The sequence below is a fragment of the Hyalella azteca genome, unplaced genomic scaffold, assembly GCF_000764305.2.
Source record: "Hyalella azteca isolate HAZT.00-mixed unplaced genomic scaffold, Hazt_2.0.2 contig9981, whole genome shotgun sequence".
NCBI lineage: Eukaryota > Metazoa > Arthropoda > Malacostraca > Amphipoda > Hyalellidae > Hyalella > Hyalella azteca.
The window spans coordinates 3,304-75,392 of NW_025940037.1; positions in this window are offsets into that span (position 1 = coordinate 3,304).

The following is a 72,089-nucleotide window of genomic DNA, read 5'->3' on the forward strand; positions in this document are numbered from 1 at the left end:
TAGAGATAATAGTAACATGATAGCAAAGCCTATCCCAATCAAATCAATGGAAATCAAAATATGTAAAGGATTAGCAATCGCTGTATTGCTAGTGGGTTTTTCTGATGACCAAGTGACTCAAAAACTAACAAGTAACTTAAGCTAACTATGAACTTGCTATGGAAATGCATAGTTTCAAGAAACGAAAATAAAAATTCTACCAATTTTATGAAACAAACTGATTCGTGGAATCAGTATCCGACAAAAATTCACAAAAGAATAAACGAAATTGAATAATTGTTATTCATTTTAAATTAAGTTATTTTGTTTGTAGTTGAAGCGATTTTGCTAATAAAAAGTTCATTATGTAGGACATTTTCGAATACCATGTAAAACTTCAGCCACGAATATTTATGTGCATTATTTTGATACTATTGATACTAAATTAGATTATTATACATTTTGCACTAGATACGTTAAAGTATGTAAGAAGGGAAAATCCGGATTGTGTAAAAGCATGGAAAATCATTTGAAAATTTTGAGTTGGATAATAAATAATTATATCACAGGTAGATCAGACTCAAACTGAAAACATAAATAGGCAATTTTGCTAATAATATTTTTTATCGCATATTTTTCATTTGCAGGTATGAGTGAGTAAATGTTGGAGTTTTTATTAGGGAAGTGATCTTCATGAGCTGTGTAGTAAATGAAAGCGATAATGCTGCAGTTCACTATAATAACAAATTACCACATACTACATCATTCTACATGCGTATAAGGTTTTCTTTGAAGTATTTATTTTAAAAAATCCGGGTTCTAAGTATTTTTGGAAATATTAGATAAGATTTCTCATATTAATTGATAAATGATATTAGATCAGATATCTCATTGTGTGTTGACAATATTCTAATATTGATGTTCCCTATTCGTCAATAATACATATAATGGTAAGGCGATTTCCAAATTTGATTGGTTTTATTGGACGGACATATGAATGATGTAAAATTCATGATTAGGTTTCTAAAAAAGGTTTCAAATGTTATAGAAATCTACAAAAATAAATATCAAAAATGTTGTCGAAAACGAAACCTCTACTCAAAAATTTGAAACCTCTACTCAATGTCCTAATAAATCAACTTTTTTCAGCTTGTAATTTGATTTATCGGATCTCTTTCTCAGCGGTCGCCAGTCTCAGCGCGAGGACATCACACGACGGCGCCTGCCAGTACAATGCGAGTGATGGACTCTTCGTTAGGCGGCCTCAGGCGGTCCTTGCCTCTGCCAGTACAATGCGAGTGATGGACTCTTCGTTAGGCGGCCTCAGGCGGTCCTTGCCTCTGCCAGTACAATGCGAGTGATGGACTCTTCGTTAGGCGGCCTCAGGCGGTCCTTGCCTCTGCCAGTACAATGCGAGTGATGGACTCTTCGTTAGGCGGCCTCAGGCGGTCCTTGCCTCTGCCAGTACAATGCGAGTGATGGACTCTTCGTTAGGCGGCCTCAGGCGGTCCTTGCCTCTGCCAGTACAATGCGAGTGATGGACTCTTCGTTAGGCGGCCTCAGGCGGTCCTTGCCTCTGCCAGTACAATGCGAGTGATGGACTCTTCGTTAGGCGGCCTCAGGCGGTCCTTGCCTCTGCCAGTACAATGCGAGTGATGGACTCTTCGTTAGGCGGCCTCAGGCGGTCCTTGCCTCTGCCAGTACAATGCGAGTGATGGACTCTTCGTTAGGCGGCCTCAGGCGGTCCTTGCCTCTGCCAGTACAATGCGAGTGATGGACTCTTCGTTAGGCGGCCTCAGGCGGTCCTTGCCTCTGCCAGTACAATGCGAGTGATGGACTCTTCNAGCACGAGACTCGATGAATTTGTTGCGACAACATTTCCCCGACCGCCTCATCTCTCTGAGGCGATCTCCAATGGCCGCCACGCTCTCCAGGTTTGACTCCATGCGATTTCTTTTTATGGGGATATTTGAAATTTCTGGTTTATGTCGATCGACCACGGACCATAGCACACCTCAAGAACAACATTCGCGACGTCATTGCCAAAATACCGATTGATATGCTGCATAGAGTGGAAACCATCATGAAAAAAGCGACTTCATTAGTTTATGCGCAATGGAGGCCGTCATTTATGAGATTTAATTTTCAAAACTGTATGAAAAAAAATTTGGGATACTGTTTTCTCGAATAAGAAAAAATTTAAAACAATAACTGGAGTATTTTTGTTTTTATTGACCTTTCAAATAAGTAAGTTTTTGTGGCGCACCCTGTACTTTATAATATATTTTTAAAACGTTGATGAATGCTATAAAATTTTACAAAAACACTAAAAAAGTAGTTTAGCAATCTATGTTAGTTATACAATATTGCTGAACGAAACGCCAGAATTTTAGAAGTACCTTATTGTTATGTTAACTGTACATTGAAAATGAATGTTTTCTAGTGATAAATAAAAATTTGTTGCGTTCTTAATGTTTCTTTGATATGAGCGAAAAGAACAAGAATAACTTTCTAGCAGATTAATTTCAATAATTTCGATGCAAAATATTGCAAAAGATGCACAATGAGGAGTTGAAATAAGAAACGAAGGAACGAATATATTTTGAACATTGACTGGAATGCGTATAGATTTTTTTAATGCATAGTTAAATGAGAATAGCTTTGCGGTAATGGGAAACATTTTCTGTCATAATGTGTTATTTAAATACTGTAACAGAGGTCAAATAAAAAATGGAAGAAGGCAGTGTTCGTGGCACCATTTCAAATGATGCGCTTGGTACAAAACTACAAGTTATATTTCAACGATCATTTTCAATTGTAAATTTCTACGCGTTTTGTGGTGAATTAGTAAATCTTCGATAAATTTTTCGAATTAAGCCTTGCATTGGTTTTGTCTGAAAGAAAAACAACTCTGTGTTTGTTTAGATATACACAAGTTTGAATATTGAACAATAGTCGCTCATCATTCAAATTTTTCAGGATTAGTCGATGAAATTTCTAATTCTTGTTGAAAATAAATTTCTTAGGAGAATGAATATTTTTTGTTCACTATCTCCTTTCTAGACGTGAGCTAAAATTATTGAATTGTGAGTTGAGTAAATAATTCAAGGCTTTTGTGTGAATGATTAAAATAACTTAATATTAATACTTAACTTCTCTTAACTTAATGTGAATTCAAAACTGGTGTGTGAAATATTGAAATCACTTAAGAATACAAAAAAAGGGAAAAAGAAGTGGAGAATGAACGTTGAAGACACAGTTCAATTCCGCTTCCACTTGCCCTCTAAGAAGATTAGGGTTTTTTACTTCGCCAACTTTTGAACTGAAGATCCTTTTAAGAACTGTAGATTACATTCAAACATGGTGTTGGGTGAAAAACTATGAGTAACTTACATGTAGTTACAGAGAGGCACTGCAGTAATGTTCTTTCTGGAATTACCGGAAATTTGTAACGTGTCTTAAAAATAACAAAACATCTCCATCAGTTAACTATTCACTTTATTCTGTATAAGAGAAACAAAAATTACGAACAGCAAACTAGATTGAATAAAATTTCGATGCAGCTCTATTAGTGCTTAGAAGTTTCTGAGGTTTGATTCGATCTAAGCATTGATTCAATTAAACAACTGAGTAAATAGACAAAATAAATTTATCATCCTTTTGGTATGATCTCCTTTCACGATCAGTAGACAAATTTTTGATAAAGGGTTCTATTTTATTCAAAAATATTGATCTCCAAGAAAAGAATCGCATGATTCGTAAAATTACATTTTTAATTGATCACAAATTCATTTAACATTTTTACTCAAGACCCACTGATAAGAACGGATGAAAACGGGATCAATCGATGAAAGCCCTAAAGGAAAAGGAATGATATTGAAGTGTTCAATTGTAAGGTTTCGTAATCGAATTTCGTTCTCGAACAATTGAGATACGATTCCCAAGAATAATTTCGGGTTCAGTTGAGTGTTTTCTTGGGCAGCGCTTAAGTGATTGACTTCATTTACATAATAGATGCAGCAGCTGAAGATATAATGCGTAATCTCCCGTGCATTTTTGGGATGACTAGCAATAATTAAGTTTTTGGCGTGTCTGCCGAACGATGAGGCTACAACTCGCCGTGAATCAAATAAAGTCTTGTCGTTGGCATCACAAGCGCACTGCGGTGAAGTGATTTATTCTGCAAATTGTCAAATGTATGACGATAAATTGATTGCTGCTTAAAAAAATGAGCTATTTCTTAGTGGCAATCAGTGCCAGCGTGAATTTACACATATTTTGAAAAGTTTACGTACATCTTTTGATATAAAAATGGGAAATAGTTTCAATTAGGTGTGTCATCACGGATAGGGGTCGATATAATTTTATTCACTGATGCATTGCTGAATAATCTATACTGAATATTCAGCTTTATTGAATAATTATTATAACACTTGATAGCTGGAATCTGTTCCCCAGTTTTGGCAATTATTAGAGCGGAGATTGCTTCATGCAACATGGGTGTTTTCTTTCGATGATTGCCACATTCAGCATATTACTAAAGACATTCTAGTGCAATGCATGTTCTTTATATATTTGCTTTGATTACATTAACAATTGTTATTCATTAAACAGTTAAAATTATGAAATAATTTTATTATTAAACACTTTGAATCTTAGGAACGAATTAGTTCACAAATTTTGAATATTGCTAAAAAATCGTAATAATGTATAATGGAACCTCACCCTTCTTAAAAGCAGTTTGAGCTGGCAAAAGCATCATCATAAAAGATTATCCCAGCATTTTGCTTGGTATTATTAGCGGCCATTATGCGACCGATATTGTTATTTTAGCGGCAATTATGCGACCGATATTGTTATTTTAGCGGCAATTATGCGACCGATATTGTTATTTTAGCGGCAATTATGCGACCGATACTTTATCTTCTTGTATGCCTGCAATTTATAACGCGCCGCTTACCATGTAATTAATTCCGGCACATCGACGACCCATTAATCACGCGCCTAAAATGGAGGTAAACTTCAATCACTTAAGTTTTCTGATCTTATTCGCATCAATAGGATCGCATTTAGTTAAAAATTGTTTCAAAATATAGCCGTACAAGCTAGGCTTGGAAATCATAGCCTTTGTCGACGACATTGAAAATATTATCAAATGAGTTGATGCGCAGGTTGCGAACGCTGGTAAGGCTATTTAGCGAGGCACTTCTTAGGCCATTACAATATATTGCGTAATGAATGTTTAGTACTTGGTAAACTTGAAAATATTTTGCGTCAACTAAAAATCACGAACGTTATCTCTAACTACCAACCGTTAAGCCTCCTTCGCGGTGTAGTTGAATCTCAGGTACAGACACCGTAGACCTTTCTATGCGAACAAATTTTCAGTCGAACTTTGTTCATCAAAATCGCAAAATTCATTCCACTAATGATTGCAAAAGCGTTTGATTGAAACAAATGCAAAGAATGTCAACTTTAACCGCAATGTTCGTAGATGACGAACATTGATAACAAACGACGGCGATAGTAAATTATATCATGTGAAGGAAAAATAATGAGGCGAACTTCAGAAGAATCTCTCTTAGACGCGCTGACGAAAACAAAAGATCATTTTTCCTGACATGAATTACTTATAAATAATTAACTTTAATCGCCAAAAAATAATTTAGTATTTCAGATAATTGCGTTAAAATTTCCTGTTTATTTCAACATCAGGCTTTTAGTTTATAGTAATTATGACTCGTAACTTGTGAAAAAATAAGTATGATTTGTAACATTGTGACTCATCCAGATGTTAACGATTTCACTTCTGACCATATTTTTATTGTAATCGAACCCAAAAAAAGATTAAAATTGCTATAAAAAAGTTATGCATTCGATCAGGTACTGTGATTAATAATATTTCACCCTACTCAAAATAAATTATGTAACTCATTTAGAGAGTTCACCCTCATTAGGTAACTAACATTTACAGAGTTTTTCCCCTCCACAATCATGCCTTTGGTTTAAAATAATCACAAAAGTAATGAGTCTTTAACTTACTGAATAAGAAAATTTGTAGGAAAGAATAAAATCGTTAACGAATAACGCAGCATAGTCCTCAAAAATACGTGACGCTGCTTAGAGAGCGATATAAATTTCCCCAAAAAATTCGTTCTATCATAGCATCAAAAAATTTAGGCATGAAATATGCTTAATTCCGTATTGGATAAGAGGATTAACCCTGAGTAGTCGTCTATTTATAACAGAGTTTTTTTCTTAGGAACAAGTTTAAATTAGAAATGATTTAATTAAATACGTGATTCGGTTGAAAATATATGATCTGATATAAAAATATCGGAGATTAAATAGGGCATCAATAGTGCATTGGGAACGTTGATGCAATTCAAATATAGGATAAAAATGAAAATCATGACGGGGATAATTTGAAAGAGATAAAATCAGTACTTACTTTTTTTATTGGTTCTCTACAACTCTGTTCCAGAGCGGTTATATATTATCCTATTCTTCATCAGTATCGGTTTTCGGCGCGACAAAACCCAATATTGGAGCAAATCATCGTCCCAGGGAGAGGTTGATCGAATATTTTGATTGAATGGTTTAGGCACGTCACATATTTTGAAGAGATATTTTGTATATCTATTGAACATTTCAGGATATATAGGGGAATTGCTGGTTGTCCTGCGCTGCCTGGGATAGCAGTGTCTTGTAAAATGAATGAGCTGCCAAATGAATATATTCCATATGACATTTAAAATTTCATCCAATATTGCAGCGTCCATTCCGGCAGGGGAGTTCGATGCTGCTTCAGATGTACAATTGCTGATCTGCCCTGGAAATCCATCCAATATCATTTATCCGATTATGATACCGAGTAGCAATCCAAACTTAAATATTCATCTCAAAATATTCAGTCGTAATTCAAATAAATATCAATATAATTATGTGCACTAAAAATTTCATGTTATTCTTCACATGGACATTATTGCTCAGTATTGTTTATTATTCTGTTCTAGGCTGTGTAGTCTTTGTCGTACGCAACACTAACCGTTCAAGCTTCAATACAAATCAAGAAAAATGTCTTAAGATACACTAGACGACGCCGAAATATTATTCTTATATAATCGAAATTATTTAGTTTCATAATCAATAATCTATTTCAGACTTTTTAACTTCATCAAGATGTATGCGGGAAAAAATCTAATTAAATAAATTTCTTTGAATGACTTCGATACGAGTTTGCAAAAGAAGAACGGACCTTGTAGCTAATGCCTGCTTCAAAGCAGTTGAAGACAGCACCAACCTGAGATATTTCTTGTGCTTGTTGAGAAGTACTTTTAACTCTGAAAACTGATCTAAAATTCTGGAGCTTCGCTCGAAATGATAGAATTACTTGAAGCCTGCAGCAAAAAGAGTGAATGATTTCTCAATCATTTGAATTTATTTACCATATATATCGATCTAGATTTTTTATATTTTTAATATGCTCATTTTTCGACAATGTTTAATCTTTTTATATTACTAATAAGAAGATATATAAATTTGTTCCTTCATTTTTGAAACTTAATGAATCAATTTCAGTTTCGCCGTTTCAGCCTTTATAGCCTTTTTAGCTTCTATATTCCACAAGTTCAAATCTTTTATCATTAACATATTGATTCATGAATTCAATTGTTTTTAGGATTGCGTGCGAATGCTATTGAACTTAAAGTATATTCTCGGTATACAAAACAATGCACTGATAATAGTATACATAAATATATTCTCAGATTTAGTTAATCAATCGTGGACGAGAAAATTATTATCCATATGAATAATTCAGAATTTCGTGGCACTTTTTCCTAAATTTCAAGTTTACGCACTGACACACCAGCTGATTCAAAACGCGACATCGGCTTCCGATATCCGACTCGTCGATATTTTTTATAGGATCATAGTCGCCTGAAGGGAAGATTCTCCAAGTATTTGAGATAAGAATATCATGTAAACAAGAAATTCGAGTTCAGGCTGTTGAGTGAACGCGCTTTGAAATGAGCTGGGAACTGACAAGCGATTGCTATAAATACATATCGCTAAAAATTAGACGAAATTTGCTGGTAGTTTGTTTTCTGATATTGAACCATCGGGCATAAAATACATTGTCGATTTTTATGATTAAAATGTTTTATCGTTTGATGAACAAACCGCTGTGTATAAAAAAGGGAAAGCCTGAATGCAAGGTCGCCACTATATATACAGCCCAAAAATTATTAAAAATTTTGTCATATTGTTGCATCACATTATTTAGTATTTATTTTTGAAATTTTGCAAATGTTAAACAAAAATATCATTCGATATATTATCTTTGAAATGCTATCTCTTCATGCCTTACTAGTATATGGATAATTTTATTATAAATCTAGCGTTTCTTCTAATTAATATTGTCATTTGTTTGAAGTACTCAGGTGAATTTGTTAAAGTAGAGCACAGGTTATTTCCGTTGGACAGGTATTTCATTCCGTTCAAGTAATTTACTTCCGCTTATAAGTCAGAGTTGGTTCAAGAAATTACCGGAGTTTCCGGTACCTCTATGTCTATCTTTTATTATCAGCGTAACCCGGCGTTGATCGCGCTATTTAACTGAGATAGGAATATCTCCCGCTTCTTCAAGCTCTAAAAATCATATTAGGTTTTGTTATTAATAAATATTAAAATCCAACCCTATGAACCGAAGTTCAGAATGTTGAAATTATTAACGTGCGGTATTGGACTGGGTTTGGTCTATTAGTAACGCGTTGAATTTAGATTAAGCACGATGTCGACGCAAATCATTCAGTTTTTTGCTATGGTTTTTGAACGTAGAACCTCCCCTGAATATCATAGCCACTCTTCGTCCATCTCAGAGATACAAGTTTTCCATGCAAATGAAGATCGTGGGGCTAGACAACACATTTACATGGCTGGCAGAGACACGATGTCGGCCATGTTTTCTTAGCAAGCGTCTCTCCTGCCATGTCTTGACCCAAGGACAAGCTAAGAAATTTCCGTGCATTTGTGGCCACCAAGAATATATTTTATGGTCCATGGGAGAACACTTTATTGCATTACACTGCCGGGTTATGTTGCTTTATTTGCCAATTTTACGAGCTCGTGAATACCTTCACGAATATTTTGCTGGCACGACCTTAGCTACTTACAATAAAAACTTAAGATATCACACTAATTTGTTGATCGTAACAGCTGAAGTCGATGCTTGATTGAATTTTTTGTATAATCTTTAAAAAAAGTCTTGAGTGAAATTGAAAAAATGTCTTTTGTATGCAAAACGTCTTAAATGCAGTCGTTTTGTATACTATTTACTCGGAAATCAATAAATCATAGATATTCTCAGCAGAAGCAACTCAGCTATACGTGCAGAAAGTGCTATGAATTTAGAAATTATTCATTTAGAAAACATGGCTCATCCTTTTGTTCTCATGAGTATAAAATTATTATCAATCTTTACGTTCCTCATTGAGATCTCACTAGCCGATCTGAGACTTCATTCTTGGTATCAAAAGTTCCTGATTAATAACCCGCGATTTATTAAGTAATATGTAATAACGCTAATAAATGTTGTTGTACACGCTGACGTTTAATAAAGCTCACATTCTAGGACGGGCACAAAAAAGGACCAAAATATAGGAGAGCCCGTTTTAAAATAGAGAAACAAAACGGGCACTCCTATCAGTTCTCTATTTTAAAGATCATTGTTACATATTCTATTATTTGATCTATTCTGTCACTGTACTATATACATATCGCCTTTAGGAGAGTAAATAATGGGTCTTCTTATGAAAACAATTACTTATGATGAGGCTGACATTATCCATTACAGTTATCTGTAATGGATGTAAAATAGATCTGTAATAGATTGTCGAAAAATCCACCTAATGAGGCTGATGAACATACTGATCTGATTAAAGCGTATGTTTAGTTCGTACCAACAAAAAATGTTGTACTCGTGATTAGTTTCTCATAATGTTACTTATTAAATTATTATAATATGATATTAGTTATAAAAGAACGAATTAGATATTATTAGTTATTACACGATTTTTTTACAGCAGTCACTTTAAATTTAAATTTGAGAATTTTAGAAGAGCAATGCTACTGGCTGAAATATTTCAGTCGTAATAATTTGATGATATATTAGTGATAAAAAGTTTATCATTTAAGTTATAGATTAATCTTTACATAATAAGTAGGTGCATGCAGATCTTCACTTGTTTCTTACAATAGCTCTCAAGGACGTGCATATTTCAAAATTTCGAATAACATTTTCTTGATATTATTGTTTAAAAAATATTGGGATCGTTCAACTCCTGTGCTAACATGACATACACTATTTCATGTCCATTTCAACTTTCATAATATCCTCGTAAATAACTTAGAGATTATCAAGTAAGATTTGAGCTCACGTTCAAGCAGCTTTCATAGAGTCCGGAAATAATATCAAACTTAATCATGACTGATGAGCTCATATTACCTCTAATGATAACAATAATGAGCAACACTGAGCAGAGTCAGGACTGCTGAAAATATGAGCGATAAGCGCACCATCAAAGTATAATGCTGGGGCGTGGCTGCATGCCTACTAGAATAATGATGTATTTTATGAACAATAAACGAATTCATCAGAATTATGAGATCAAGATTGTGACGCAATGTGCAAAATAACTAATATCAGTAAATTAGCGTAAAAAACTTTCATGAAATATCTGATCAACCACTGAAAAATTCCTTGTTCTCAATATGTTGGGATGTACAAAATTGCTGTGCTGTTTCAGAATTTCGTCTTCCAAACTATAACGAAATGTGAAAATTAGAATTCCAAAATTCACTCCCGAACCGTGACTCCGGCTTTTCCTTGTATCTTGTAGTCATGCCTTGTATGCGGCTCTTTCGCATGAACGGGCAGTAGATATTCAGACCCCATACTATGCATGACGCACCCACTTGATTCATGCACTTAGCCTTCAGCTAGTTTTCGCAGCACAGCACTTTTGATCTTGGGGCCCATTGCACTTTAGCCGCTAGCTTATGTATCTGCCCTTGTTCTGAGTGAACTGTACGCTGACGAAGACGAGGTGCAGCCTGACAAGCAGTACGCGACTTCGCTTGCTTGCATTTTCTTGGCGGTCGGCTTTGAGGAGCCGAGATTTTAGAGAGACTAAAGATCGTCGCACTGATAGCCTGCGAAGGTGAGATCACGGTACTACCCCGTGAGTGTTTTTCTCTCAATTCAGTATGAAACTTGATTCCTATCTTCTGAGCACGTTCCAGTAAATAAAATGCTTCATGGTCTGATCATTTCATTATTAAAATTATTGGAATTCTAATTTAAACTATTATATGTAATATCTAAATCAATAGAATTTTCTGTATGCAGACGTGAAGTGGCGCTAAAGAGGAAGGTGCCTGGGAAGGAATCTGGGTTTCTTCAGAGTTCTTTGATTTGATAAAACTGCTTTGTGCCTTGACTCTGGTCCATTTTCCTCATAATATAGTGCATGGGAGGCAGCGTTATCATTTGAATGCTTGTTATTCATTCCGTATAAATAATTCCAAAATATTGTCTTAGTCTTTCTGGCATTGTGATATTTTCCAGTACCACGGCTTCGGGTTTCACGCAGAGTGTTCAACTCATTCACGGATCCTTTATTGCCGCATTACGAAAAGCAATTTACGATTACATGAAACCAATGAAATTTTAACGTCAAAACTCGAAGTTATTTCTCGAAATTTTCACATGTGCTGATATCATCAGTTGAAGACTCAAAACAAAAACAAAAATGTAATAAAATTTTGTGTGGTAATAAGAAGCACCATCTTAATTTGAGATAAACTATTTGAATTCGACCATAATCATCAGGGCATCACTTTGCGTGCATTCACACGCGGCGCTGCAACCGCGCGGTCCAAACATGGACCATCAAAGTGCTGGTAAACTGAACGATTTCATCGATCGTGTTTGAAGCGTAAAAATGTGACCATGCCGTAAAATGAAGCTTCAATCATAACAAAATATTCGACGGATATTTCATATAGACTAATAAAAGAATTTACAGTCGCATAGCTATATATGAAAGAGAAGGTAGCGCGATGCGTTATCTTATGAAGTTTTTGTACAAAAGTACTAGATTATCATACCACATAGAAATACTTATAAAATATAATAAATTTTTGACTCACTTATCCTAAAAAATTCGATAGCAAAAGAAAAAATTCAATTAATTCATATGTTCTACAAATGATAAAAAGGGTTACGATAGATAAACATTTTGTCAAAGTAAGTTAAAAAGTTTTTGTTGATTAAGTTTATTCAAGAACATTTGTTCTAATTTCAAAGATAACGCCTAAAAAAACTTCACTAAGTCTTTTGCCTAAGATGAACTCGAAATAAAATTGACGACTGCACATACGGCTAAATTTTTTATCATTGACAACTAGTTTTAGTTGTCAAAACCCCTTACGTTAGTTTTCTACAACAGAATTTTTTAACTGGAATTATAACTCTCTTTCCTAACTATTTTCAACCTAGACGCTAAATTAAAAACTATTTGACATATTTTATCACTGATGGCAACAAGTTGATGCCTTCGAGATGCAATCCATAGGTAAAATTTTGGAGAATCAAATCACCATAAGAAACATGCTGCGTGGCATCTGTAATTATTTGATATATGTTCGGTGGTTCTGAGTTCTGATGGGTTTGTTGCAGCAAATACATCTATCGTCATAGACGGAATTTTTAGTTTTTTATCCTTTATGTCATATCGTCATGTATTTTTAATTATAGTTAGATAATTTTTACGTCTGCTCACTACTAGAAGGCAACTTTTATTTCTTGAGGGCGAAGGCAATTTTTCAACAGCATTTTTCTTATGATGATTTGATTCTCCAAAATTTTACCTATGGATTGCATCTCGAAGGTATCAACACGTTGCCATTAGTGATAAATAGGTCAAGTAGTTTTTAATTCAATATCTAGGTTGAAAATAGTTAGGGAGGAGAGTTCTGCTTCCTTATGTCTAAACTCCTACTCAAGTTACAATTAAAGGAGTATTGGTCATTTTCATAGTCTCCCTATGACCATGAAGATGATAATACTAATGCTTTAAAAGTTAAAACATGTATAATAGGCATGATATATTGTTTTTTTCCTATTTCGATCATCATGGAACGAAAAATATTATTTCAGTAAAATTGTGATATATATTTAAATACATATATGCATTACCCTCACATTTTCCTATGATTTTAAAATAATGAAGGGCATAAGGTTGAGCGTTGAAACTTGGAACATATCTGGATGCGTTTTTATGACGATTTGTTCTCATTGTGATCTCTAGAATAGCTATCTGAATTTTGGGAAAAGTTTGCATGTATATGCCATTTTTCATATATTTGAAAACTTCAAACAACCCTCGGTCATTAAGAAATCAACCTTAGGTCTGAAGTTTTGCACATCCAAAACTTTTCCACGCGATTTTAAAGCGGAATTCCAGAAATTTGAAGAAATTGAAGAAAACGCTCCACTACTTATACAGTATAGTGCATAATTTAAAGCCGCGAGCCTTCCTTGTCGTGGGAAGGACATGCCTTTAACCCCGGATAATTTGAAGCAATTTATGTGACAACTATCATGAATTTCGCCAAAAAGTCGGATAGAAAATTTCATGAAGCCCTAATTTCCCAGTTATGGTCATTAGATTATTTTGAAATTAACTGATTTAATACAAATAAAAAATAAGCAACATTTTTCAAAAAAAATTTCCAAAGAAATCGTTGGTAGCATTCTGATTGCGGCCCATAATATAATTAAATTACAAAGTTATTTGTTCATGCGTCCAAACTTTTTCTGTACTCAAATCGTGTGTGGTCTTTGTTACGTGTACGTATTAGTATCAAATTCAAGTAGAACTACTATATGTCAATAGTAGGTCATGTAAGGCCAGTAAGCCTTTATGCCTCAGTTGTAAACCAGATTCCACCAAATACAGTTCCCCAAACCTATAGTCTCATCTCTGCCCATCTTAATCCTTAGCTAGCTTGGACTTTTGAGGCATACGACTAACACACGTAACAGTCTTTACAAAAGGTCAATGAAAATTGTTTGTGAATCAATTAAGATGAAAACGAATATATTCTATCCTAGATTGCTAAACACGATAATGTGCTCCAAATTATCTTCATAGGAAATGCATAAAAAAAAGCTATAATAAATGTTATTTGTTTTCGAATATTTTCATGATATGTCACTTATAAAATCAATGCATTAGGTCCATAATGACATTTGATTGATCCAGTCTAAACCTGCATTTTCTATTATGCATCTAGATTCTATTGGGCGGCATTATACACTAAAAAACGAAGCGACCATACGATGAATCGAATTATCTCCCCTTAACCGAAAAAATTATATGACGAGCTTTCCTTTATTAATTAGCGAACATTTATGATAACTCGGTAATTTCGGGTAGCAAATGACGTGGATGATCGAGCTGATGTGAAGCGCACGAAGGCAACATGGTTAGATCGTCAAGCGCTAATCATATAAAAAATTTAATTCGTTCGAGTACAGATAAATGTCAAAAAAACGTATTAAATGACTTGTCACGCCACTGGATAATCAGTTGTTATTTTATTACCTTTAATCAAGTTCTACGCACACAAGCTCGAATTTTGAAAAGCTATTAGCCCGATGGATTACTTCGATCGTCCTCCATGAAGGGAAAATCAATTTAAGTGAAACCTTACCAGTGCCAGCAACAGCAATTTTTTGGTTGAAGACGATGAAGATGAAATTCGGGGAAAAAATAATGAGAATAGAATTTCATGTTTGGTAATAAACTTTAAAGCTCAAAGATAAGAAATGCAGTAACGGGGCTGAGTTCGAACAATGACTGAGACTTTAAAATGCGATTCTTAGCTAACTCAGAACAATTTTTTGGCTGTGAAAAATCAATTCATGTTTTTCAATTAAATTTTTTCGCATAGCGAATTGCTTCAAACTAATAAGCAATTCCTATTTCGAAAAACACAATTAATTTGAGCATTAGGCATTGCTCATATTGCCTAATATAAATGACTTTGTATTGTTACCTACATACCAAATTTCCTGAATTGTTTTGGAATTATTTAATATCCATGAATTAAAGTCATAGTTTATTGAGTCAACGACAAGTGGAGAAATTAAAAAGAAAACTAAATAATCGTTTTTGAACAAATATTCAGGAAAATCTTCACCACTTCTATCAGAACACAGATTTATAAAACATAGATTTATTTCCTTGCTAAAGAAGACGCTATTCTCATAAGGGAGCATAATTTAAGATTCGTAATGTTTCAAAAATAGATTTTTATTCATTATTTATCTTCCCAGAATTCCTTACCTGTTAAAATGCTTATCCTTCATTCAATACAGAATCTCCTACCTCGGTGCCTGATCGCCCCGCATGATTTTACCATCAAACTTTTTTTACACCAAAACTTCCGGGCAAAATTTATGAACAAAAAAGTCCAACGCCGGAGAAGTAGCAACAAAGAAACCAACTTTACTGAGTTTTTAATAAGGTGAGACTAGACTAAAGCATAATATCTATCTCCTCGATAAGTGATGATACGTAATCTTGACCCATGATAGATTAAATCTACTGAAATCGAGGAATTTACTTATATTCATCTTTGCCAATCATAGGTACTGAATTTCCCACTTGATATCCGACCTTAGCGATGCATTTACATTAATGACAAACTTTTTATAGCCTTTATTTTTAATTCCAAATCTTGGCAAGTAATTTATTAGGCATTGACAACTTTTTTCATGGAGTGGAGAAATAATCCCGCTCAAAATAGTGCGTCACTCTATCCAACAATCAATTAATAACATTCGTTTGACACAACACTTCTTAGAATTATTGTTCTAGGCACAATATTACGACAATATTCCTCGTCATGAATCTATGCTCCATTGTACGAGAACTGATGGTGCTGGTTCATTCATGCGCGAATTCAGTTTAAAATTCATGAAGATCGGCAATTCATCAGCTCCTAATTCTCGGCTTGAATTCGTCGAGCATCATACCTAGAATTTAGGTGCCGGCTGACTAATTAATAACCATTGATGCATAATACATGTGAGGCGCCTATATGGCCGACGGTCATTTAGGTCATCCCTTCTTCCTTCCAGCGACTGCCTATCAGTGTTGCGGTTAGACCGTCTCGACGCTTTCTATCACTTAATTTCTAACCTTTTTGTTTATTTTTGCTGTATTTTCACACACGATTAGCATTCAATGAGAGTTAAGTTCTCGCTTCCAGGAAACATGTTTCTGTCTATAAAATCCTGCCAGGAAAAGTCCTATATTAAAGTATTAAACAACTTAACTATTTAACTAGGCGGTGTTAACATCTATTTACCGTAGCCATAAAAATGAGGTCATTGTTTATTGGTGAAGGCATGCCACGCGATTTGATTGTCGTTTATTTTCATTAAAATTCGAGTTTCATCATAGAACTGCACATCACAGTGTACAGAGGAGTTTAAAATTTATTTTAATAATTTTGTCAGTCATGATTGCATATTTTCATGATAAAAACTACGCAGGTGGATCAATTATTGCGGGAATTCCTTATTAAATGTTTAAATGCTTTGCGCCTTGAACAATCATTCGCGCACTCTTGGTCGTCGATTGGGTGATTATTATATTCCAACGTAGGTCTCGTCTATTAAATAAAAAATTCATTTTATGTCTGGATCACAACTAAATTATAATTTTAAATTTGCCCCCACGAAGACTCTGAAAAAGATTATATTCCTAAGAAATTAGCATACATTTAAATCTAAAATGCAATGGACTTATCATTATTTTTGCTTAATACTTTATATTAATTGATGTAATTTGTGTGAGCGTTAAATAAAAAGTCAAGGAGAATCTCAAGACGTATGAACTCATATATATATAGTATAAACTATTGAAATAAACTGGCATAAAATATACTTTTAAAATATCTAGCATTATATACACTATCTCATGCTAAAGCGCTCACTGGATACATATTAAGTTAAAAAAATAGGTAGCTTCGCTTGTTTAAAATTAATTAACTTTAACCCGACTCTCTTGGTAATTGAGAGGTCTAATTAAGCTGCGGAACTCTTGATGAAATTTAATCCTTGGCTCGCTGAAGTGTTAGAATTGAAATTCACAAGAAAAGCATGGATTTGATAAAAATCTTTTTAACTTCCTCGTTGCAAACTATTGATTTTTGTACTATTAAAGGTTATTAGTTACAAAAAACGAAACGTTATTATTCAACGAAGAGGGTAAAATGTTTTGTTTCGCATTCATTAGTTTTTATTCGAATTACTCTAATTAAAATTTTATATTCCATTTCTCTGCTCATTGTTATCGTTTTCTGTTGGAAAACACTCTAATACTTGACTTCCGGAAGCCCCGTCAATGTGTGCGTCATCGCTGTTTTTTCTGAATATATAATAAGTCTCTCAACTACTGATCGTTTCACTCATATTGCATTTTCAATGTATGTAATTAGGATTAATACTACTATAAGAATAATATCTTCTATTAGTGTTGTTAACGGTAAGAATGTCATCTTCTTGCTGATTTACGAAACGTAGGATTTTATTTTAAATCACAGTAAGAGAAATGAAATGTCTGACTAAAGTTATCGCTAAAATTCACTTTTATCCGAGGTTGGGCTCATGATGTCAGAGTTTATAGCACTTGCCGTACCCAAAACCATCGTACGCATTTGTGACGTACTAAGATGAAAGATTGTTTAACTTCGTTTAATCATAGCTGTAGAATTGTTAACCCTACCACAGGTTATTTTTATTTTGAACACTTGCAATAAGTGCACTGAACGAATTTCATATATTTTACTAAGCAATCTTAAACTTAGCAACAATATTATTTTACTCAAATTCTGAAAGTATTTTTTGTTTTACACATTTACCCTCGATAGCCGTTGAATTTTTGATAAAAAAAATGCACTAATTAGCTATTAGAACAAGTATAATTAATAGAACATGATAGTCATTTCTCATAAGTCCTGGATATACAATTTTTATCACGGAACTCAGACTGACTTAATGAGAAGTCAAGGTTGACCAAGCAAACATTTTCATGCGAGGTCAGCGAAGCTCTAATGAATATTCGGCGCGACGTCTGTGACCGGAATGGTCATTAAGGGAGAAGGCCCACGACCATGAAAACCTCAACCTGGAGACCACAGAGAGCTTTTGCTGCTCTCATTCTCAGGACATAATGAGTCTGGTGTAGAATAACTAAATGCTTGACATTTTCTCGCTGGGGCCACGATAGCCAAATTGAATATTTCGCGTTATATTACAAACAAAATGGATTTTATTACCATCTTCGCAATATTTCATATCAAAATGGAATTAATTTTCATTACCCCAATATTTCTCATCGAAATGGATTTTATCCAAATTCCCGCAATATTTCTCATCGGATTGGATTTTATTCCAATTTCCGAAATATTTCCGATCAAAATTTATTTTCTCCCCAGACATTACAGTGAAGTTTGCTTCGATCTTTGCATTCATACAGCAGACTGAAGCGAGATATCCAATTAGTGCAGGTACAGTTTGAAGTGTTATACCGAAAAGTGGCAGGCGAACAGCTATATGTATTTTCATATTCCAAATAAATCTTTTATTTTAAATTCTAAACGATTTTGGTCGGTCGTAAAATCTGGGAACACGAAATATTTTTCATTATTTTATTTTTTCTTCGAGCAACTATGTAAATCGATTTTCTGTACATCATATATAAATAATTCAGTCAGTGGAGAAATGATGAGGCAACCTTCCAGGAAAACATATATATGTAAATGAGTTTCATTTATAATACTTAAACATTTATGTCCGATCCTTGCAGAAGAGTGTATATTTTTATGACATTGACCACTTTCTTTAGGGACATTAGTTACTTTACTGATTAATATAAATTTCCCATGAGTACTTGATGCAACCATCTAAAGAAAATATAACTCAGTACTCACTGCAGTGAGTGACAGAGAGCGCATTTTCTCGTCGACGAAAACGTGAAGTTACGGATAGACGGACGGACAGACAGACGGACGGACGGACAGACAGACGGACATGACTAGCACAACAGGACATTTTTTCCATAAATGAGAAAATGCGCTAAAAAAATTTTACAATGCATTTCTATAGTACATTAGAACTCGTTTTTTATCGCGAGTAGAATATCTCTGTATAGATGCAATGCCTCTCACCAGCACTGCACTCTGTAAGGCTGAAGACAAATAAGCTTCCAGCATTTCGCTCGTCGCTGAGGAATGTGACGCTGAAAGGCAAACCACCTCCAACAGAGCTAACGAGTCTAAAGTGATTAGCAGCTTCGCGTTAGGTAAAGACTAGAGTAAAATGAGTTAGATTTTGTCTTGTGTGCATAAATTCATTCCGGAGAAGCAGAGTGAAAATGCAAAAATTATTTACATTTTACTTCGAAACTTTTCGGTTTTATATTTTAGGCTTTTAGGTTTTGGGTTCTGAATAAGCTGATTGAATAAAAAGTTTATTCGTGCTTGCAAAAAAGTTGTGCATAGGAATCAGCATTGAAAATCCGATGTAATACACTTTCTTAAAAATCTTTCTAGGGTACATTATTTTCAAACAAATTTATAAAGGCTTTCTCTAAATATGTATCTCGTCTTTTATTCTAGCCTTTTCTGCATCTGCCAGTCATATTACCCTCGATTCGTCAAACCGAACATAATTTAACTCTCAACTCCTTAATCTCTAAATATATTCAAATATTAATTACTTGACATCATTTATAATCTCTATATTATTTCACAATGATTCATCTCTCAGATAAAAACGTTTTAATTTATTCATTTATGAATAAAATTGGGAGAAGCGCTCGGAATAAATTCGATAATAAAGTCTAATTCCAGTTCTTACGAACGAAAACAAACGAATAAAAGTCATGAAGAACCAAAACATTATGTACAATATCTTATCTAACAACTGTCTTTGATATGCTATACCACCAATAAAACACATAAGAAATTGCCAATTATCATTAGCGACGGTTCATTTATCAAATTTAGCTCTCATTCAATTTTGGCAAGGATACTTACGAATAATTTATTAAAAATCTTTCCTTAATGGCCGCTTCTTAGCATTTAGTCGGCCATTCGCGAATGGCCTGGAAATTAAAATGTGATGTGGATGTGTCTTACTTGTTAGGCATGTCGCGGTATTTTGATTTGCTCGTTTGAATTTTTCGCGGCTGTGACGAATATTTCAATCCTGTTGCGCTTCGTTTTTTGTTGTTAAATATTGTTTTTAAATACGTAACTTTGCCGTTTTTAAAATATCTTCGATTTTTGCTGTAAATATTCATATTTGGGCAAAATGAAAGTGAAGTCGTGGTGATTTTTCACAGGATTTTGGTTTTACTATTGCGGATTTAGATTAAGAGTGGATTTTCTTTTGAATAGGTTTATGAAGTAGGATTTATTCAAATACAAACTCACAATTGAAATAACAGGTAAAAATTTTAATGAAGAAATCTATGCCCATGTGGGTGATTCATACGACTAAGTTTAAAATTAAAGTTTGACGTCCTTTAATATCTGTTAACAAAATTCTAAGACGCGTCAAATGCAAACCTACATGCCAAAGTGAACTTGTATCAATAACATAGCTACTTCCCAGCCAATACTATCTATGCCTAATGTGCTAAGCAAATGTATCCTTGCAAAGAAATATAAACGGTCGGTAACTGCAAGAATTATCCTGCCATTACAAATGGTCATTGTGCTAAACAAAAGCCCATCTGCAAAAGCTTTTCAAAAGTTACTTTTAGCACAAAACTTCGAAATTGTCCCAGTACTTCAACTATTATTTCAGTTTTCACTGATAGATGAACATTCCAGCTTCTAAATTCAATATCGATGTTTGATGTAGTCTTGCAATTTAAATTTCGTATTTGAGTCGATGGCGATGAATTCCTTTCTTCCATATCAAGACATCACACCTTGTGAGACACCTGTAATTAAAACTGTCAATCTATTGCCAAGGTATAGCAGCCCCTACTGAAATTCGTGTAATTTTGAAATCTTCCTTAAATTACCTGCCTAAATAATAATATTATAATCAGATCATGCGGAGTCATAATACTACCTAAATTTTCATTCATGGTTTTAACACTGATTAAATTGAATCTACAGTAATGTTGAGATGAATTGAAATTTAATCTAGGAAGATTGGTGGCTAGGCCACTAGGTCGCTTCATCATCAATCACATCCCTTGTGCGCGAAGGAGTCCATGATTAAACTGAATGGCAATGAGCACAGACTGATGCATGAGATGAGACACATCTCCACATTATGTATTGATGCAGAGATGCTCGCTACATCTTGAGTTGATGCAGAAATGCTTGCTGCATCACGTATCAAGGAATAAATGCACATTAAACCATATATTATTGAAGAAATGCTCTTTACACCATGCATTGATGAAGAGATGGCTTTTACATCATGCTCGTTACGTCCTGTATAAAGTTATAGGTTATCGCAAAATCGTGTATTGATGTAGAAATTTTCTCTTCATCAATACATGACGAAGAGGTACCTTTTACATCAAGACTTTATAGCCACCGAAATTTCATACCAACAATAAATGTATTCATACACAATATTTAGCACTGAGGTATTTGCAATAACCTGGGTAATACATCACTGAGATTACCAAAATGAATCGTAACTAGCTGAAATTCTATGCAAAGTCTGATCTGCGCATCGAAGTCAGCTGAAACTCAAGTCTAAGATGCGCAGCGGTAGATGCAGCTTCAAGATTCATATTGTTCTGAGGACATTTTGCTGGGATGTTATTTCATTTGTTATGATTCTGTAAAATTGTTATTTTCTTGTGATTTTCATTTTACTGCAAGTTTAAATGTTGCTTGAAAGGCAATTTTTTTTTGTACCAGTGATGATGATCTAGAGCGTTAGCAATTCTAGTCGTCTTTCTATATTTTTTGTTGTTCCACAAATTATTTGCTTTTGCTTACTTGTTTTAGTTTTCAACGTAAAACCCTGAATTTTTTATTCGTGATGTCACGTCCAGACAGCTGTCGCTGCACGGCTCAATAGTTTTTGTTGTCCAGGGGTTACGCTGGTGACAAAGAGAAGTTGTTCCGATTGGCTCCGGTCATTTGCTTTATTTTAGCTAATAGTTGTCGATATGCGTCTCGAGAATAGTTTTTTAAAATTTGAAGCGTTAAAACAGTGGTTGCTATGCAAAAATCTATGCAAATTTCGCTCAATTAGGAAGAATTATTGTGTTGCCTCCATATTCGACTTTGTTGTTCCCAATCATTGGAGCAGTTTAGTCATTACCCGTGCTTACAGGTTTTCCAGGCGGATGCGGGCTTTCACTTTTTGAGCTCTTCAAATTACTCTAGAGCAGAAGAGCTGGAAGCAGATAGTTACTGTCAAGCTTGCCGATACTGCGATGTCTGGTCATTCCGCCGCCTGTAAGAACAGGCGGAATGACCAGACATTCCAAAATGCGTGAGGTTGCACTGTTCTCAATCGTGATATAACTTGTGGGAAGCTTTGTCAACTCCTGTGCAAGGGAAAACAATACGTCGCGGAAGAGTCTGCACCACCGGTTGATCGATGAGTTGGATTTTTTCAGCGGTTCCCATGTTTCCGATGCTTTGGAGTTTAACAGATTCGCGCTGTAAACTTGTGAGCCTGCGTTACTATAGTCATATAACACCCATTAGATGTAGGTTGTTCTTAATGAATAAATACTTAGTACCACCGAGTTCCTGGAAGCTTCTTGGTCTTTTCTACAATCTATTAAGAAATAAAGGAGAATAACCCATATAAGTTCCGACTCTCCCGCTACACAACAACTTTTTGTTAATATTATATTATATTTTTTGCTAAAATACGACATCTGATACTAGGTTCTGCAATACACCGCAATGCTTATAAAACTAAAATACTCAAACTGATAAAATATTTTAGTCACAGGGAACTGTAACCCAGACATATGAATGAAAAATATTTAAAACTTTATTACATATATAAACAGATTCTCGGTCGTTGAAATCACTTATATGTATATACCAAAATGACCGTTATATATTTAAATATACTGAAATTAAAAATTAATTTTTTTGCATATTTTACCTAGAACTGTCGGTATAAGAACGAGCTATGTCATCCTATATACTGATGCTCAATATCTATTTATACCTGCAGAGCTTGGCATTGACGGATCACCGAACAATGTCTTCCCATTTGACATCTGACGTTGAAATAACGGTGAACTAAAAGTTTTTTAGTTGAATCAACTTTAATTAAAGTGTCTATTTCCTTGGAGGTTTAGGTCTATTTTCCAGCCGCATGGTAGCCATTAAAATTCAAAACCTGTAAACCTTGGACATGCTACAAATAAAAAATTCGAGTTTATTCGTGTACAATTAGGACGCATAGCTTTGTGAGCTGATGTGATATTTTGCACTGTGTGTTTCGCTGGACTCAGCAAACAGAATGAAAACGTATGTAATTTTGATCTAAACTTTAATAGTTTTACATGGGCTGAGTGAAGTTTACGCAGACAAAAAAAGGCTCGGTTTCGGAGTAGCCAACTCCTGAAAAATCTCTTGATTGCGGAACTTAGAAGAAAAATAACCTGAAAATGTACAAACTATAAGTAAATATACTCTAATTATTGTGCATGTATTTCCAAATAAATTCGTTTAGAAGAGAAGTAAATTTTTGAACATAAACAGGCTGATGGCGAGAACCTTAATCTTGTTCACAGTTGGTATCCTCTTTCCTATTTAATATCATAGGATGTTTAATATGATTTAATAATATTGAATTCCACTTTAAGAACAATATTTTTGATCCCAAAGGACTTGCCGTTCGTTTGAATCTCGCACTTATTACTATTACTTCAATCATTGAGAGAAGTGAATTAAGGTTATTAGCGTCAACTTACGGAAATCACAACAACAAAAAAAGTAATAATCGTGGAGTTTCGAAATTATTTTTTGAGGAAAAAGTAATAATATATTAAATAAAGTTATAAATAATACAGACATGCTAATAAAGTAATAATATAGAGATGATAAAAAAATTGATATTAAGTGTGAAATTAGAGTCTGGAAATGAGAGAGTAGAAAGAAGTGCCTTCAGGCAGAAAGTAGTCTCCGTTGAATTGATAACTTGTTAAGAAGTATTATTAAGTCTATAGAACTTTTCAGTTCCCATAAATCGCCATTAATCTCGCGCTACAGTACGAAAGCCCCGCGATCGTCTAATGAAGGAAGTGTTTACGTCGCCCGTCCGAAATAACTTCGGGTCGCTCCAGTGGGATGATCAAAATAAATAAGCACCTCCTTTCTTATGATAAAAAATTTTCCTTCTCCTATGAAGAGTTACTTTTCTTCTTTATTATAACGATGATTTATATTCTGATTTTTCGCGATAAATAAACTTCTCTTTTTCTCGCCTGATTCCCCCGAAATAGACACACGCGTTTTGAAGAGCCAACGGCTGGAGTGCGATTCCACTGTTTAAATAAATTTGTGAGCTTCAAGGTACAAATAATTTTTTCTGTGTGGCCACTGTTATGATTTGCATTCTTGGGTCGGAGCAACATAAAATATAGCCGTCAAAAATTTATTTTTAGTTCATATCGCTTGATGGTTTGGCGGTTTAGCTTGTGCTACAGTCGAGAGACGATTTTAATCGTCAGCGGTTCAGCAAATTTTAATTTTGCACTGCATAACAGTCATTTAAATACATTTAGGGACTAATACCAATGATACTAGTAATATTTACTGTATCAAATTGGATCTTTTTAGGGATCAGGAGATACTGGCAGAAACAAAACGTGCAGATCAAAAACATGCAGCGTTGCACAAACAAGTTGTACATTATCCATCACATCGTTTTATTTTTGGGGCGTTTTAAACTCGGAAAAATAGTAAACTTGCAAGCGAAGTCTGGGACAATTTAATTGGGAATTAGGGCGAAAAATTTATTTCTACTGAGACACGTCGAGTGAAGACATGCTAAAAATAGTTTATTATTTTTTTTCGCTCATTTTAGTTGTCAGTGAAAGCCACATTTTTCTCATCTTAAATTTTTATAGACGTAATAAGTGATCTGAACTAATATTTCATCAACAATGGTGCCATAAAAACAAGATTTATGCAGCCTTTTCATGCATATTTTTGATCATTATAAGCAGGTGGAACGTCAGCGCATTGTGTCGCTTTTCTGCAATAATAACATGACATCTGAAGTATCAATAAAACTGTGATTGCTTATGCCTGAAAGACAACACTGGTTTATTACACAATAAAAATAATTTATGAGTCATTGAGGGACCAAATACAAAACATTGTCTAATAAAACTTGGAATTGAACTCAAGAGGCTCATTGAGAGATCCTCAGGTCCGTTAGTCTGGTTATCAATGTACCATATGAGAAAAAGTTAAGAGGAAAATAACTTATTTCTGCTTGAATATAATTCTAGCTGTTAAGATTACCTTTGTCGTGCAAGTAAAAATTGGAAAATTTGGATCGATATTGAACATTTGTCATTTATATATTGCCTCTTCCAGTCTATATATTAGGTCTGTGTTAGAGAAAATATATATGTTGTTCAGCGAGAAATAAAAACATGCAACTTTTTTATTTAAGGATTTTCATCTTTGGAATATCACATTAGATCGTCCCCTCTCTTTTACAAACATCAAACAAAAGATTTTCCTTGAAAGTGCTAAAAATTAGGACAGTTTTCCAAAATTTTCATTCAACTTTTCATTGTACTTTCTAACTACTCATATTTAATTTTAATTATAGCTCACATCTTAATTTAACCAGAAATTTACAGGCGACGAAGAGAAGAAATTGAACAGCATTTCATTGTAAAAATTCCAATTTATATACTTTGAATTTTCTTTTCGAAAATATCGTTGCTTCAAACTTTTGGCTCGAAACAATTTCTATTATTAGCTTAAAAAATTAACCCAGATAACAGGACTAGGGCAAAAATAATCGATATCTATAATTTGTCATTTACTCATTTTTAACAACAATATTTTGAATCACACATTGATATTTCAGTGCTGTTTACATCATCGTTCTGAAGTATTGTAAAGAAATCGCTAAAGACCTTTTGAGTGATTGTGTATTGTCGTAAGTTTATTAAAATTATACCGGTGAAAAATAGGAATGAAATAGGGTTTTCCTACAAGAGATCTGTATACAATGGGATTATCTAAGTTGATATTCCATACTGCGTAAAGATAATCATACAAATTCAATGATTTCAACCTGGGCCGCCATTTCTACCAATTGATAGTAGAAAAATACACTCAAAGTCTGTGGCAGAAGGTAATTCACTCTTTAGCAAAATCATAAGGTTTTTTCAAACGCATTTGAGTTGTTGATGAACGCAAAATACATTGCATTCCCGAGTTGAGTTTTAATTTGAATGTATTTGGTATGCGAGAATATGTGCATGAACTGCACTGTAAAAGTTAATTGGCCGAATTGATACTTGGTCAAAGTTGAGGTGAGAGACTGGGAGACGAAACGAATATGGAAGAAAAATTCACAAATATAAAATTTGTATCAGGGATGATAATATTTTTCCGGACCCCTATGCAAAATACCCATGAACAAATATTTAAGTTATGAATTGTTGGTGCCAGTGTCTAGCCAAACAATAAGACATCCCTCTGTTTATTTTGTGAACACCTTTGTCTCGCGTAGGGACGAATTAAAAAAAATTGATGACCCCTATGAGTTAAACATTCGAAACAATTAACGGCAATGCAATTAACAGAGTCCTCAGAAGGCCCGAGGGTCGTCTTTGGGTCGCCTCAGGGTCGCATCAGCTTCTCCGGCACTCGGGTCCGAGTCAGAAGGTGACGTTAAATATAGCCATAAATAAGAGTTTTACTTTTTAATTAATAAATTTTTTAGTTTTCGCTCTCATTTATTGGTAACTAGATGGTTATTTCTGTTGAGTGCCCTTTATTATATGAACAACATTAACAACATCGAAAATCTGCAATATTCATCATTGCGACAAAAAAATTAATAAAAAGAGTTGTATTTAACTTAAATAAATAATCTTAAAGACAAAAATGTGAATATTAAATGTTATTTGAAAATTTACACACAAAATATACACGCATGAGAAAATAACAGCTAACAGACCTAACATCCACTGTTTCACTTTTCCTATTTACACAAGAACGTGTCCTACACATCAATAGCAAATACAAAACTAAACTAGAACTAACTTTCGCAATTCGGCCAAGGTCACGTCTAACTCTCTCTATTACAACAATGACAATATATACGACCTGTTCAATCCCTAACAACAAAGTTTAAATTAATTAACCGTGATAGACAGATCCTCGGTTCCAATTTCCGCTGGACGAGGTGAATTCTAGAAGCGAATTCTTGTTTCTTCAGAATATCATAGGCTATACTCCTTTGATTCACAGAGAAAAGCAAGTAATTTACGGCAATCCGGACGATGATTTTAAAGAATCACATTGAGGTCTTAAATTAGTTACAACGAAAACGAAGAAGCAGCGTTGAAAAATAAGTTCAAAAAACTCTGATTGCGGGATTCGTTAGCTTAAACTGTGTTGCGCTAAGTGAAGATATTATTGTTGCATCGACTATTTCCGTTCTGCCTTATGCTGCGTTTGATGCCGATGCTTTATTTATAGTTGCTGGTATATTTGTCATAGTTTTGCTGCTGACGTTTCACGAATGTTGTTGCAATTCTTGATATTTTTGATGTTTCAGTGGCGTTGTTCTCAATTGTCTAAAATTGAAAACCATCACTAGTGATCAATTATGACAATAATTATGACATGTCTTTCTACAATCATTATTTTTCGAATACTATTGTACAAGACTATTCAGTTGAACCAATAAAATTATGCACCTGTCGTTTGACTTGGAGAAAATCCCATCGCTTTGATTTTTAGCAACACCATATATCACTTTCATCACTCATTACTTCTCTCATTTCTCTCTTGTGGGCTACTCGGTGCGTTCTTCAACTTGGTATGGTTCTACTTGACGGTTTCCACATGATTCCTCGATGATCCGCGAGTTTGAGCTCACAACTGAATTGAGTATGGATTTTATGGTAATCTTACTCCATTTGAGAAGCGCAATCGTCGCTAATTTTTAAAATTGTAGTTGGGTATTGATACCGCCTCATACGGCATTGAGTTAGAGCGCCAGCATGTTTAGGGACAGATAATGCCAAAATTTTAGGTCTGAATGTTGTTTTTCTCACCGAGACTCAAAAAGGTAAAGTTAAACTTTGCAATAAGAATTTATGTTATGTTGACTGTTATAGATATATTCTTATTTCCTTACATCTAGATTTTTAATGAATATATTATGTTATAGGTAAACTATTTTCCTTGTATATGTCAGCTAGGGTTTTTGGTACTGCGTTATTAATAAAATAAATTTACCATGAAGCTTGCCAATTGCATTAACTCGTTTGTTATTATTTAAAAATTTACTGCCCACACAATCAATAACTGATTTTGTAAGATTATTTTGCTGGGGGTAACGAATTATAACTGATATACCCTGAGTTTCAGAAGTTATAATTTTGCCGAGCTGTGCAGTATATTTCTATATTTTTCGAGATGAAGAAAATTCTTGAGAATACAATAGTGGTTAAAGATTTTTTTGCTCCCACTTGAGGTAACAAAATGATTGGCGGAGAATTTTATAATTGATAATTTGTAATCCAACACGACTCGTCACCACCAGTCCATTGAAAAAATATTCCCAAAAAGATGAATTAAATTTTTGCTAAATGTAATTTTAAGTACTCACATTTCATTTTGCAGCTTTACATTAGAGAACCTAATGTTAATTTATAGTGAAATTTTGGCTTGGTTACATCCTTGATTACATATTTCCCGACTGAACATTTAAAGGTTAGAAATCATCACAATTATTTTTTGATGTGATTTGATGAAAAACTATATACATGAAAACAAATTATTATTCCCGGAAAAAGAAGGTTGCCTGTGATAATATTCTAAGATGTGGAGAGTATATACCAACATCTGGCACCAAGAAATAACTTATGCAGCAAAAAGGATAGCGCTCCAACGAGCGACGTTAGTCCGGCGGAGATTCGGGTAAGATTTTCCAATTTGCATTGTTGATCAAATCCGCCGGAAGTCTCGCCGATCACGAGCGGCAAACAATAGCATTTCGAATCCTTCAAATACGTGCTCCAACGAAATGGCAGGAACTTCCTGTCTCCGATTAACTTGTACTCTAAGAGAAACTCATGCCAAATGCTCGAAATTTATCGAAACATTGCCATGGAGTTCAATGAAAGTTGGCAAAAAATATTTCTCAGTGCGCATCACTAACAGCCGAGTGCCTGGATGTTCAATGCTTTAAACCGTAGCCGACGGAAACATTTACCGTCGTCAATTTATTCGTACCTACTGGATGGGGAAGGAAATGTCCCGCCAGTACAAAAAAGGTTAAGCGTCGGTCAGTTCAACAAGTTCAAAGTGTGGTCAGCTTTGATTATGCCATGTCGCCTGTCGCCCACTGATTGAGACCAGGCAATTTTTATAAAAAAACGTTGAATTGAATTCGAATGTAAATGAGTACACGAACATCCATCTGTAGCAAAATTCAGTTACTAACTTCACGTTTCAGTAAAATAAGACAGGAATGACAACTAGGAACTGAATAGACTTTATTTCAAAGTCGAAGGATAGATTCATGGCTGGCTCGGTCATCCATGGTCGGCCACAAACATCACACCCACATGTAGGAATTCCCATGCAAACTTGAGAAAATTACGTGAACAAATGAGTCAGAATAGTAAATCAGTGAGCAAACAAAAAATTGGTGGAATTAATAATTTTTCAACGGTCTTGTTCTAAAGAATCATCCGGTTTTAACTAAATGACTGGGAGTGAGGAAAGCAAATCTCTGGCCATTACGTCCCGCCTCTACCAGCAACTCTGTTTACGTCCCGCCTCTACCAGCAACTATGTTTAATCTGAAGAACCGTATCACTACTACGGTGCTCTCGGTTACAGCAGTTATGTTTTCTCGTGTGTGGGACAAGTTTGGCTACTGTTTAGATGTTTGCCGTGCAGCACAAGGGATTAATGTTCACAATGTTGAACATTTATACATGTGTAAAAAATATTTGAATCTTTCTCTTTCCTCTGGTGCATAAATTATTTATTAGAATTCATGCCGGAATAAATACGAATTTTTTAATTGGATCCAACATTGAAAAAAAAACTCTGTACTGGTCATTCGATACAAGTGTTCCAGCTGATAAATTATTTCCACTGATACAGGGCTTTAACCGGGCTATAACTTCAACAGCAACTAGGCTACAGCCGGTCTATAAATTCCAAAGCATTAGGGCTCAAGCCGTCTATAAGTTCTACAGCATTAGAGCTACAGCTGGCCTATAAGTTCTACAGCAACAGGAGTCCAGATGGCTGCTCTGCAGTAATTCATTGCTCCCGACTTTTAAGATAACAAACCTCACAATTTGCTGGTCTCAGAGCGGTTTCATATCATTGAATCCTCGATAAGTGGTTTGAAATTGTAATAGTTCCATTGGAAAGTTTGTTTTTGAATTGACCAAATTATTATTATTTTTGCGCATTCTTAGGGGTTTGAATAACGATTTTGTTCAACAATGGTTAACTCAGAAATATGCAAATTCAGCGCAAGCCTATTTATTCCTGTAGCGTAGTTGCATATATCAACTTATTTCCAGCCACTTTGCCCCGCAATATCAGCATCATAATGGCGTCACCATCGCCGCTGCCAAATTGAGCTGAAGGACTGCGGGCTTTGAAGTCCAAGCGATATTTGAAACTTCAGAAGGCATGGGTAATTTGCAAGGGAAGGAATTTTCCGTAAATAACTTGGCTCATTGAACTGAATGGGCAGGCTTGATGAGGCAAATTTATAGATCTGCAGATTATGATAGAAGGTACGAGTATAAGTTTATAGTACTTAAGAAATATTTTGCGTCGTACGTGTTAATGAAAAATCATTCCAATTACCTTAAGTAAAATAACTTTAAGTTCCGCCTTAAGTAAAATATTTTGTTTTAAGAATTCTCTGTGCGTGAATATACATTTTCGAATGGACCAGTGGAAACTACACGTACAATTCGTCGGAGGAAATTTAGGTTGTAAATGGTGATTCGCAATAATGCACGCCATGAACTGAAAACGAGTGACGTAAGAGAATTTGGAGCATATGGTAAGTGAGTCGCATTGTGTAACGACAACCAATCAGCTTGATTTCCTATTGTTTATCAATCGTATCAAGTTTGGCATAAGAATTTCCCTCTGTTCATAAACAATATTAAGATTTATACCAGAAATCCCTTATTTTTTACTCTCTTGTCAAGTTTGATACATTGTTTCCTCAATCAATGCAATATCTTTACTGCTATTAGTGATGTAATCGATGTTTAACCTGTTTATTTAGGCCGTATTCGGTGCACTCGCGTTTACCGCAAAATTCGGCCTAACTGATGGCCCGCAGTAATTAGGAGACTTGAGCGGCCGCTAGTTTCAAAGTGTAATCTAAGTTACAGGAAGCCAATTAGTTGCTTATGTAGTGTGCTTTTTCACGACTCGAATTCCATTAATTTGAACTTTGGGAGTAAAATTAAAATCTGTGATATTTTTGGGGAATTCTACATTGGGAAATATATAAACTTTTCTAATGTAAGAAATACGGTGAGAAATTTCGGAAAATCGTACATATTTAACTGTTGGGGTCCTTCTCCAAGACATTGGATATTGCCTGGTCGTAAAAAAGTGTTTTAGTGGCGGAATAGTAGTACATTTCAAAACTTGGAGCAATTGATTAGAATAAAAATTGAAATTTGAGTTTAAGATCGATTTTAAATTATTAAATTCTAACAGTGCAAACCAGCAGTTATATTTGCAGATTTAAATTGTGTTTTTTTATACAAATAATTTATTATTAGTTACGAAGTTTTGTAAGTTGGGGTTTCGAATAGGAGACTCTAAATTGGCAAAGATTATTGATGCCCGGGAACGCGGAGACAATTTAACAGTATTACATCTTATACAAACAGTTACGTTGAATAGTGTATACCTAAAATTTCAAAATCCAGTTATTCTGAATCATATCATCCCGAACCTTGACATCCCGGGTCCTGTTAATAATTTTGGAATCAGGGTCCGATTATTAAAGAAATACTTGTATAAACGAAAACTTTGATTAGAAACCGCATTGTAATTACGTTCTTATTTTAGCGTAAACTTGTAATTCTTATTTGTAAATGCATATATTAGGATTTTAGGCGCTGTCAGAGTGCTAATAACATTCCAATTTCTAAATCTAAATCCTCATTTTTCAATGCCTCATATATACATGAATATTTTAAAATATAGTTTAAAATAATACTAGACAATATAAGAATTGTGGAACAATATAAATAGTAGCCGCTATATTTTCAGCGCCAGGGTTCGAACAGTTTCAGCTAAGATAAAACTTCTCATTCTTATTTCTTTTCTACTCACTCTGAACACTCTACCGTCTACTGGACAGGCGAACTATATCAGGGAACTGATTATATGGGCTCATGACAATCCTTACCATTGTAAATAATCAGGCGATATTTAATTAGACTGTGAGGTAACTTTTTGAGCATTTTCTATCCCTAACAATTATGTGTTAACGAACGACATCGTGAGGTAAGTCATCATTTTATGTCCCGATATACCCGGCTCACTTGTACGTATTATTGTTCTAACCTCTCAGATTTAGTTGCTTCACCTTCAGCTCAGCTTCATTTCCATCCAGCCGCAATTAATTGAAAATCAGTCTTCGTTTTACCATCCAACATCAAGAAAATTCCGCTGTTCTCGCAGGACATTAAATCGTGGTGCAGACAAGCCGCAATAAGTCGATCGCTATCATCAAATTCCTTGTCCGATGTGATGCCTTGCCGCGTTCATCACAAATATGAGGCCAAGTTTGGTGCTTTCTCTGCCTCGGCTCGTACCTTGAAGAACTTTTCAATCTATGGCCCGTAACTCAGAGATTCAGAAGTTTATCATGAGAAATCCCTTCCTAAGAAATTTTTTAGCTTCTTTCGGGTACAAGGTTTGCTTTGTTGCACCTGAACTTAACCGCAAAAAAGCTGTCGGCAGAACAATTGAAACTTCCGTTTGATTGCAATTGGGCAAATGAGAGAAGCTTGGAAGGCTTCGCTCGATTGTGGCGAAGCTTTAGAGAATTGCACTTCTATAATTTGTTAGAAAATGTTATGGGGGGAAAATTGTTTAGTAATAAGCGACCCTAATACTTTGTTATCAAATCCAATGTGCTAAAATCGTTTGATAATGATCGCTCTAGTATAACAATTACATAACTTACCTTGTTAGGGATTGAACAATTTTTGTTGGGATGCGTTGTCAGCAACCTAAATCTACCCAAAAATTAGTTTGATTTCAGTAAAGCTTCAATGAACGGCAAATATTGTACTCGAACTATCAATTGTACTCGACCTATCAATTTCAACCACTTCACATCACCTATAGTTATTATGTACCTCTTTCGACGGCATAAATGGATTATTCAATATACCTTGACCTTATAATGAGGGTTGGTACAAAGTCACCGTTAGTTTTGCAGAGCTAGTGAATTTGTGATTATAAGTGGTATCGTCCTTTTATATGGAAATAGGTGTATCCTGTATCGGTAAACTTTATTGAATGTCTCTTTTAGTTTTAATGTGCTAATATCGTGAAATTTATCCGTATTGCTGAGGGAATGTTGCCTCATGGGAAATGACGACGTTACACTTTCGCTGCATTTTACGTAGACCCTTTCACGATGCATCTTACTTAGACCCACGCAACTATGGCCGACAGTTCTATTAGTTTTAAACCTAAACACTAGAACCTTCTAGTTGTGGTCGCCATCTCGGGCAGCACCAAAATGTTCTTCTCAGGTATCGGCTTCATAAACCAATTTCTCTTATGTGAAAATGTCCGGATTTTTCCGACATGCTGCAAAGGGAAGTCTGAAAATCGGAACCCCGGTCGCAGCCACGCTGCGATCACCGAAGTTTTGTGAGCAAAGTTGTTTTTGTGGCGCGCGCTCCAGGGAAGTTGATACGGCGTTCTCATTTGGCAAACAGCTTGTCATCGTAGGCTGGGATGCTCGTACGAAGCGAAGAAAAAATTACAGTTTTTTTTGCTCGAACAAATATGGCATGATTATGAACAGAAGAATAGAAAGAGACGAACCAAGAACGTTTTTATATCTTAGAAGGGTAAGAGAGGCATAAGAAAAATGGGGTTTAATACGATAGAAGTCATTTTCATCATGTCTCTTGAAAAGTTTAGTTTAATAACGTATCAGAATAATTGAACTACATCTGATGATTTAAAAATATAGGAACGTTTGACAAAAAGAAGCAACTAATATTATTTATTGAACGTAAATCATAACGAAGACTACCAGGAGACAGAGCTGGGCAGCGCTACTTGGAAATGTAGCGGCGCTACCGCTACCGCTACATGCTCTAAATGTAGCGGGCGCTACCGCTACACCCACTAGATTGTAATGTGCGCTACCGCTACCGCTACAGTAAAATGTAGCGCGCTACATTAGCCGCTACAATGGCCAAAATTATTGGAAATCTCTAAATATTTATTGTTCTGCTATTGGGATTTACTCATTAACATTTAATGATAATAAAACATTTTTAAAACATATCAATGCAACTTTATTGCAATTAACCTAACCGAACTAGTATGGGTTACCCAGGGTTAGATACAGTAAATAGAAGTTACAGTTATTTTTATGTTTTACCTTCCTACATGGATGTGAACTTTACTCAACTAATCTAAGAAATTATCCACATATACATATAAAAATCAGTCTTTTTTGTATATATATGTGGATTATTTTTGAGATTGGTAGATTGAAGTAGACATCCGTGTAGGGAAGGTGAAACATAAAAATAACTGTGTAAAAATAACTGTAAGCAAACTGAAAGATGAAAAAACCTGTAAGTGGTAACTGGTAACAACTTAACAAGTAACAACTAACATGTTGACACTAGTAAAAGGCTGAGGTTGACAACATTACACCGAAATCTTTCGTACAGTTTTATTCTTTAATTTATATTATGTATGTATCATGCTGGTTTTTAAATAATATTTAATACTATTAAGGGGACCGGCTACCCTAAAAATCGGAAATTTTGGCTTTACCGTTTTCTTGACTCATTTTGTAGCTGCTGAAAAGGCGCGTCTAACGCAGTTTACCGCATGTCTGTGCGTGCTATAATTTTTGCGTAAGACAATTTTAAAAATATATATATGAACATTTTGGAACAATATGTACCAAGATTTATTTGAATTAAATCTGTATATATAGTTCATTACTCTCGTTAATGACAAAGTGTTTGCACTCGTTTGAAAGCTACAAACGAGACGCGTTCAACAAAGCTACTACCATAGATGTTTGGGAAGAACGCGAAAAAAAAACGATGAGAAAAATCAAAAATCGGGGGCTCTACAGTCGCTAGATATTGTTGTTACAAATCGAATGATATGTGTCTCGACATTGTAGCATGTGATTTGCATAAGTTATAAACTTTTTTATAGTACCCTTTTTTTGCCGTTTTCTATTAATTCCATGTTTTCTTTCATTTTTTTTAATTTACATGAACAAAAAGGTCTTAGATTTCTGTTTTACATATGTGTACCAAGTTTCAAAACGATCCGTCTGTAAACAAAAAAGTTTTGTTGGAGGGTAGCCGGTCCCCTTAAGTAAAATCTAAAGGCTTTATCTATAAATGTAGCGGTAGCGCTGTAGCGGGAGCGCTGTAGCGGCAAAACCTCGTATCGCTACTTAAACATGTAGCGGGCGCTACCGCTACCGCTACATTGCCTTAAATGTAGAGCCGCTACCGCTACCGCTACTGAAAATGTAGCGGCCGCTACTAGCGGCCGCTACATGTAGCGCGCTACTGCCCACCTCTGCGGCAGGAGACTACTGAAGACAATATCTGTGCTACGTCAACTCTTTACTCGTGCACTGAATAAGAAAGTGTATCACTATTTAGACAATACCTATGATCCATTCATTTTACTGTGCGTACTTTCGGTTGCTGCTGATGCCCTGAACCCATGATAATTGATATTATCAACGCACCTGGGCTCCACTAGAACTGCTATTTCCATTGAAAACAGTGAAATAAAGTGAATATAAATGCCAAGCCTTTCAATATGGATTCAAATAGATAGATGAACATTTCAACAAACGAATTTAGTCAGAGTTATCTAATTCCTTCAACAATTTTTTATACCTTATATATGCACGGATTTTAGTATATAGTAAAATGTGAACAAAAACATCGGAAGGCTATCACGGATGTAGATTTCGAAGCATTTTACTTTCACGGCATCCTGAGCAGAAGGAAATACGTTCTGCCCACGTAACCCATGCACGGCCTAAAATCTTGTTAGACATCATATTTTTCATTTTTAATATCGTAATGCTTAGCACTAATAATTTCGCACGTTCGAATTGTTTATAAAAATATAAGTTTCTCTTGCTTTGAAATCAATATAATACCAGGCGCTCGAGCTGCTCACTATGGCATGAATTTTAGATTTTTTGAAAATGTCTTCACATCGACCAGCTTTATCGTGAAGGCTCTCCAGTATCTCAGGCTTGGCAAGCAAACTCTCCGGCAGATTTTCTTTTTAAGAGTAAATGTCAATAGCATGTGTACTGACCACTAGTAAATGTGTTTTAAATTCGATGTATAGATTCAGTTGAAAACGTTTGTTGTTCAGCGGTGAAATTGCTTTACTGAATCGATAATTTATTGATTTAGCATACAAAAGTGTCATAATTCCAAAATTAAAACGATTAAAGAAACGCATTTCTGTCAATCAAAATATCCTTATGCATATGTTATCTCGTGATTTATTACTCCAATCAACTTTCAAATCATCTGAGTAATGAGTTTATTAGATTTCTTCTGTTGATTCCAAAGAACCTGAAACTGCATGAAATGGCAGAATTGAACATGCGATAAGAAAAAATGAGTCAGTTGCAGGCTACATCGCCACACAGCAACCTTATTTGGTTGAAATTTTTATGATGCTTCTCCGCGCCATATTAAACAATAATGATCTTCAAATAGTGCTGTTTCGATGAGATAACAGGTATATGAGGTTCGCCCACAGACATACTTTTTGCATCAGCTCCGACATCTGCCTACTTCCATGTGATAAGGAAAACTTTTCGAATCAACGCAGAAGTTTCGAACCCGAGACTCAGCAGCGCCCACTTTCGGGTAACCACCATCATTGGGCTAAAGCGATCGTCTCATGTAGGCTTATAGTGAGTCTGTTTTTCACAATCCTGATCATCAAGAATAATATTAACGTCATTAAGTGCGTGCATAACGTAATTCACGAGAAAATTACGCAAGATGCATCTCATCGTCAAACTGAGACAAATGTAATTTGGTATTCCTCTAACTAGCGTTTAGATTACCTGTGTGGCAATGGGAAAAATCTTTGTTGTAACCAATTGCACAACGTGGCGCAGTTCGTAATAAACCTACACCGAGTGTGGTTGCACTTTGCACTTCACTTTACTCTTTTGCCCACCATTGTTCAGCTTAGGGTCCCATTGTGAACGGTGGACGTCGTTCACTATTAGCCGCGTTTATTTTATTGATCTCTTGTGCATATCGAAAGCCACATATAGCGTAGCCGCCGTAGTAAAATTGATGTCGGACATTACTTCAGCGGTAGCAACATTGCAGGGTCAGGTCTGAGCGGCTGAGACGTGACGCCTGTCCGAGACCACCACTGCCTTGCATCGAATGGACTATCATGATCCCTTTCCTCAAGAACGCAGCCTATAACACTTCTTGTCTCGATCATTAACGGCTGCAAGCCACCAGACAGATCACATCCATTGAATTAGATCAATCAACCCACAGAAAAGTATCCCGACGTAGAATGGCCCAGCGTCGTCTCCCAATACGCGAAAAAAATTTACATCACACGGACGGAGCGCGCCGGAGCCGTCCGTATGTCTCGTGTGCCGAATCAGCCTACGGTCGAACGGCCACCCATCGTACGACGATAAATTTCGGAACAGGACTATGCCATCTAAAACCAAACCCCAGATGCTGTGAGCTAGAAGTCACGTAATTTAGCGAGGCTGCGTAAGTCGCTCGTCTAAGGACGACAGCTTTTGGAACAGAACTATGCTTAATTTCTGAAGGCTAACCCCGGATTTTGTGAACTAAAAGTGACCGTCTGGGGGTGCACGGCAGGATGCATGCAGTTCCACTGGCGAGCTGGGCTGGTTGGTCGCAGTGCGTTGTCCGCAAGTTACAGTTCGAGCTAAAGTCAGGGTATGAAGTGATTCGATGCAACGTTCAGTAGCCGACAACCATTACTCTCTGGGCTATTCGCTTCTAAATATGGTGGCGTAAGGCTCCTACTATTTTAAGCAAGGTGCCATGGGCAGGTTACTACTGACTGCAGGGTTAGCACGCGGCTGATTGGTGGTCATCCGGAAATATGCTAGAGCTAGACGTTCCTTCAGGGCTGACTGGTGCACAAATCTCGTGGTGCACGGCTGCGTTCCCGCTGAGACTAGAGACTGAGAGTACAGACTACAGAGTACAGAGTAGGTTAGTCAGTTGTGTCCCGCCAGCTCTACAGTGAGGTTCTTGCCTAAACTCACTCCGCTCTATCACGCTCTACCAACTCACTCTGTTTCTTTGCCCCTAATGCCCCGTCCGCACGCTCAAACTTATCGTCAGTCTTGCATCATTTTTGCATGTCTTGCCAGATTTGACCGACATGGCGTAGCGGAGCGTGTGGACGCTCAAAGTGTGACGTTTTGCAGGACTGGTGGGCGGAATTTGAGGTGTAACAATCCTGGAAAAGACGGACGGGCGAGACCTGTTTGAGTGTGGGGACCGACAACCGACTAATAATTGGTCAAACTTTTACTTCATATCTCAGTCTATATTGATGAAAGCTTTGTCATTGTTCCTCGTTAGCTCTAGTATTTCATAGTTTCACGATTTCTTTTGGTGAGTTTATCGAATTATAGGTACATATCGGAATGTACCTGGTTCATGGCAAATTCGATCTAAAATCTAGTGATTTTCTAAATCAACAGCACTGGTCTATGGGGGCTCGATTGCTACCTGGTTCGTGGCAAATTCAATCAATATCACAGTAGATTTTCTAAATCTACAGCACTGACCTATGGGGCTCAATTGCTGAGTGCAAACAAGTAGATCCTACAGCAAACAAAGACTTCGTAGTAACGAAGAAAATCGGAGAGAACGTGCCAAAATGAAGTCGTCAATGCGGTCTGGTGTCGGTACGGATGGTGTCTATCAACCCTCATTGTGGTATATTTTAAAACCATTTTCGGGATCACCCGCGTACGTTTGCACCGCTTTAACCTAATTTTGGCGGCACAAAACTGCGATCACTGCAGCGAGCAGCACTAGCTCCTCCATTGCCTGCATTTGAATAGTGTGGACGCTCGTCAGTCTTCTTCCGTCTTGTCGGTCAAACTTTGGCATGACTTGCAAAACTAACTACAAGTTTACGCGTGTAGACGGGGCTTGACGGTAGAATCGTGGATAGTGCCGTGAGAGATTTATTAAACAGTTTCGATCATAAACCTGATGTCTCTCTAGATTGAAATTTTAAACGCGCTTATTTATACTTTTCCTTGGTGAAATAATTACGGGTTATTGATGTTTACCGAACTTTTAATTTACGGAATCCCAGTTCAATAAAGTGCAATATTGAACTTTTATACCCAGAGTCAGCGTAATTGTAAAAGATAGTGCCCGGCGTCTGGCCGTGGGGATGTTTGAAGAATTTTGATGAGATAAGAGGTAGCGGCGAACGTCCGGTGACATCATCTGGCGACGAGGATGACTAACATTACGAAGATGTTCCAGCATGACGTGGAGAGCGTCGAAGAATTTATGCAACGGTTGAGACTTCTTGCAGTGTCGAACTGGCGGCGGCTGATGTGAGGAAAGGTTCGCCTTTGTCTGCTATGTACGTGCGAAACCACGCTTGATAACCGACGTCGAATATGAAGAATTGAAGCTCATTTAATTTCGTCTGTTGGTGTGAATAAATCCGGTGCTGGGGCTGCGATGGCATTTTTATCTTGTAGCAGAAGCCCGACAATAGTATTAGAATTTTACGCTTGAGTTCTTCGTGAACTTTCTTCTCATGTTGGATATTGCAACTGCTATCTTGCGAGGACAGGCTAGGTATGTTTTTGTTTGTAGTTTGCAATCAACCAGATTTGTTGCCTCGCTGCTCGTGGAGTGTGAAAATGAAATTTTCCTGATAGTGATAACGTACCAAAATCTTGTAAAAAGTTGAAGATGTTGAAGACCCCGAATCGTGTCTTACAAATCCAGCGAATTACAGGCTCGAAACTATAGGTCTCTTCGCCAATACGGAATGAACAAGGTTGCTGGGGTAGCATTGCATCGTCATAGAAGTGCATAGTATGTGGAGCCGCAGGCAGAGTGGCAGACATTAGGCAAGTGACTGTTACGCCTTAGTTAACTCTCTCCCTCCGTTGGTCACTCTCCGGGAACTTGATTTTCAACTTGTATTATACGTGAACTACCGAGTGAAGCACCATGAGGACGTTCGTACGCAACCGAGAACTTTTTTAAGTTGTCGAACGTGGCGGCAACCATTAGGTCAAGTCATTATGCGTTCACTAGCAACGTATCCTTTTGGGAGTAGGCTTGCGACAATATTGCTAGCTCATCATCGCTTGAAGATAATTGGTTGGGTGTCATGAATCTAGGCATTGTTGTTTGAATAACTGCTCGATTCAGGATCGCTTGCGGATGTTTAGGGGGCCGTGGAGAATTTTGTCTCATCCACTGTTATCCTAATGGTTTATATCCCGGAGACGACTCCACTGCTCCTGAAGAAACTGATCGTGCAGACTACGCAGGCATTCCATCGTCGTAGAAGTGAATCTGATGTGGACCCGCAGGCAGACACAGGCAAGTTACTCTTACGCCTTTAAAGCCCTCTACCGCTATGAGTCGCTCTCCGATAACTCAACATTTTCAACTTGAATTACACGTGAACTACAGAGTGTAGCAACCTGAGAACGTTTATACGTAACCGAGAACATTTTTAAGTTGTACGTGGCGGCAAGCGTCAGGTCAAGTCATGTGCTCACTAGCAACGTATCCTTTTTGGGGAGTAGGCTTGCGACAATATTGCACTGGTGACTCGTGTCAGGCGGTAGGGGTAAAAATAAAATGATATGTAAATCATATTCCTAAACTGGCCGCATCTCCAAAAATATACGGATTTACGAAAAAGCTGACAAAGAAAATTAATGACATAGTTTCATATACTGTAGACGACGCCGCTATTCCTGAAGAAACTGTGTTCAGGCAGACTACTCAGCCAATTTCCAGATCGACGAAAGCATCTACCCTGGCGAATATTCGGTTCGCCTTCATGACGCTGTCGCTGAAACTTCAGACCACTTCGCAAATCCTACCCGTAGCATCGATGTGGTAAAGGCAAGTCATCGCAAAGTGCCCCTCGATAATTGCAAGTCTCATCATGCTTTTTTAGGAACCAAAATGTTATTATTTCCCCTCACATTAACTGAGAAGTCGATATTAGTGTATAGTGAAATTAACGATAGACTTTTGAAATTTGATCGGCAGTGGTAGGCGCTTCGGGCTCGTTGCTACGTTCGCCGCTCGTTGTCTGGAAGCTGCCTAGCGCCTAAGTAGAGGCGCTAAGGGCATAGCGAGTGAGGCTGACGCCTCCTGCTGCCAGGCGCTTCTTTAACTCCTCTTGGGGGTTGTAGAACGTTAGGCGTTTAACGTGAGGCGTTTACATTTGCTGCGAGTGATTGGCGGTTCAGGGCGATCTTTCGGAAAAAGGTCATACTCCAACCGAATTAGTTTCTCGTTGTTCAGGAAAACATCCACAGGGAAATAGAATCATGCGTACCCCTACACAGTTATGATGAAAAAAGGCGTCATGAGGGTTCTCTTGGGCCCTCAACGATCAGCGAGGCTGCAATCATACCCCCAATTAACTCGTACATTCCACTCGTTGGCGAAGCCCTCGATCATTCGTCTCTTGCCTGAACGTGCGGGCAGGGTGCCCGAGCTCAATGTTGGACTGCCACAATACCTGTTGCCATTCTTGGGGAGCTGCGATGAGCTGATGCAGAGAAGATTTCAGCCAAGTTTTAGAGCAACACCAAGGACAGCTTACGCGATCTGACATTTGTGAGAAAATAGCCTTGATAAATTACATCAGTAATTGAACAAGAGTCGCAAGTAAGCCTATATCTCTTGATCAATTAGGTATATCATTGCGAAGGGAATTCGGCAGTGTGAAACTAACTCCAGCTGCTGCCAGGAGCTCCTTCTTACTTTGGCTGCGCGTGATTGGCGGTTCATGGAGATCTTGCAGGGGTATTACTCAAAACTCAATTGTTAATTGTTCTTCAGGAAGACTTCCACAGAAAAATGAAATCCCTTGTACCCCTTCTTGGTTACGATGAAGCTAGGCGTCCTGAGGTTTTCTAGGGCCTCTTGAAGTTTTCATGTAAAGTGAAGACAATCTCCTCAACACCAGCGAGGCTGCAATCATTCTCTCCCTGGACCCACAACACACTCCACTTGGCGAAGCCCTCTTTAGTTTTTTGCCTCAGTAATAATCATCAGTATGCGCTCAGGTGCCTGAGCTCATGTTCACTGCCGCAACACATGCCATACTTGGTGAGCTGTGAAGAGCTTACGCAGAGAAGTATTCAGCTCAGTAATAGGACAATACCAAGGACTGTCGACACAATCTGAGATTTGTGAGAATATAGCCATGATATATTTGATCAGTAATTGAATATGAATTAAAAGTCCAATAAAACGCAGTTAAGGGAACTCGGCAGTGTGAGGAGGTTTTCGCTCGTTGCTACGTCCTTCGTTGTCTGGACGCTGCGCCGCTCGCAATTATAGATGCGCCGCTCTAGCGTAGGGTGTAAGGCTGATACCTTCAACTGCCTCTTGTAGAAAATTCTGAAAAATTTACAATGTTTACCACCAACAAAGGCTTATATCAGTATAATTCATACCGTTCGGTCTGGCAAGCGCACCTGCCATATTTCAATCTTTCATTTGTCAGACATTGGCTGGCATTGACATTGACTTGTCTACCATGATGATAAACTTGTAATGTCTTCAATTCAAATGCCGATCATGTCATACTTTTGGACAAGGTGTTGAACACTGTGAGGGTGGCAAGTGTGAAACTAATTCTCTGAGAAATGTTGCTTTCTTTCTAGACTCTATGAAATATCTGGGTTGTGTCTGATAAAAGTGGAGTAAAACCTTGTGCGGTTAAGTCGGAACTTATTACAAAGGCTTCTAGCTGCTCCGTCAGAGGTCAAGTAACTGCAAAGCTTCATTGGCTTGTGCAACTTTACAGCTGGTTCTTACTCAATTTAACACATCATAGCACCTATGTACAAACTTTTGAACGTAATATTAGTCTGATCATCGCAGCAAGAAGCTAGCTTTAAGAAATTGAACTTTTCAAAGGAAACACCGTTTTGAAAGATTAGTACCTCAATCCCAAGTTACCTGTGATTTGGAGACCGATTCCTCTTCGTACGGGATTGGTGTGGTGTTGCAACAGCAACTCCCAGACGGGTTACACCCGGTGCAGCTTGCATTTATGTCGCTGAATAATGCCAAGGAAAACTGTTCTCAAAATGAACGTTAAGCCCTCCATGTAATCTTTGATAGCGAGCGTTATAGGCTTGTTCTTGAGATCTGGGTTTACAATCAGGAATGACCATAAGCCTCTTCAGGAACGGTTTTCTGGTAACATGGTATTTATGTTAAATTTGCTGTGCGTTTACAGAGGTTATATTACGTGCACCAATATACTAAGGGGCTTGATAGTTTGAATACCGTATGAATTAATATTGTAATTGAGTATTTAAATGTAATGCTATATATCCAAAATAGGCAGACTCTGGACGGAAACTAATGCTTCTTAAACACTACATTAAATCTGGAGATATTATTATGAATTGCGATCCAGATTTAGTATTAAGAAAATGGAAGTGCAGATTAGTTTAGTGGCGGGAGACCTATGCTCTATAAATCAAAGTTACTGGGTCTCTTGCAAGCCGGCCCCAACGTCCGAGGATTTATCAAAATTGGATCAGCGAGCTCTAGAAGCCACAAGGTGTATTTAAATTTTATTGAGAAACCGCAGCCACGACATGAGACTATAAACTAGGTGCATATAGGTATACATGTACAGACATTAGACCGACATTAATAACGGGTATTTATAGACATTATACAGTGTGGTAGCCGTAGGCCAGGCAAAAGTAGGCTGCTTGCTAGCAATCCGTTGCTTCGGAGAAAAATACTATACCCATACATTTTCTCTTCAGTCCAGTCTTCGTTACAGAGGTGTGGCGGCTGAAGAACTAATAGCGTGGCCATGGCTGGCCCGCTACATTCCTCCCCCCCCCCAAGGCGTCGCACCTCGTCCAAAATAATTATCTATAACAGAAATATGCAGCTAACAATAATTTTACATTAAGACACAATCTCTACACAAGAATGATCAATACTAGTAGAAAGAGTTAGTTATGAGCAGGGTAAACGCGCGTCACTGAAAGTAAAGTTAGAGAATTCAATCTTTTTTCCAGAAATGACCAGGTATATAATATATATAATCATGCAGACAATATCGAAATACATATTCGTACACATTTCCAATTGAATTCATTGCGTAAACGGTTCATTTCTAGGACAGTAGACACATCCTCCTTAAATTTATGGTGAAATGAGCTAAAAAAAAAATTGTCTCGAAGTCGGTGGCTACTACTTGCAGATTTTCCTGGATTATCTAGTCGAAAGGCCTCTTCAAGACGTGTCGCATATCCATTCAGCGTTTCCTGACGGCCCATCTTCATAGTCTTGAACGATGTATTCTTCGACGAATAGCCACACCGACGTCGCACTGTTCTCCCGCTGCAGTCTGACTCAGAGCTGGAAAATTCGCTTTTAGAATTTGACACACTACTCATCTCTGCGTAAGAAGGTGAATTGTCAAATAGCAAATGACAGGGCGTCTCGTTTACAGAACCAGGAGATGCCTCTATTTCCTCAGTTCGGGCATCAATTGTCTCCATGACACCCACAGAGGCAGTCTCGCAGCTATAAGCGGAATACGAACTACGCTCTGCAATCAAAAGGTCTTCCTCTGGGCACAACGCCACGGTTCGTCGACAAAATTCATCGGTTCTCAGTACAGCTACAAGCACAGGGGCCTTATCCTTGTATTTTGAGCTGCTACGATGAACATAATACTTCAGATGATCTGGCCATTCAGACGAAAACAACCGTGCAGAAGCGAGAACCGACGTGGTAACTCCGGAGCTACTGGAAAACTTCTGCAGGCTTATGTCAACACTATAGGTACATGATCGACACTCAATCTATTTGGTACACTAACGCTACCAGCGCACGTAATAGACATTGGTCATAGAGGACATTTGTGCTGAACATGACCCTAGCATTACAGGTACTACATAATTTCCTATTCGAATTGGAAAACACTAAAGTGCGCTGTTTATTTAGCAAATTAGGAGGTTGTAACGAATTTGTCTGGGTAGCGGCATCTTTGGCAACTGTGGAGCAAATCTGACTGTACAGTGCTTCTCGAAGAAAGACCCTAACAAAACCCTCCAATGCACAAAGACTTGACAATGTCAATTTTAGGCGAAATGAGGTTCGCGGAGTACCGAGTACCAAAACTATAGCTCCTTCTTCTGACGACAAGAAAGATTCAATTGAAGAACTTATCATCTCTTCAAAAGATGTGAACGCTGCTGTATTTATTCGAGCTTTGCCTTTGGAAACGATTGCCTCTTCGCCAGTGAAGTCACCTAGAATACGAAATCGGCCAGATTTCGTCACATACTTGTAATTAGACAGGGCCGAACCAGATGCCATTTTCCAAAAACATTTCTTAATTCGTCCATCGCAAGACCGCCACGACAGGCTAAGTCCCCATACTGGCCACCAAAAATATATGTAGCGGGAGAACTACGCTCCACACATCTAAGTTACTGGGTCTCTGCAAGCGGGCCCTAACATACGAGGATTAATAAAAGAATATCGGAGAATTTTCTAGGGCCACAAAGTATACTTAAATTTCATGGAGAACCCGCATAGGACTATGACTAAATGCATAATTGCATATAGGCTTATGAGAACAGATATTATATGGACAATACATACATTCTGATACAGATATTTATGGTCATTACAAAGTGTGGTAGGTCAGGCTAAGGTAGGCTGCTTACTAGCAATACGTTGCTTCGGAGAAAACTACTATCCGTTTACATTTTATCTTCAGTCTTTGTTAGAGAGGTGCAGCGGCTGAAGAACTAATAGCATGGCCATGGCTGGCTCGCTATAGTGTGATGAAAGGCTGTATTATGTAAAGGTATAGAGTTTACGACCCACTTTCCTTGAGAGGTTAAGTTCCATGAACAATTTCACAAGGACACCCTGGTGTATCAACAATGAAATCTCTGGCACGATCACTGATAGGAGTATCCAGGTTTTATTGATAAAGATGTTTGTATTTGTATTAAATCATGCAAGTAATATCAAAGTGTTATTCATAAGCCTGCGCAAATATGTACCCGTGTTTTTCATACACCTAGTCGAAAATGGTCGCGTGCTCACATCGATCATTTCTTTTTAGAGAGCGAAATTATTTTCGTAGTTACCGATGCTTTGAGTAAGTACATAGACTGCGAAATCTGCCTAGTGTCACTACTAAGGATACTATTGATGCGCTAAGAATTATTTACTGCAGGAATGGTTTCCCTGATACATTAGTTACTGAAAACCACTTCTTCTGAATTTAAATAATTCTTGTCACTCCGCCTCAGTATTCCCCAGCATCCATTGGACAGGCGGAACGTTCTGTCGAAGGAATCAAGGATTTGTTTGAAATGAATTGTACTGGTTCTTTGTAATCTCGTTTTTGTGACGTCTGGTGGTATTATCGCAGGAAACCACACTGTTACTGGTGTACCATCTTTCGTAACTCTGAATGGAAGACCTTACATTACCGTTAGAGTACGTGTTAATTCTAATTTGGTAGCTTCTGTTAAAACTAAAACCAAAGTTACGTCAATTCCTACCTGTCGTGTTGGTAACCCTGTATTAGCATAAGCCTACCACTTGGCCCTAAATTGTATGCATCTATACTGTCGCTGAAGTATGTGGAATTGACACGTATAAGGTTAAACTAAAAGACATTGTAGAATGTATATCACTTGTTTGCTTAAATCGCAAATTAACTAAGAATTTAAAAGCAAAGAAAAGTCCACAAAAATTCATATCTTTATAGAAAACGTTTCGGAGACCAGCTCCATCGTCAGTTCACTGACAGACGGTTTCCGATGCTGGTCTCCGACGAACTGACGATGGAGCTGGTCTCCGAAACGTTTTCTCTAAAGATATGAATTTTTGTGGACTTTTCTTTGCTTTTAAATTCTTAGTAAAAGACATTGATGTAGTCTGCTGTAGACTCAACAGTTATTGCCAGCTTCTGAGAAGTTCGGCGTACATTTTCCGGCGCATTCAAGTGACTCTGAGTAGTACCCTTTAAATAGGCATGCTGATAATTTAACTGTCGCACGAATTGAGAATCCTGATGAGTCATCAAGCGAGCAAGTTCGTTGCCATACAAGAATAAAGAAACCCGTTGATAGATATGGTGACTGGGTTCCTCGATAATTTAACTTTTTGTACATGGTCTACATAATTTGATTGATGGGAATGTCTAAAGAGGGAGGAGTTGTATTCTCTAATTAGCGTTTGGATAAATAATATTGTGTGCCAACGGGAAAAGTCTATGTTGTAACCAATTGTACAACGGGGCTCAGTTCGTAATAAACCTATACCGACTGCGGTTGCACTTGTCTTATTTATACCCCTCCGCCCACCACTCATCAACTTTAGTTGACAATAGGGCAGCGATAGAAGTAACGATGTTTTGGGGAGTTCTAAGCGTTAACAAAGTACTCTATAAATCATTTATGGCTTGGCTGTTTACTATAATAGCTAGCATTATAGCCACCGCCCTCCTCTTCGTATCGTTGACGCCTGCGTCTCGCGTATAAATAACGTCCACCGTAGAAGTCGTTTGATGAAAGTAAATTGAATAATTAAATTCTGCTCTCCCAATGGACCGCGCTTACCCAATTTGATGTGAACATGAACAGTTGAACACCAGGTCTACTTCTTCATACAAGATCTAGTAGTTGCAGCAGTTTGATTTTGATAGTATTGTGGTATTTGGAGATGGTGCAATATCGAATTGAAGAGAATTGTGCTACTTTAGCGAGCGGTTGCAAGGTGAAATTTGAATGGTTACCGCTGCTACCTGAATATATTCATTAATTTCGGCTCAAATGGAAGTAAACGCAAAACTCGTGCATGTGTAAATGAATGTAACCCGCTTACCAGAGTTTGCTGCGAAGTTTTCGTGTTCAAAAACAGCCATCTAAGTGCACCGTTTCTTTTAATTTTTTATTCCCAGAAGTTTCCCTAATGTTTAGTGTATTTTTGCTGCTATCAAACTGCAGCTGAGTTTTTGGACGTCTCGTCGGATGTTAGCGCGAAAAGTTGGCCGCCTGAACAAGTCTTATCTCGAGGGGAGAGAGACGAACGAACTTAAAGTGGAGACGAACGAAGTTAAGTGGTTCATTGCGCACCCTCTCTGCTCTTTTTATCATTTAGAATACGTTTATAAATTTCGCTTGGAGCAGTTTACCGCAGCAGCATGAAAGGATTACATCAATTTTTCTGCGACGGCGAGTGAGGAAAAAGAAGCATTCAATATTTATCTCGTACATTCATGTTGCAACATGATAATGTGGATAATGATTCCGAATAAGTTTCGCGAATGCAATCACACTGAATTGTATTCATTCGAGCGAACAAGCACAAAAACGATTGCAAGTAAATAAATTGGAGAATTCGTATTTTAAGTAATAAAGCAAAAATTAAATTCCTGAGTTTAACTACACGATTAAGTAATTAACATATTGCAGATAGGTAAGGTTGGCAATAATAATCTTAATTAAAAACTTTGGAGCAATGAACAGGTTAGATGTAATTTTATTCAGCAAAAATAAAATTATTCAAAACCGTCCTTAATTTATAGTTCGTCTATAGTATTGTCAGATATTATTGTCTTGAAGCTTGCCATGATTCAATTGATTTATATTTATAAAATATATATAATCAATGGAAGTTTTGTTATTTTGTTGCGGCTATAGAATTAATTTTAGTGTGTAGTCTTGGTTTTCACATTCATGACTGCTTCACTTCATTAACAATCATATTAGCGTAAATTTCAATAATTCATGTTCGTAAATGAATTTATAAATTATTCATATAATTCATAGTAAATTATTCATATTATCCATTTTTATTTATACAGCTACAGATAACTGGAAGCGTGAATCACAGGTTTATTTCTGAGACCTTTATTGTGATATAAAATCCTTCGAAGTCATATTTCGTTTAAAAAAATTGGCAATGCTACAAATTTATTTAATTAATAATTATCAATGCCGTTACTCGTTTTCTTTCTGCATTCAAACAGCTATTGTTCATATGCTGATTGTTGTTTTACATAATATATAATTTTGAAATTTAATTTTATCAACTTATATTTCACACTAAACGATGCTGCGCGTGAAGGTCTTTAGAACATTTAATGTATCTATAAAATAATTATAAAAATTCGAGGCGCTTGTGTTGTCTTAGTTCTTTTATTGACGACAAATAATACTAGTGAATTGAATTGACCAAATTACCGTTGTTATACGTATTATCTCTACTCTGATAACCGTGGGAATATTGACACTAGGTTAAATAAATGTAGGTTCAAAATGGGAGTCTTCCTTCTAATAATTTATTTATATTCTTTTTAAAATATAACAGACTGCTTATTCTCGAACTTCGAATAATTTAATATGACGCTAATATAAATTGAACATAAGGGCACCACATCCGTAGATTTTTCAGTTTAAATATTATGATTTTAACAAAATTCATGTTTCAGTCCGTGCCGCGTTCTCATTTTCACGAGGACCGCCGAATTCTTCTTGTTATAACAGAAGTAATAAAAAATATAATATAAAATAATATGATATAACTACATCATATCGGAAGTAGTATAATTTCATTCAAACCTATCTGTTACTCAATATTTCCTGAACATTTAATATTATTAACACATCAGCTTATCGAAAGTTGGTTCATAAACCAGATCAGCTTCATATTACGTGCTGGCAGCTTTCCAGGGCAGGAAATTATGTTTCCTGTTGAACAGATTTTTTTTATAAATACATCACCCTAATTATTTCGAATACGTAATATCTTTGTTGCGAGATTGCAAAAGTCGTATCGTTTAATGTAGATGTGAATAATATATCTTGTTATTTGACATGATACTTGATAAATTCAGACACGCAAAATAGACGCTCAATGTCGTACGATTTAACATAGTCGTTCCAAGCATTCGTCTGTTATTAATTTTACGTAATCCTTCCTGATTTTTATCCTAGAGAAATCGGTAGGCTAGAGCCTCAGAATAGGTTTCACCTAAAACATTGCTTACGAGAACCCAGACTGGCAAGGTGTGTCTAATATGTGGTGATTTTCAACACTTGTTGATATACTGTGTCGTGTTGTCGGTATTGTGATGTAATCTGTTGTGTAAACTGTGATGTAATACTAATACCACTGCTATCCATCAGGATAGCGGTAGTAATATGCAGTGCAGTAGGAGTATGCAGTAGTATGCACATATGCATGCTATAGAGTATGCGGTGCAACATATGCAAGTAATGTTTTGTATATATAGATCCGTGTGTATTATAAAATATTTTAGTGGTCAGATTCTTCTTATCTTTTATTAATTTTAGTTTTGGTATTTCTTGACAGGAGTTTGGAGCGTAATTTTGAACTCGAGCAATCGCTAAATAAACCCTACCTATGAAGAGATCAGCAACAGGATATTATCCTGGAGATTTGGCCAGCTGAGAACCTGGGGCGGATCCCCTGCAACATAACTCAACGCTGGCATAGAATCACGACCGATGAAACAAATGTTTCTTTTTTCGTTTATATAGTTCAAGGAATTCACGAATGTCGTGGGCAATTTCAATATCCAATACAACATTCTGAAGGGTTACATGACCCTTTGCATTGGTCGGCGCAGTCTAATCCTACCTAAGATCTTCCAATTAATGCCTCCGAGGATAGTCCTAGAGGAAAGCCATCCATCCTTCAATGAATGGCTTTGGAGATGTCGAGTGCCTGATCCAGAAATCAGTCTCGCCGATAACGCTGCCAATGAATCAGACCTCAGGCGTTTTTGAATATCCGAATTCATTTGATCTCTCAAGTACCAGAGATAAATGACAGCCTCAAGTCGTCCATCCATCAGGATAGCATTTAGTGTCATCGGGAATTTTATTTATTCGGCTGAGTTCTGTGATAAAATTCACTGTTAAGAGTTTATGTAAGAAAAGTTGAAGGAAATGTAAAAGTCTAAGTTGCTTTAAAGTAAATGGGAATTTTATGTTATTATGACTACGATTTATTTGATAACGACAATCAAAAAGCTCACAATGGATTGTTTTTAGTTAAGTTAAGCAACTATTTTTTTATAAACATTTCAAAAAATATATGCATTTTACAAGTCCTCAGTTTTATCCTCTCTTGAATTTTCAATTACTAAACCATGTCTTAGACGATTCTATTTCGAATGAATGTGAAAATCCAAAATATTTCAAGAGGCGGTGGATAAGCCTGCTTCGGGTTTGCACGAATTCAATAAAATTTTCGTTCGCAATTATGATAATAAATTTACGGAGCAACGTTTACGCTGCATTGTAACGTTTACTTAACATATCACAGTAGGATATAGCATTTCCGAAGTTGTTATCTTACTCTTAAAATAGGCAACAAAGAACGGATTTTAATTAATTAACTGTTTTTACAATCCATCGCGGTGAATTTGAATACATATTGTGGCATGCACCTAACTCAAAGAATTGATTCTAAAATTCCAGATATCTTTGATACAGAGCAGTGTCTGTTTCTTATGTATGATAATATAGAAAAATAAATAACGCGATGATTAAAATATTGGTGTATGAAAAATCTAGAGTAAAAAAAACAACGGTGGAAAATGGTTTATTGGTACCCACTTCCCTCATGACAATTGTACAATTTATAAATTTCGATGCAGGTCAACTGTGCACATTTATTTCTCTTCCAGTAAATGAAATTCAAGCCAATTTTCAGTGCAGATCATCGAAATATTTTCTGGATATCATTAACATTTAAACAGCGAAAATCGCAAACTGCTTCATGATTCTCCCTTAGACGAGGCGTCCGGATCCAGAATAGAAGTATCTATTTAAGGTCCGTGGGGCATCAGCGAAACCTATTAACGAGATGCCTCGGGCTGTTCTGAACATTTTGCTGAAGTTCGCTGAGTTTCTTTAATTAGTTGGAGAGGAGCTTGGCTGGCTTCTATTATCCCATACTTCGCCAACAGCTTACGAGATGCCTCAAAATTTGTTGCTATTCGAATGCTCACGTGTTCGTTGGTGAAAATTTTGCTCTGAGATCGAAATTTCAAAATTGTAATTTCTCGATAGAACTTCTTCATTTTGGTTGCTCGCTAAAAGGTTGGGCCAATTTTGAGGACAGCTATATATGTTCGATTATTATATCAGTGAAATAAACGGACCATGGTAGCGTTGTGTTTTAATAGTTTTATTGAGCTGGAAATTTTTCGATCACACCGGAAGAAATAGTGATAAATTGTCATTGTTTTAGAATCAACTATCCCAACATCGTTAACGAAAAAAATTACCATTTTAATAAAAAAATATATAATAGATCAATTTAATCAAGATTGAATGTTTAAGTACTCTCACTTGGAATAAGGCCGAAAAATTGTCACAACAATATTGCATTTCAATGAAACCCATTTCCAGGTTTCCCAGTATAAACATGATCAGATATTTTGAAGCAATGTTACGAATTTTCTATCCAATCAAGTCAAGTTTTAACTTCTCAGTCAAGTTTTAACTTCTTTCAACTTCAATCTCAGTCACGGGAACCATACTTTACATCCCTGTTGAACGAGCTCACGATCACCTCCAACATTTTTTCTAACACATTTCCTGGTCACATATTTCATGAAGTATTTTTTAATCAGGTTACTGAGGGTCGACAGAGGGACGTTTCACACGCTCACGCTCGCAGCCAAACTTCGCGTCCAAGTTTCAACGAGGACGAAAGTTTAGATCTCGTGAACGATGCCCCTGACGATCTTAATTACTGAGAGAAGACGGCATAGTTTAATAGGTGTTATGTCGGCCCCTTATTGAACCTGACAAGATGCATGTGATTAAATTTGAAAATTAGTGCCCGCATATACCAATTAAAAATCCCGTGAAAGACAATCCATCCCTGTATATCCTCTATTTCATTTTAACTTGCATAACAACCACTCTAATTGAAGATATTTAATATCAATGGAGAACCACTTATAATGTTCGTCACAATTTACATTTGATGAACAGCGATCAAATTGCAGTCAAATGCTACAAAACAGGAGTCTTCTGATTTGAGAAGTTACTAATGAAAAGTTAAGGTATGAAAATAAAAGAGAAAAAATTCTCATCCAGCTCTTAATTGCTGGTATTTCCTGTTCAGGCGTGGCAAAGAGGTAAAGCCAGTAAAAAGAAATAAACAATGCAAAAGTTATGCAATTGAGCAAGGGCTCAGGCATAGTAGATTTTTATATCAATTACTTTCATTTCAATCAATTTTCTTGCCAATTAAGAATTTACAATTACTCCACTTCCTACAAGGTATTTTTTTGTTATTACCTTTAGTAAACTCACGGATAATCAATTAAATTTCTACTACACTCCAACTGTCACTCTTATTTTTAGGGTAACGCAAACATTAGTTTAAAATTTTATAATCAGCCAATAAGGCGTTTGAAAAATTACGACGTGCCTACGAGGGAACATTGTTTATCCCGAGCTCAAGTTGTTCCCTGAAATAACACAAAAATTGCCACTTCCTAAACGAACCACATTCAGCAAGACCATCAACTTCAAAAATGCAGAAAATCAACGTACTAGGCATGCTTTCTAATTTTTTGATCTATGGAGAATCGTTTACATTTAATTTATTCCTTAAAGATTAATTGTTAAATAATTTTATACCATTGAAATGATAGAAGATAAAGGCGTACGAAATGATTGAGTCATGACAACGCAGAAGCAGATGCTCCCTCATGACAACGCCTTCATGACACTCGACCTAAAATTCATTTAATTAACCGCTTTTCTGTGGCTGGAAAGGGGAGTTTTTATCTCTCAAACTAGAAAGTTTCATTAAATAACGGTATTTTTGAACGCAAAGAAACAATGACACGAGTGAGTTACGGAGATGCAAAAGACTATGGAGGCAGAAAAATTGCTGCGTTCATATCGCACTAGAAATGAAGTCATTGTAATCATATATCTGAGGGTAATATCTTGGATATTGAAAACAACACTACCATCAATATTTGTAATAAAGAGTTACATTTTTAGAAATAAAACGTACATCACTTCACTTTTCTTCCCCACCTCATACACTTTACCCTGTTCTGCTAAACAACATTATTTGCAAAAGCAACAGAATTCTATGTACGTAACAAGGTGAATGTTTTTCTTAAATTTGTTATGATAGTCGCTGTACCTCATGATATTCAAAACTTTTGAAATTTCTTAGAATACATACTGTGACTGTTAATTATTTTGACATCTATAAACATTATTTACAATCTATAGCAGTATTTTCAATACGTAATTACAAAGAAAAATTGATATGGCAACATAATCTCAGGCAAATCATTCCTCAGCAATGATCGATAAATAAAATGAAAATCTAAAGCCGAATTAATTTCGCATTAGACAACAGTCCAAACTATGCAACTCAGTTGGAATAAATTTTTTCATTTAAATTTACAGATGAAAACGACTACTGAGTAAAAAGCTATTCAAATTTTGACTCTAATTAAAAACGCAAGTATACAAATTATTTTACTGCAATCGTGGCTCATGACAGATCCAAAAAAACTAAATAAAATCAGCTCTCTGACCCACCGTGCATCATTGGCGCAAAAAATATAATTTATTCCGGATGCAATGAAAGACTACTTCATCGTACAATGGAAGACCACTCCATTTATTACAATGAAAGACCACTTCATTGATTACAAGGGAAGACCACTTCATTTATTACAATGAAAGACCACTTCATTGATTACAATGAAAGACCACTTCATTGATTACAATGAAAGACCACTTCACTGATTACAAGGGATGACCACTTCATTTGATTACAATGAAAGACCACTTCACTGATTACAAGGGATGACCACTTCATTTATTACAATGAAAGACCACTTCATTGATTACAATGAAAGACCACTCCATTGATTACAATGAAAGACCACTCCATTGATTACAATGAAAGACCACTTCATTGATTACAATGAATGACCACTCTATTTAATTCCAGCATTCTGAATAAATTGTAATTTAAATGAATTTCGCGTTTTTTCTCGCATTCACGGCAACGACGTTTGAAATACCGATACTGTTACATGAAAATAACAGTAAACGTATAATGCACGGAAGGCTGGATAAGATCAAACATACCTCAAACGACGTTTAGCTCAACTTAAAGGGGAATTTAGTTTTGGAATTTGATATGAATTCTATTAAATATAAAGCTCAATAACAATTCTCAGAATTTCCGAGTTCAAACATTAACAGTATTTAAATAAAAACAACAGCTTTGGCAGAGTGTTGAATAAAATCCATGCGATTATCGAAAAACAAGTTTTAACAAAAGATAAGAAAACTGTCACTTGTAGCAAAAAATATAATGAATAAACTGACAAAAAACACAGCTGCAAATGCTAAAATAAATATGGTTTCAGGCATGAAAACGTTTTGCTCGAAATTCGTAGGTGTCGAAGTGAGCAAATGGAGGGACTGAGGGCTAATGCAGAGTTGAGGACAATAGTGAATTGTATTGAGGCAATGGTGGGAGCGAAGGCAGCACCATCATAACTAGTAAAACCATCAGCACTAACAGCAGCATCAGCACTAACAGCAGCATCAGCACTAACAGCATCATCAGCACTAACAGCATCATCAGCACTAACAGCATCATCAGCACTATGAGCACCTTCAGCACTGGCAGAAGCTGCAGCAGCACTAGCATTAGAGCAGTATCAGCACTAGCAGCAGCGCAAGCAGTGTGTGGCCTGCTTCAGTGCTGGCAGCTGAATCAGCACTATCCACGGCATCAGCAATAGCAGCAGCAGCACTAGCAGCAGCACTAGCAGCTGGCTTCCTAATCTGCCTCTGCGCGAGACAGTTTTTCCTGACGTCGCTTTGAAGATTCGGTCGAACTTTTTACTCTGAGCTTGAACTTCGATAGCATCAAATGCACGATGACACTTCTTGCCGGACCGAGGAAACGATTGAAAATTGTCCCGTATTGTGCCGAGGAATTATATGTTTATATGAAAAATGCAAATATGGACATGCAATTTTATTGCCTTCAGTTATTTAATAACTTTTTGGTTCCTTACTCTAACGTCGTCTCGTAATTTTTTCTGAATAATACATGCAGCAATTAATTACTGGCTAATTTATTTTTTGTAATGTCACGCGGGCTGACTTAGGTTACGTGAACACAACGAGGCGTCCGTGAAAAGCTTACGCGTTACCCGCTGTTATATTATTCATGATTTTATTCATATTATTCATGATTTTATTCATATTATTCATGATTTTGTTCATATTATTCATGATTTTATTCATATTATTCATGATTTTATTCATATTATTCATGTTTTTAATTAAACGGTGCACAATTATGTAGAGCTAATTGGTCCGTTGACAAATACTTAGTAACCAAAAATATTTGATCAATTTGTTATGAACTCCGATGTTTATATAGATTTGAAGTAAGTACCCTCAAAGATTATATATTTTCAAAACAATTTCATCTAGGATTCAATATTTTCGAATTATAAAGCTTATTTTAGATAGAAAATATAGTTTTAAAATATTTTTATATAACTCATTAACGAAAATTAAATTTTGTTAGTGCACGTGTTGCCGATGCGGATTTTTTCTAACACTATTTTAACGCAGTTTCTCATTTATGGAAAAAGGGTGCTATTGTGCTCGTCATGTACGTCCGTTTGTCCGTGACTCCAAGTGATAGAGAAAATGAGCTCTTTGTCGCTCACTGCAGTGAGGACTGATCTATTTTTAATGTGTTGATGTTCTGTCGTTTCACAACGAGTAAAAAAGTTCATATACAATGAATTATCCAAAGTTAATATCCTGTCCACATGTAACATTAATGATGTATCAAATAGATCACCCAAATGAGTTGAGAAGCTTTATACTCCATTAAAGTCTTGACATTGAGATCAGGCGCCCCGCTATAACAGAGTTTGCTCAGCTGCCGCCTTACAATAAATCTTGCAGAGCGGGGGCGACTTTTGTTCTAACAGCAACGCGCGTGTCAACAATTCCTGCCAAAGATTTACGACTGCCGCAAAACAAAAGAACACAGCGGCTTTATCGTGAGAGTGGCTTTATCATTGTACCATATTTGTTAATTTCTATCATTTTTTACACCGGGACAATGAGCGCTCATTTTTTGGCTTATCCTATATTTTGGACGCGAAATTTTAGCCTTTCTGCTGCTTATTCAAGTGTTATTCGAATATTTTGGAAATATATGAAGAACAAATGTTTGGCTTTGATTGTTTAAATATAAATAGTTTATCATACGTAGGAAGCGTAGACGATATTTTCTCACTGTTCTGGTGCACCCATGTGTGTAGTGGATTTCAATATCTGTTTGGAAGACATTTCCGTGCGTGATCTAAACTCTACGCCACGTAAGAACTTTAAATTCGAGCGTTAAAAATACAAGTTTTATGAATTTTTCATTTATTTTCCACAAGAAAGAAAAAGGATATCTTTATAATAATTTATTTGCTAGAGATTGCATCGTGCTAAAGAAGACTATTTAGCGAAACATTCCGGGTCTAATTGGCCAGAAAACTATCTAAAAAGGATAATTTTCTAAACATGTATTCCCGTTCATAGCTCAAAATTTTTGCAACTTGTCATATTTTCTTGCATCTGAAATACCCAGTACTTCGCTTGAAAGATTCAAATTCAAACATTGAACAAACAAATTTTTAGAATTTTAACGCAACCGCGAGAGCATCATTAATATTTTTTACATTCTCATTAATTACTCTCATCGAAAAATTTTCCTGCAGTTGTTTCGTTTGAGATAATTGTCAGTTACATAGCTAATTTGTGAGAGTTTAACAATGTTGAATAACATTGATTGCCTAAAAATGTTAAATAGTTTTATAGTGCCGCCTAATGTTTTTAGGCTCCAATTATTACTTACAATTTTTTTTATGATGTCATTCAACTATGTTCATATATGAAATTTTTGCAAAATTTGTGAACTTCTAATCGTTCGATTCAGAAAATTGCACCTAAATCCTCTGTGGGAAATATGCATATAAATATGGCCAAATTGGTTGAAGGTTATCATTTTCAAAGTAATATTTAAAATTTCCGAAAAGACTTTTTATTTACAATCAAAGCGCACGTAAGCCCACCTCCTCCATCGTTGTGTTGGGAAATATGAGATATTTCTGTTGTATCTTTTGTGTACAGATCACAGCCAGATCGCTGGAATATCCTCCAAGCCAATTCCCCAGCGCCTATTCAGTGCCTATGGAGAAAATTGGCAAAGGTTCAAGGGCCAATCAGCAAGACTGGTTCTTTTCTTTTCTGTGTCGAATGTATTGTGGAATTAACACAAAACATTCAATGTAGCGCTTTGTGCTACAATCTATTGCATTTTTTCATCAATATTGAGACACCGTGAGATTTGTCAAATAACTATCATGTTATTTTGAATGCTTAACTGATGTTTGACCTGCTCCTGAGGGATTGGAATAATTTCTTTGCTTCCATTATATTGCAATTCAAATGAATATGACAATATGTGATATGGTAAATGTATTATTCCCAAAAATCCATTCATATATTTGCGTAGCCTTTTTTAATTAGGTTTTTAGAATAGCTTTTCCTAAGGTTCTTGAAATAAACTGTTGCTCTTTAATATTTTAACTTTTAATGTCATCACATTTCTTGTTGAACTTATAGATTATATATAAGAACGGAATATAACCTCATATAATATAGTTATGGTTATGGCATATAATACCCATGTGTAAGACATGCGACGGGGTAACAATATTATATTATTTACCTATACAATAAAAAGACCTGCAATCCTGCATATCACATGTAGCAGCATCACACAATCAAGCCTGCAGCTGAGGCGTATTGACCCAAGCACTCACGGATGCAGTGTCCGCGCTGGCGATGCAATCTTCCACAAACATTCAATGCGCGCGACGCTGACAATCTGCAAGTGAGCGAGGCGGGCGCTTCTCGGGGATATATGGTCCTCTGACCGCAATCTTATGTAGGTTCAGATATTATTATAATAGATTTCGAATATTATCATACATATCATTGTTCAAATTATTATTATTCCGTGCAATGTTCGGCAAACATTCAATGCGCGCGACGCTGCCAATCTACAAGTGAGCGAGGCGAGCGCTTATCAGAGATATATGGTCCTCTGAACGAATACTTATATAGCGCCTGATATTATTATTAGTATTTCGAATATTATTATCGTTATTATTATTAGAATTATTATTATTCCGTGCAATGTTCGACAGACATTCAATGCGCGCGACCATGCCAATCTACAAGTGAGCGAGGCGGGCGCTTCTCGGGGATATATGGTCCTCTGGAAGGAATCTTATATACAAGCTATTGGGAGTGTTTATCGTCTGGATTACACCGAATTATTATTATGTCGTATGTATATTATTCAGTAGATTATTTGTTACTCAAATATACCGATAAGAAAACTGTGTGTGTTTTCTGTGTATTCAGAAAACTTCATTAATTTTCAAATGCGAATAAACGATAGAAGTTATTTCTTATTTTCGATAAAGATTTGCAAATCGTACCAACCACATCGGCAAATTTGGTTGTACAATATAAAGATAAATAAAGATTGCCAATTACAATGTTATACTGTATAATCATCATGAACAAAATCGATGCGTCATGCAGCACACAAAATCATTATGGTTATTTTGTAGATTTCACTTTTGCCACATCATCCTCAATACACAATTTTGAAGAAATGTCGTATTTTTTTAGTGTCGAATTTGACTGTTGGAAATAACAGTATTATATTTTAATCCCATATTTTCAGGCATTGTTCATTTAATTCATTCATTACAACAATTACACTCAAGTAGAATACTTTACACTAAAATATCGTCATTTCCAATTGAATTTAAGTTGAGTTCAAATTAAATATTTTAACCGTGCTTGATCTGAATAGTAGAAATCGAGCTTGAGTGCGAGTATATTTTCCACTCTATTGCGAAGTTTACAGTAAGAGTAACAGTTGCAATCTTGCTCGGAACGACTGAGTAAATAAAATGAAATTCGCGTTCCACCTTTTCAAGAATACCACTTCCATTGTAGTCTAGAGAAAAATAGATTACTAATTAATTCACTCAAATAATTCGTAAGGGTTAAACCCACGCATCGTGCTAGTGTTTTCTTTCTTGAAATTAAGTTCTATTCCTTTTTTGAAATGAATGTATCTTTAACTGTTTCGCAACAAATTATGGGACTAGCGTCAGAATCTAAGACTAAATATATAGCTGTAATGACAGATACTTCAGTGGATTATTATCAAAGCCACAATGCCTCCGTGAGCTGCGGGCTTGGAGACATCCCTTGTATTATGCTGGCCATAACCATTGTATATATCATGGCCCGAATGAATGTTATGACATTCCAGGCCCAAAACACATGCCCACGTAAACTTATCCAGCTCCCTGGCATCCTCAACATCTCGCACGTCTCCTAAACTCGCCGCCAAGTGGACAGCAATCTTACTTAAGTAGCAGCCTCCCTGTGGCTGTTCTGCCTCTACTTTCAGTGAAATGAAAGGGTTGTCCAAATACTGACGCACTTTCTTATATAGAGCACGAGTGGAGAGCGGACCTAGCACTTATGCACCCTTTTGTTGGGCCAAACTGCGTCAGGATGAAACACATAACTTGAGGGCAAAAAAGTGCGTCGCCATTTGGACAAAGACTCATTCATTTCTCTGAGTGTACGTTTGATCATCCAGCATCGTGTGCCGGCATGGAAGCAGCTTCTTTCGTGGGCTGGAGATGCTGCCTTGGCATAAGATTGCCACATTGGCTGGAGAAAAGTATTGACTGGAGACGAAAAGTTTTGCTGGAGACAAAAGTATTAGCTGGAGACGAAAAGTATTGGCTGGAGACGAAGAGTACTGGCTGGAGACGAAAAGTATTGGCTAGAGACGAAAAGTTTTGCTGGAGACGAAAGTATTGGCTGGAGACGAAAAGTATTGGCTGGAGACGAAAAGTATTGGCTGGAGACGAAAAGTATTGGCTAGAGACGAAAAGTTTTGCTGGAGACGAAAAGTATTGGCTGGAGACGAAAAGTATTGACTGGAGACGAAAAGTTTTGCTGGAGACGAAAAGTATTGGCTGGAGAGATGTGTATAAGAGACAGGCCATGGCNCTGTCTCTTATACACATCTAGATGTGTATAAGAGACAGGCCCTAAAGTACAAGCTGCTGGTCGCGGCCCAAGTGATATTTCCCACTGACAGCTGCGCCGATAACAGCTGTGGTCAGCGAGACCAAAATGAACGACACTTCATCGAGAGCTAAAAAAAACTGAATTGACGAGGCATGTTTTGGGAATTTGTAGCCAGGAAAATTGTTGCATCCAGCCAGAGTGTTTGTCCGGCTTGATCACCGCCCTTGATATATCACGAAAAAACAGACGCTCATTAGTCCACTCAAAAAAGAAAACTGCGCGAAAAAAAATCGGCATAGCTAATTATTTTATGTGTTTGAATGAGCTGATGAGCTTAACAAATAACTTCGTATTTAAGTTAATACTAAAGTATTATAAAGCATGTCGAATATATAGTTGCGTTATGTGATGAGACAAAATATTTCGCAAACGATTAATTTTGTGTTCCATGAACTCCCATTTTATGTGTGTATGGTAAAAGTAGGTACTCTGAATGATTCGCCTGAGTTAGAGAGGTTTCACAGAATCACAGAGATTTTCACCGAAAAGATTTTATTATTTTGGTTTCAATTTCAGTATTCATTTGCATTCCAGCATAATACGGTTATGAGAAATAAGAATAAATTCCAAAACGATTGAAGACTCCTTGTCAAAAATACCGAACCAATAATTTATGTCGGATTATTTTAAGTAACAAAGAACAATTGATATCAATTTATTACGTCTACTCCAAGTCAGTTCCAAATGCCTTAAAAATACAAAGCAAGTCAACCACGAACATAACCAAGAGTGTTGCGAAGTTCATTCAAAATTCATGTGTTTTACAAGTGTCCCTTCCATGAAGGACGCACACAAAGCGAAATGATTCCTGTAGGGACGTGGAGCGGAATGAACTTCATCTCATTTGCAGCCTTGTTGTCCTTTATGATGCATTCTTGAGAGCTCCGGGAAATGTTTTCCTGCTGTCGACGTCGACGAAATATATTCTGCATGTACATTACCACTTGCTTTTTTGACATGAAGGCACTTGTTAAATAAATAAAAAATAACGACTTTCGATTAGTAAATAACACAGCACGATTTTCACAATACGTTAAACATATTTGATCGTGAATTTGGACTAATTTGGCCCCAGAGTAGAAAACTGGGGAGGAAAGTATTCAGAAAATAATTTTTTAGACAATTATTTACTATCCCAAGCAATCGTGTTTGCGAAACAATGTGATCTAAATTACCTACAAGATTTCAACAAACAGACGATATTTTGCCAGTTCAGCAATTTATTCAACTTCCTCAAACCAAAATTTCAGTCACAATTTTGTGCGCTGAAAAATAGCAATTAATCAGAAAGTTAATAAATATCATCTTCATATTCTCTACTTCATTCCCTCCTATATACAAGGATATGGGCGGCCTAAAGTCATGGAGTGCGGAGACACCGGTAATCCAACGATGCATTTCAATAAAGCCTGATCTTCGGGCCATTCCAGCCAAACGAAGTCTTTACGGTTTGCCATTCCCGAGTGACAGAAAGACTGAAGGACTTCGTCTCTCAGTTTGCAAATAGTCACATTTCTATCCAGCGCCTTAAATCACGCTTTGACTGAGCTTCTCTCTTTTCTGTCCTCTCTTTTTTCCGGCCACTTCCAATCTAATTAAATACCTAAAATTCAGCCTATCAAGTGTCCGTGATTCTGTAGGCATTGAAGTTCCTGGATGACAAATGGTAATCTTTCTTCAAAAAATTTCAAATTTTACGACTCTCGTACCTGATGAATCGGACGCCTCTTGATGCACGTCAACCGTTCCAAAAACTGCCCATACTTTAAGACCTGACGAAAATGAGACAAAATTTTAAAGTACACTTTTTCCAATATTCCAGAGGATGATTTTATAAGTGAAGAATGCAGTATTCGTACGAAAATGAATATAAAAACACGACTTCTAGGTAACCTATAAACGTAAATCTTATTTAAATTGGTGGGAGCAAAGTTATCTTTAAATAAACTCTTAAAAACCTAGAATTCATGCCGATTAATACCGTTCTGCTTTATACAATAATCGATCGTTTATCACGACAAATCATTGCTGATCTTGAATGGAAGAATTTAGCAGGGTTTCTGTATAAATCTGGTAGGATGTATGTGTCAGGGTATCTTCTATCACCCTCTAGGTTATCATACGTCACCCTCTTATAACATGTTCTGTACCCACATGGTAGAGTCACACTCAGTGACGTCATCCCTGTTAAGGCCTATATATAGCTCGATCTGTGCACCGCTCGTTAGTCGCAGCGGTACTGCCTAGCCGTCATCTTGCTAGCCGCTCCTCCGGCACATACATGTGCTGTACCTGTCAATCCCCGTCCTCCTGTACTCACCGAGCCAGTTTATTATTATAATAGTTCTAGCGTTAATCGTGTTTCACTTGTCCTGCCTTAGTCACACTTGGAACAATAGTACCCAGACCCTCAGTACAAATCCATCAGGTGGCCGTAGAAATAGACACCTGACATATGCGTATCTGCACATAATATCGACAGAAATAGTATGCCTAAATATCGGAATCTATTACACGTCTAATAGATGCGCACTATATTAGTCGGCGGTGAAACTTCTAGAAAATAGTGCAATCCATCGGATCGTGTTATACAAGCGTCAATACAATTTTATTGATCATTGACAAATATAACCTTCCCCTAGCCCGGTATTTCTAATCAAATAAACGAACTGTGGGCATTTTGCCTGAAGTTTCGATTAGTTCCTGAGTATCATCCATGATGATGGTTTATTTTAATTCAATTTATATGAACTAACTTCATTTTAATTTATTCAATTCAATATATTTTTTCACCAGCTAAAATTGTCCAATTTGGGAGGCAAAGTATTGGCAGGTGAGCCGCCATGTCAGCTAGGCACTGCAGAAGGAAACGTCCGACAATGATTGGACGATGCAAATTCATTTTGCTTTTACGGGATTGACAGATGATCGCGGGAAATAATGCAGTTAAATAATGCCCGCGATATGCTGTTGAGGCATAGCCAGGATGGTTCCATTGACATCACTTCTAAATAGGTCAATATGAGATAATCATGACCTATAGATCGGCGAAAACGATCGACGCAGCACGTGAATTTTTTTGATGTCAATTTTCTCCGCTAAACCCTGCAAAAATTAATGCCGTTTGTAGTATAACAGCCATCCGAAAATCTTCAATTAAAATTGCAAGAATTTTTGTTGATCAAGCTTGCTACAACGCGGAGCAGGAAACCAGACCTATCATCGGTACCACATTATCGGTAACCTCATAGAAGCTTCTTCACAGCTTTGGAGAAAGATTTCACGGTTGACCGAGAATATTAGAGCTGGTGACTGAATGACTGGTCATACCCAAGCTCTGTGGTGGTGGTTTATGACCATGAAGCTCACGGCGAAAAAGAAAAGTAAAGAGACTTAGAAAGAACCCGACCGCTAACCGCTTATGTTGTATTAAGATTTCTTTGTGGGGAAATAGGAGTACTGTAAGCAATTGGTTTATTTTTTTACGAACGTTATGATCTCTGTTTAATCACACTAAAACTTACTTATAAAATATTGTGCAACTCTGTTAGTCAGTGAATGTGTACTAAAATCTGTATTTACAGGAGTGTTGGCCTGCCGACCGCGAAGTGCATGGCGCTGATAGAAACCCTGTAAAGTGGCATTATAACTGCTCGACTTTATTCGACCCGCTCTATCTGCCGGTCTCGTCGACACGCAGCTACTGCTACTCAAGACAGTAAATAAGACCGTAAGTGGATCGCATTCCTTAAGACTAATGAATCTGAAGTTGTATTGTTTTGTCTTAGACTCGATCAAGGACGCAGAAGAAATGGTAAGTCGTGTTCGAGAAACTGTCCTCGAGCTTGGCTTTGCCGAAAAGGTTTTTTGTAAACCACTTAATTTTAAAAGTAAGTTTTTTATTCTAAGGGAAATTGTCATCGCAAACTCGTCGTTTTTCCGTCACTCATGGTAACTATTGTAACCCATACTGACGTGTTGGAACGCGCTAGCGAGTTTTCCTATATATACGTTAAAGAGTGAGGTATTTCTCGCTGCGATACTCCAACTTCTGTGGTGGGATAGGGAAGTGAGTTCACTCCATTTTATGGCCTCCTTGTCATTCACGGTGAGAAAATAATCATCGCTGATTCCCAGTAAGATAAAATATGTCATCGATAGGATATAACTAAACTTGCGTGCTAACAAACTCTACAGCTCATAACAATGTTATATAAAATAATTTTATATACCTGTGCATTGTTTTTTTTACTGTTAGTCTTATAACGAAATTGTAAGCGTACCTTAAGTACCTTGGCACTCTTTGTGAACCAATTCTTATGCTTACATGATCAAGACTAATTAATTCAAGTTCATTTAACGTAAAGGATCATATTAATGGCTATCCTCTAACAAAGCCAAAAATTTAACGTAACGTAATAATATCGGTCTGATCCACTTGCAGTCGAGCGTTTATTCTGTTTAAATTTATTCAGTTAATATACCAATATTAATGCCTGTGTTTTTTCCCGAGCGTGAACTTTCTATTCTCGCGAAGATTAGCACAAGACCGAAGACTCAAGAGGACTTTGCAACACCTGTGCCGAAGTCCAGGAGACCCAAGATGTTCTTCTCTTAGATATAAGTAGCACTTTAAGCTCTTGTGTTTGTCTAATTGATCAAACATTAATTAAGCTAACAGGTAGTCATATTTCACGCCTGAAATTGTGTAGTCATGTAGTCATGAAGTGACGCATACTTTGAATTAATAATTTATCATTAGACAGTCATTACTCATGGATTAATTCAATTCCGCACTTATTGCGTATGGCTACGCTAAGGCGTCTCTAATTAATTTTTTTTAACTTCGGCCTACAATTGGAACTGATCGAGGTCGATCAAAAAAAAACTTTATCCACGGGGGGAGGTGTCAGGGTATCTTCTATCACCCTCTAGGTTATCATACGTCACCCTCTTATAACATGTTCTGTACCCACATGGTAGAGTCACACTCAGTGACGTCATCCCTGTTAAGGCCTATATATAGCTCGATCTGTGCACCGCTCGTTAGTCGCAGCGGTACTGCCTAGCCGTCATCTTGCTAGCCGCTCCTCCGGCACATACATGTGCTGTACCTGTCAATCCCCGTCCTCCTGTACTCACCGAGCCAGTTTATTATTATAATAGTTCTAGCGTTAATCGTGTTTCACTTGTCCTGCCTTAGTCACACTTGGAACAATAGTACCCAGACCCTCAGTACAAATCCATCAGGTGGCCGTAGAAATAGACACCTGACATATGCGTATCTGCACATAATATCGACAGAAATAGTATGCCTAAATATCGGAATCTATTACACGTCTAATAGATGCGCACTATATTAGTCGGCGGTGAAACTTCTAGAAAATAGTGCAATCCATCGGATCGTGTTATACAAGCGTCAATACAATTTTATTGATCATTGACAAATATAACCTTCCCCTAGCCCGGTATTTCTAATCAAATAAACGAACTGTGGGCATTTTGCCTGAAGTTTCGATTAGTTCCTGAGTATCATCCATGATGATGGTTTATTTTAATTCAATTTATATGAACTAACTTCATTTTAATTTATATTTCTTTTTATTTAATTACGAACCAACTTCATTTTAAACGAAAGGGAGAATATTTTGTCTCTTGAACACGGTTTATTTCAACTGCAGGTGACGTTTAAATGTCGGTTGGCTATAAATATTTGTTAAAAATTATCTATTACCCCAATTTAAAGAATAAATTACAAAGTGTGACGTCTTCCACTCAAGCATCTGATGATTCAATACGAAGATTGTCTTTGCACACTCTGCTGTAATTCGAATGATATATGATGCAAAATAACAAACGTGTCAGTCTCAGAAATACATATAATGAAACTATGAAATATAATATGCTTAGTAAATTCTATACCAACTATATATGATGTATAATTATAGACTTCAGTTATCTTAACAACCGAAGATTTATTTTGCTCACTGTATACCTGATTTTGAGCTTAACGTTGTTTCCTTGGATAATTTTAGCGTGGTATCAAAACAAAGTTCTAGAGATTAGTCTGGAGTGATGCTTTAACTTTAAATATCTTAGTGTTTTTTTTATTTTCTTTGCTGTTAAATTTTTTCCAACTACGATGTATGGAAGATAATGATTGATATACTGTTTACTAATCTTAAAAATAACATGGTTTACTTGAATAAACAATGCTTTGTCAAGTTGGTAAAAAGCAAATAAATGATACCATTACCGATTATATTAATTAAATATAAGTATGTAGATAGTCCTCTCATTAGTTTCGTCATACTGAGAAGATTAAAATAAAATAAGTCTTTCATGCTTGCAAATGCCAGAAAAATTCGCGTAAATGAAACTTAACTTCCCCAGTTATTTCTTTTCGCTGAATAATACTCGTGCCGCCGGTTTTCTTAGAAGTTGCGATTTAAATTTTTATTCCAGCAGGCACCATGAATAAATTCAGTCCCGATATTTCACAGAATTATTCAAGGGAGCAGAATAAATTCCTCTCTTTATTAGTCAGCTCCCTTAGGGGAAAATGAATGATTGAACTTTTGTTTAACTTTTTCTCGTCGTTTTTATATTAATGTTCTGTACGAGTCGCCTCATCATTCTAAGATGTCGGTGATGCCTCTCAGTTCACCATCCTGTACACTGACGGGAACAAGAATGAAAAGAATAGTGGCTTCTTTCAATTGACTAATTACGGAGCAGATCTATGCGAAAAAAGCCGAAGATTTTTATTTATTGAAACTTTTCTACTTCATTAGAAGGCAAACTTGACTCTCAAGTATTGAACCGTTTATTTTTTATACGGCATCAATTAGCTTGATAAGCTCAGCTCAATGCAAGCGATGCGTCAACTAAATTATAACGTTTTTATAATAAGTGCCATCTCAGAGAGTATGATGCAGAAATGGGACTTGAAAAGGAAACTTGTTTATGTAAAACCTAACCTCGAGACAACTTTATCTATTTGATTAAAACCAAAAGAATACATTTGATAATTTAATAATGATTGATATTTTCAACACACAGTCTGATGAAACACGGCATTGCTCATCTAGTATATATCCTTTATAGTTGAAAAAATTGAATAGGGTTCTTCAATTTCAGACCCGTGTATGGGTTAAATGGGAGTTTTTTGAAGTAACCCCATTTATATATAATAATAATGAGTAATTTATTAAGAATATTACAGTTTTATTTCAGATAATCTGAAATTTTCTTCAAGAGTTTTATCTTGACTTGACTCTGATACGGAAGAAGGAGTCCTAAAATATTATCTATTCATTTTTCTGAGTGTACAATGAAGCCATTTTTGCCGCCAATGCTCGATGTTAGTCAGTAAAGCTTGTCCAAATTGATTTGCAGTAGGTACTATCATACATGATTCTTCCATTCACATTAACTAACCAAAATAATAAAGACATCATAGTTCACTTCTTTTTACACCTCCAAATATTGACTCCTACTGATCATCACGTATAAAAACAATAATGCAGCAATCATCTGCTAAGCACACAAGATAATACAGTGATTTATCCCATTTAGGTGCTGTTAATATTAAATTCTTTAGAACAATCAATGTTCAGGCACGATTCTAAAAGCTCATTTTATTTCTGACACATCCTTTTGCCCAAAATCCATGCTCTCATTATGTGTTCCATGAGGACTTTTGTCCTCATGGAAGCACAAAAGGATCCCGCCACTCTGGACTATATGTGTTCCAGTCTCAAAATAATGTATTGGAATTCGATGGTGAAAATGTCTGGTGCCTTCCCTCAAATTGAGGCCCGATGTCTTAATTGCAGACATTTTTGTGGTTGTAATAAATCGTAGGTCAGCAACAATCAGGGGATGAGTGTAATAATAATTATTAAAACGTTAAATTATTTCAAAATCGCTATATTTAAAAAAAATTCTATATATTCTAAGAATAATGCTTAACTTGGCATGACAATAAATAAATGCAATCACCTTTCTCCTTGTAGCTATATTTTTTTATTTTTTTTTTCAAAATAATGTGATCGTGCCAGCGTATAAACCTCGTTGCTGATTTACCTAATTTTTTTTGTTCAAAGTATATGGATGGTATTGATTTATAACAGCCAAAAAACATCGCCTATCGACTCACATGTTATAAACGGAATAAGACCTAATAATTGAAGGATAAATCATGGCAAGGCGAAAAAATTCGACATTCGTTGGCATTCGTATTTTCGAGTGTAGCTTGTGTAGTTGTTGTGTCGAGTGTAAAAGCGCAAACTACAGGCTGTAGTTTGCGTATTGTTTTGAAATTGTTGGCTAGGAGCAACTAATAAAATCTACATTTCAATTTATGGTAAATAAGCCCAATACTGATCAGTAATGTTTTTCATTGCTCATGAGAAGTATTTACACCACATTATTACATTGATTGCAATCATTCAAGGTAAGTAAAGGAGATTTTTAATCCTATCCAAAGAGAGCGAAAATCTTGCATCTTCTGCTCACTGTTGTGAAATTGAGAATGAAAAACAATGAGGCCCACAACGTCCCACTCAACAGTCATCAACACGGTGAAGCGATCCTTCCTGCTCGTTTACAGGCGTAACGAGGCTCATTTCCTCCTAAAATTTCCCTAATGAGACCGAAAATTTTCAAGCCCGTTGAAAATTAGCAGATTTTACGATCACTTTTCGCTGCAACAAAGATTCTTCAATGCTGAGGATCTCTTGTCATTTTGTCGTAAATCTCGACAGCTGCGAAGACAGGCACGCTGATTATTTGCACTTAGCGAATTCATTATCATGGAAATTGAAATAAATGATAAATCAGGCTTAAATCACCTGTGCAACATGGATTATACACCATACAGGGCAACAAAATATCGCTGTCGAGGCAAAAACAAATAATTAATAAAATGGCTTATAAGCTGTTGTATGTACTTAATTAGTAATGATACGTAAATAATAGCAAAATGAGGCACATAATGCTATAAATCACAAATTACTTACTTTAAAATGATTATCTAGAGATCATCTAGATCACGTTTCCGCAAGAAGCATAGAAAATTTCTTAATAAGCACACAATTAGAAAAAAAATTATTCTGCAATCTAGAAAACTAGTTAAGTATCTCAAATCTCAAAGTTTATCAAAATAAACTTGATGATCTGTCTCAAAGTTAATTTTTTTAACCTGATGACGAATTAATTAAAAAACACGTCTTTTCTATACTTTTGAAAACCATTCAACCGCAATCGAAAGGATTTTTTATTAGATATCTTATACAATTTAATTCTTAACACGTTGACTCCGAAGTGGTACATATGCGTACCACGAAATGTATTTCTCCTGGACGTAGTGGTACACAATTCAGGTTGCCTAAAATAGGCCAAATCCGAGAACAAAAAAGGCCAATGACTCAATATATACTAGTTTATTTGTAGGTTCCGCTATAAAAATTCCATTTATTTTTTAGCAGTATTCAAAATTTAATTAGGAAGTACCCCTATCATAAAATTTAGCCGGCCAACGCAATTGAGAAAAACTAAATCACAGAATTTATCCGGAAAAAATGACCGTCTGGCAACCCTGTTTAAAAACAGTACAAAAAATGAAATAATAGTACAAGATGAAGCAATCGTAGTCAACGTGTTAATCCAATTTGGTGAAACTTAGGCGGAATAATTTTGATTTTTTGGCTAAACAAAATTTTCATTTTGTTTTGTTTTCAACATTTTTTTTCATTACAAAATTTTACAACCTCTTACAGATGTTAACTACAGTTGAATTAGAATTTGTTTCCAGTGATTTGTTTCCTAATTAATTATTCTTAGCAAATTTATTCGCAATTTGCTAAAAGTTGTCAACAGTGTTTAAGAA